This window comes from Myripristis murdjan, chromosome 9 (genome assembly GCF_902150065.1).
Source record: "Myripristis murdjan chromosome 9, fMyrMur1.1, whole genome shotgun sequence".
Taxonomy (NCBI): domain Eukaryota; kingdom Metazoa; phylum Chordata; class Actinopteri; order Holocentriformes; family Holocentridae; genus Myripristis; species Myripristis murdjan.
The window spans coordinates 21,866,709-21,934,661 of NC_043988.1; the positions used below are offsets into that span (position 1 = coordinate 21,866,709).

The window sequence follows — 67,953 nt, forward strand, 5'->3', positions numbered from 1 at the left end:
CCTGACACTATTTAGAAAGTTTCTCATCTCCATATTACTTTGACAAGCTTGCTGCTGAAAATGCTGTGTGCTTGTTAGCAATATGTCATTGTCTGTTTAAGAGAAAAATAACAACAACAAAATCAGGAATCCAAGACAATTAAAGCACTGGAAGCTCCCGTAAAGGTTACATGGCTGCACCAACATGCAGTTTACATAGCTGTCAGCCAACTGTTTTAACAGAGGCTGAATTTCATATTTGATTTAGTGCTACTTGAGCTCTGTATCCTTTCATGCTTTGCTATATGTGCATCATTAAAGATCTATTAAGTCACCATACACTGCACTCTACAAGCATTGGTTATTGCTCCCAGCCAGCCAGCTATAGGGGTTTTTTGCTCTGACATTACTTACAGCGTTTCTCATCTCCATCTTATTTCGTCTAGCTCATTGTTGAAGATGCTGCTTGCTTGTTAGCAATATGTCACTGTCTGGTTAACAAGTGCTATCCTTTTGCTGAAATTAACCATGCCGGAAAATTGTCACCTGCTTAGTTACAGATCAAGTCTTGGTTTTCTGACACCTTCCTTATGGAGAAATGCATTACTAATTAAAAATACTCAACTATATGCAATGTCATTACTCGAGCACCTGTGCTCTTTGTCATGTCATGTAAGGCAATAGTCCAATACCCCAGTTCTTGCCTTCCTTCATTGGCTTCCTATCCGTATTAGATCAGATTTTGAGGTGCTTCTGTTCATTTATAAAACCTTGAATGGGCTTGCCCCATCATATCTTTCAGATCTCCTTGAACCTTATATTCCTTCTTGAGCTCTCTGCTCTCAAAATGCAGGGCTCCTATGCCTACCAAACGTTAACAAAAAGTCAGCAGGTGGCCGGGCCTTTCCTATCGTGCCCCGCTCTTAAGGAATAACCTCAGACAATCAGAATCTGTTGATTTCTTTAAATCTAAACTCAAAACTCATCTCTTCACCTTATTAACTTACAGTTAGACAATTAGTGGTACAGCGGGCTGTCTCGATGAAGTAACCCAAGAACTCACCTGCTGACGTGATTATAGATTATTGAAATCCAAATATCTATTATCTTGTTATCACGTATGACTAACACCCCCTTTGTCTCTCTCCCGTGTGTGTGAATAGTTTGCTGTGAGTCTCCCCTGTGTGCCAGTGTAGTCTATCCTCCATCCAGGTCTCCATAGTGATGGTGGTTGTGTGGCTCCCTGGTTGCAGCCTGGCATGCTTCTTTCCCATTTTTTATCTTTTCTTCATCTGTTACTTTCTTGTTCTCTCTCCTGTGTGTGTGAATGGCTGATGTGAGTCTTCCTAGTGCTTGTTTAGTTGGTGTTGGTGGTTGTGTGGCTCAGGTCCCAGGCTGCTCCAGTACATGTAGCTCTGCTCGGCATCCTCGTCGCACTCATGATAAACCAACCGTTGACCATTACTTCTATTATATTATAATTTTGTTATACTGACTCTGTGTTAGCATTATGTTATCTGTGTTCTGTTTCTGTGCTTACAACCTCAATTGCATGTCTGATAGAGGAGATAGAGGAGGTGCTCAGTGGGAAAATGAAATACAGTGGTAACATTAGTAACGTTTTTATATTATTGGGCACAGAGAAATATTACTGGGGCACGTGCACTAGTGAATGAGGTCTAACAATGCCTCTGCTTCCAGTATGTTTATATTATTTAGATATTTCTCTGCCATGTAAAAAAACAACGTCACAGTGTGCAATAGGGAGAGCATTCAAGCTCAATGCATAGGCACATTATCACACTGAATCCAATTCCAAAGTCAACATTATAAGTACATACAAAGAAAGCATGATTCATGGAGGTTACAGTAAACCTACATTGCCCTCATGAGGCCAAGATGTACAGTTATTTTTGAGAATCATATCATAGGTGGAAATTACAAGCTGATTTTGTTAACTTTATCAGTATATGAATGAAACATTTTGAGATATTTGAGAAATGTCAAAGATTGTTGTATGTCTATTGACTGAATGATTGCATTTGCTTCTTATACCTGTCTGCTGCACTTGAGTACTGACTAAGCAGATTTTCTGGTTCTGTGCTGTCATGTCTCTCTCTCTGTATGCATATACATTTTTAAGTATTCTGGTGCAAATTTCTTAAATATATGAAAACCAGGATGGTATAATTGGCCATGCCAAAACTTAAACACAGCAAATGATCCAAAATACCTAAATCTTAACCTAAAAAAACTAATGGGCATTGTGTCTACATGTGTCTATGCTCTGTTCACTGCCATGAAGGCCCAAAGTCTTGCGCATCATCATGAGAGGTGGAATAGTGCAAGACAGAGGGAGACATACATGTCTTTTTCCCTCACATGCATGGTTTGTTAGTATGAATGTTTTTCAAAAGACCGCATTTCATGCAAATTCCATTGCTTTGTGTTGTAGAGAGGATGCTGCCATTATGAGACTATGAAAACTTTAGCTCCATACACTCTAGAAGAAGATCATCCCTCTTACTGTTTTCTTCAGCAGAATAATTTCACATTGTGAAGGAAGAAAATCCACTTTTTCTGGTGGAACTCCCTTGACCACCTCCAACTACAAAAGTGTAAGAACATCCACCAAGCATTCCTGAAAGCATCTGCCTTGTTTGGCTCCACATAACTTTGTGAATTTGAATGTCATCAAATTTTATATTCAGAACAAAGCTGATAGATGAACATGTAAATGACCATGTAAGAGTGAACATAAGAAAAAGCCTACTTCAGCATACACCTCTGTCATGGACTCCATGCAGTGACAGTCATCTTACTGTCTGTGAGAATGACTAAATGCACTTATTACACATATGGACTGTAAAATGATGATGAGCTTCTGGAAATCCACCACACTAGAAATGTTAAAGTATTATACATGCCACCTTTGATGTGGCACTGATTTACTGTTAAAATGTTACACATAAAAAATTCAGAGTTTCCAACATGGCATTCACCAACATCAACATGATCAACATTTTTAAGTCTTGTGGTGGCCGACCACCTCACTAAGCCTCTTTCCTTTAATTTGTCACTCGTCTTATAGCTACTTGTCAGTGTACAAGTGTGACACCTAGACTAATTATCAATTTATTACTCAACACAAACCAAAAATATCATTTCATGTCAGGGAACCTGGGGCAAAATAAATTCAAATTGGTGTCCACGTCTTAATGAAAGTCAGGTGGTTGAGTTGTCTTTTTACTTGACTTTCCCTCAGTTTATTAACTGCATTCCAGCGATTTAAAATACAGCCCTAACTTAAGTTGTGATGTAAATTCCTGCAGTCCATGCATATCATGTGGTTAGGGTTACACAAGCTCGCCATGTTTGGTTCATGGATTTCCTTACATCATCGCAGAAGAGGAAGAGGAATATATTTTCGCGTGAGGTATTGGACATCAAGACAGTTCACCCTCTGCTCTATCCACAGACCGTAAAAACGATTTACAGCCCGCTCGATCACCGACTGAAGAAAATACTATTAAAGATTATCCACTAATAATGGTTTTCTGATGCAGCCGGCCACTTTAAAACATCCATGTTTCGATTAAATAACACGTTTTGCAGGAAATCAATGTGAATCCCACCGCTAAACGTGGTACATATTACCTAACAAAAGTTATGCGAAAACGGAAGTACACGGAGATGAAATTTTAATTCATCCAGATACTTCCTGGATTCCTTGAAGGTTTCCGTTATCCCATTGGCTAGCGGTCACCCAGCTCCCGTCCTCTGGCCAATGAGCCGAGCCGGCACAGCATCCTCCGGGGCAGGGGGTCTTCGCGGGAAACAAGCTACAGTCGGGTCACAAGGCGTCCTTAGTTTTTTAACTGAACTCGACACAAAACATCCACGAAGACAACTGTTTTACCTTTCGGTTTGTTTTTAATGGCCGCGTGTTAAAAAGCAGAGCAGTGTCACTCTCAAATCTCTGCATTTCTCCGAGTGCATCCTCCCCGCTGCTATGCTAGCGCCCGACGCTAGTTAGGTTGTTAGACCGGCTAACATTTGCTTTGCTAAATGCGTCTGGAAAAAGAAATCGTTTAACAGCACGGAATAGAAAGAGAGGAGGGGCTAGCACTGTCACGTCAAAAACAAAATATATTGAAAATGAGTTTGTTCAATTTGGACCGTTTTCGGTATGAGAAGAAGGCAACGCCAACCTCAAACAAAGACCAGCAAAATGGGTCCGTAAGTCCGGAGTCTGAGAAAGAAAACAAGCCAGGTAATGATGGCGAATATCACAGCTAGCTAGCCTGATGAAGTGAACCAGATGTGTGTGTGTGTGTGTGTGTGTGAGGCATGCTAATGTTAGCTCTGGCTACTAGCCTCACTAGCCTGTGTGGGCTGCAGGTGTGATGATTCTCCGTGAAGCCACGAGTAGTTCAGTGTTGCTGTCATTCATTTAGAGCGACTTTTGTGTCTTTATGGCTGCTGCTAGTAGATTTGCCCACTGTTATCACCTCACTTCAGAATACACACTTGTCCAGTTCAGATAAACATAAATAATATGCTATCACTGTGTGTGTGTGTGTGTGTGTGTGTGTGTGTGTGTGCACGCGTGCGCCATGCTGTTTGAGTGCTATGACCTCAACTCCTACTTCTAAGACATAGTATTTAAAGAACACGGAGCACATAAACCTGATACACAACCAACATGTACATGAAGGCCTAATTGCACCGATATGTTAAGCAGTGTTTGTCATCACCACCCTCAAAACCACAAATGAGGGAAATAGTTTGCAAGACTGACGCTCCATTCCTCCAGTATACTTACACAAACTGCTGGAATCTATGCCAAGGAGCATTGCAGCTATTCTGGCGATTTCATGATGGCCCGACACCTTACTGAGACACTTAATGTTGTTGTTGTTTTTTTCTTTCCTTTAATTTGTCTTCTGTGAGTAGTTGCAAATAGAGCAGGGTGACATGGCCAAAAATGGCACCATGATAAAATAGATTAATTCAGTCAATATAAATGATTATTTCAATGTAGAGCCAATTATTATATTATTAAATTTAAAGGCTGCTTTTTTCTTCTGTAGTCTGAACAAGCCAGAATGATAATTAGCATTATGCTAATGTACTTTAGCCAGTGTGCAGTACCTGTGTGTGATGTGTGTGTGTGTGTGTCTCCAGGCATACAACCAGACCTTTCTCTCTTGCCACGCGATCTGTGTTTTTGTTTAATATATGTTTTATTGAACTTTTTTTTTTTATATTTATACTGGGGATTTTTTTTTTTTTTTTTTGGTGATAATTGGTGTTATCATTTTATTTCCCAGCTCTAGTTGCAAGAATTTCAAATGACCAAACCTGTCTAGATTAACTAATAATTTTCGAAATGCAAACCAGTTGCAATGTGTTAGATGTTCTTTAATTGTTCGTCTATTTTATGTATTGCACTTTTCAGCTCCAGCGACCCCTGTCAAAAGCCCAGTGAAGTCAGTGAAGTCCCAGCCCCGAGGAGTGGTTTTTGAAGATTTGGAAGAAGTCGTTTGCATCAGCGACTCAGAGGAGGAAGGAGTACACTGTGATGCAAGGGGCAAGACATCATCGTCCAAGAAATCCAAGTAAGTGTCAGCTAAAATGGCATTGTTATGTGTTGTTTGAAAGGAAATAATATGTAACATGTATTTCTGTGCAAATAGTTGCCTTGCAATGCCATGGGCGTTTTGCCAGTAAGGGTCTTGGGCCTTCTGCTGATTGGTTCCCAGATGATGAGAACAACACAATGCTTTCATTTATTTGACTTTGCATGGACCACAGGAATAAATTGCTGATTTTTGGTCATGATCACAATAGATTGAGAGCCACTGTCCTGTAGTGGGTTGTATAGAAATGCATGTGTCATCAAAAGAACACAAACCACTAAATCTTTGAGGCTGTCAGCATAAATGAGTTCAAGTGTCTTCCAGAAAAATAAAAGGTTAGTTTGCTCTTCTAGTTTAAATGTGATTAACTCACACTGTATGCCACATGAATTGTAGTGCCATGGCAATCATGAAACTATGTAATGATGATGACTCACCAGTAAATGTGCTTTAATTTTCTTTTTCACTAAGAGCAGTGAGAAGTGATTACATGGGATAGATAGATAGATAGATAGATAGATAGATCACAAAACTGAAAGTAGGCAATGTACAGATCATGAAGTCATACCTTCATACCTGGTTTTGTGGTGAGCGTTGCTAAACTTCAAATGGTTACCATCCTTGCAATAGAAAGACTGTATTTGAATCCAAAGAAAAAGCAAACCACAAAATATTACAGCTGATATCTGGATCCACCCAGTCTATTAACCTAACCTACTTCCTAACACAGGAAGTAACATGTAAGAGTAACATATAATCATTTATCCGGGGGGAAATGTAACTGTAGCCATTACTTGATTATGCAACATATTATAAGCACATCCACAAGTGCTTGAGTGCTGAAAACACTACGCAGATGATTGAGTGTTTCCCTAGCATAGCCATTAGTGAGTGGGCAGACCAGTGATGTGGCTGCCCACTAATCAGCCATTCCACTCAAAATGGGTGAAAACACATTTAGGCAGTAAAAGTTCATTTTACTTTAGCATAGAAATACAGGATTTTAGAGAATTATCTGTGCTTTTCTGTATGATGATGTGTGGTAGCGGTCTAATTGTTTATTATTTTGTCCACTATCATGTGACTTTGTCTTATGTTAAATTTATTGTGGTTAAAACACTGCTGGTCTGAATTTGGCATTATGGCATCCATTTTTCCCAGTTTGCATGCAAATTTGTTCTTATTTGAAAGTTGATATTGGAAGAGCCTGTTCAGGACATAATTTAATAAAAACAGTGTGAATTTAATTCAATTGTTAAATTAGCTTACTATGAACATTAATGGTTATTGCCAGTGTCAATCACTCATGTAAACATTTATGCTTCATAATGTAAAAGTTAAAGTAGTATATAAAGTGTAAGCTATGAACATGAGCCATGTAGCATGAGCCAGTTTGCCTTACTTTATTAGTTTTAAATTAATCTATAAAAAGAGCAAGGATGCCTTTGAAACCAGTGCTGGATGTGGCCGTCTCTAGCTTGTTTGGTTGTTATGGTTGCAGCTATGTGATAGCAATTTACAGACGTCCCCTCAAACAAATGTGCAAACACTGGTAGTTGAACATAATGTTCCTGAGCCTGGAGAAGCAGCGCAAAGTACTGCAAATCATTGTGTTATTTATTTAGTCACATCTGATCATTTGCTTTCTCTGTTTAGGTCAGGTTATCAGTTGATTTTGAAAGGCAAACCTACCTGATTATCAAGCTCTGATTTGATCGGTTGACATGGCTGACATTATTGATGATACTGAAATTAGTTTCTGCCCTAGTTATTGTAATTAAAGTATCTGAAACACTGTGCTTCACTGTGCTGCCTTGTGCTTGTGTGAATGTCCAAGGCCTTAATACAGAACCACAATGTTCAGCTTAAATCAGTCTGCACCATTGAAATTCAGGCTGCAATTCCATCTGCTTTGTCTGTCTTCAAGAAGTAAATCATCCAAAAATGTGGGGAAGGACGAGACCGAGGACAACAACGATGGAATGGAGAAAAAAATGACCAAACTACTGGAGATCTTTCCTCATTTGAAGACGGAGGAGCTACAGGAGGTCAGTATTGATAGAGCCCAGACTCTAAAACTTGTTCAGCACAGAACATAAGAGAGGTTTGTCTCACTGCATTAGTTTGATTTTAATAATATACACTGTTGATGTTTTTATTTGGACTTCACTAGAAATAAAATCTCGGATTAAAAAGTAGAATGTTATAAGTAATTGAACAGCTACTACAGGGTTTTGACAAGTTATAGTGTCTTATAGCCTACATCACTCAAATGGTGACTGCAACACTGACAAAGGCAGTGTTGGTTGGTTTAATAAGTAAATAGACCTTCATATTCCCAAGTATGCAAGTGAAGAAATTTCCTCTTTTCTATCCAGACAGAAGGAAATGGAAATAGACATTGAAACTCCATTAAGCTCTTCTGGAAGGCTTTTTCAAAGTAGACCAGTGTAGTAAATTTGACTGGTACAACACTTTTTTGCTGAATTTTATGCATATACAGCCTCACTTGTGTTTTATTTGCCCTAGCACTCGTTAGAACAAACAGTCTAATCAAGTGTATCTGTAGTTAACACTTCTCTGGACATGTGTTGACCTTATTCCATGGTGTATAAAAGTTTATTATAAGACATTCACCTCTGCTCCTTGGCCCGTTCCTGCTCTTTTTTCAGGTGATTGAGACCACATCTACATTGGAAGGAGCTATAGCTGTTTGCATCGTGAAGTACGGTAATAGAAAAGGTAAAGTTTGGCTGTAGTTTTCTTTGTGCACTGAATGCCATGCTGTGCTAAACACTGAGCTGGGACAGAGCGGTAATGCTTGTGATTTGTCATGTCAGCCCCAGACGCAGACAGGAAGAGAAAGCTTGATGCATCCAGCAGCTCCCAGGACAGTGAAGACATTAAGCCCACCAAGAAGAGGAAACACGAAGTGGTGAGATTGCTATTGTTATCATCATTTTTTATTAATTAAAACATAAAATGAAATAGATGCTGTAGTTATGACTATTACTATTTTTTGGCAGAGTAATTGCTAGTACATTTGCCTATTTAAGCAGCTAAAGCCATTACATCCACTTTCAAACATGCAGACATTGTAGAAATCCTGCTCTTCATACTCTGCATGCCACTATAATTTACTGCGGCTTTATTGCTCATGCTGTCAAAGATTTTCCCTCAAAAATCTCTTTCTTCTCATTTAAGTTGTCAAATACAAGTAATTATCTGACAACCACTGATGTGAGAAGGACAGATTAGTGCTGATGCACCAGTGAGCATAGAAGCATGATAGGCAACTATTATTGCAGCCACTATCCATTGATGATACATAATGATAATGGTGTTGAGCGTGATTAGGTTCACAACATACATGGCTTTTCTGAGTTTTCCTTTGACTACACAACACTGCTGTTAACTTTTTTTCTTGACTGTACATGAAAGGTGGAATTATCTGATGAAGATGACGAAGAGACAGAGCCAAGCTGGGAGAAGCAGGAAGCCATGGTCAGGAAGCTACAAAGAAAGTTCCCTGACCAGGACAAGGAGGTGAAGACGCACACAAACAGATAATTTTTGTCTTTGTGACTCATTCAGTATCCAAAGCTGGGAGTTTGGTAAGGTTTTATCAGTGTTTATTATTAGATTCTTTCATTTGCCCCTCTATTTATTTAATCTTAGTCTTTATGAAAGAGTCTGATCTACACATATATTCACACACACACACACACACACACCACTTTTATAGAGCCCTGAAAATACTTAATACTAAAAATTATCTGCCTGAATTTACTCATATCAGTAACCTCAAGTCTAAAATTTCTCTACCCTCCAAAACTGTACATTCATCACATAACTGAACACTGTGTGTGAGTGACTTTGAGGTTGTGATGTAATGTAACATGACTTGACATGATATGAGTTTGGGGGAAGCAAAGTGTGTTGAGATCATGTTTCACTGGCACGGGAGCAGTCTGCTTGTACATAAAGTAGAGTGACAGAGAACAAACCAGACTGTGGAAATGTAGTCGCATTTTTTTTTATCACCATTTTCTACGTTTTTTTTGTGATCAATTCTTTTTATTGTTTTTTTCCTTTAGTTAATAAACACAGAAAACAAACAAACAGAGATGTGGCAAACATTAATTAGACAAAAAAGTAGCAACAGTAAGACAGAAAAATAAGAAACGATAGTGTAGTAAAAAGATAACAACAGTAATATTACTAATAAAACATCAGTAATAATCAGTAACATTGAGTTATTGGAAAAAAAAGAAAAGAGATTAAATAAAACCACTTTCTAAGTTGATTGTGCTTGGTTCACTGCTGTTGGCTTCAGTAACCTGGAAAATACACGTTGCTCCTCAGCCTCACTAAAAACTCAAACTGCTGGCTATGGTTCTGCCTAACTGTTCCTCTAATCCTCTAGGAAAACGCCTAGTCTTGAAAAAATCTGGCAAGTTGACATTATCCTTTACTTAATGCTGGCAGTGTTCCATACTTTCATCCATAGACAAAAACAAAGCAGAAAAATAGTATATCGCAATAGTCTGAAGCCCCATTTAACGGCAGTAGAACCTATGAGACTGATAGCAGCTGTCACATTTCTGTGGTGATGGTTTACTATCAATCCAAAAGATTGTCCAGTCACTTTTCACTGTTGTGCAATCCAACAGGACTATTTGTTAGCCTTAAATTGTTGAGCCCAGGTCATTATTTAAAATGTTTCAATCGCAATTAAGCACATCATGGACATTAGTGGACAAATAAAATTCACACTTCAAGCACTTTTACCAGTGTGTGAAATTTGATTAAATATGTTCCATACATTTGACTCTTTTTAACTGATTCCTCATAATTTACAATATCTGCAAATATCCCTCCTTTTCTGGGTGTGATTATCTGATGAAACCACACTGAAATATTTTGATAGCAAATCAGAAGTTGTGCTTTGTGTTTTATTTGAAAAGGAAGTTTTGGTAAGGAATGGGTAACAAATAAGAGAATTTGGTAAGGCTTTTTTTGTTTGTTTGTTTGTTTTTGGTCCAGTGTGTTCTGGAAACTGTTCACCTCGAACCCTGCTGTTGTCTGTCTTGGCACAGGAGCTGCGGATGGTCCTGCAGGAGCATGAGTGGAAATATCAAGATGCTCTGGAAGTTTTAAAAATGTTTTCAGACCAAGGTTAGAACACTGTGGATTCTTTTATTACACATCATGTGATTTTGAACATCTACCTTATGCATGCCTACGTGCAGTTAATTTATGTGTCCTTAGATAATTTGACCTGTCACTTTAACCTTTAATTGAAATACCCACTGTCATTCTTTTGATGGTCTGACACAGAGGACATCAGCTCCAGTTCACCGGAGTCCAAGGAAACGAAATCGAGTAAATCAAAGAGCAAAGACAAGTCAAGCTGCGACCACATGGAGTCGAAGCACCACAAAGACCGTAGAAATTCGAAAGATGGAAGAGACTGTAAGGACTCCAAAGACGACAGAAATCTCAGACAAACAAAAAATGATATAATACATGTAAAGAACAGTGAAGACTTTTGGGACTCAGAAGAGAGCAAAACAAGTCACGATGCTTCCAACAAGTCAACAGGGTTCAGCAAAAGGTCTGCTTCACCGTCTTTATCGTCCTCCGTCAAGAAAAGATTTTCCTGTTCCTCTGTTGCCAGTATTGCTAAGAGACAAGCAGCGGAGAGAAAGAGGAAAGCACGTGACTCGAATGAACATGTCAGCTCTGAGGGGGAGAGCAATGATGAAGAGGAGACCTTTAACAGTGACTTTGATGACTCTGACAATGAACTGACCTCTGAGGGGGGGAATTCAGGTCTCAGAGGAGAGATACTCACATTCTTCCGGGAGTCATCACTTGACGAGCTGAAGCTGATAGCTGGGTGCTCTATTAAAAAGGCTCAAAAGATTGTTGAGCTGAGACCCTTTAATAACTGGGAGAGCCTGGTAAGAGAACGTGTCTGTACTTTTTACATCAAAGAGATAACAAACATCATATTGGTCCTGTCTCAAAGAAAACAGTTTGCTCAGGTTAACAATCGGGAAAGTTGTAAAAACGAAGTGCTGCAGTCAATCTCAGCCTGAAAACATCACACCAAACACCTGGGAAAAGACTTCATGACCTGTTTGATTTCATCCAGGCTCTATTTTCCCAGTGAGTACACCTAGACAAGGCATTCTTTAAAAAGTGGCAGACCTCCTCACATATTGACAAAATTACATCTTATGATCCCATTTTTTTTAAATCTGATTTTCATTTTCCAACTGTGTGTATGTATAACATCACACAGTTATCGTCACAGAGTCAGTATTCAGGGTATTGTGTAGTCAGAGCGCACTGTGATCATCACAGTATGCCTTGTTGTGGTAACTAGCTTGTGATGTGGCCCATGAAATATTTATATCTTTGTAACAGAAACGGTCATGCATGTGTTGCTTGCACATTGACGTGTGTTTGGTGTTGTGAGGAGTTCATAGAAACACCTGTGAAAACAATATCGACTCACATTGGAGCCAGTCATTAGGAAAATTTTTACTTCTCCTAGAGTATTGTGAGGCTTTAAACATCGGCAAAAACATGTCATGAAAACATGACATGGCTGAATGCCCACGCTCGCTTGCACATGTGTGAGGAAGGTGTGTATGCCCCTAGCAATACACCTGGCCACAGACCTGGAGATCATAGGTAGATAAAACAATTATCCCACGACAAACTGAGAAGTGAAAACAACAATTCAGAGACATGTTCCCTAGGTGACCCAAGGTCATGTTAGTATTGAAAATAACTGGCATGAATGGTGTGCAGAAAGTGTAACAACTACAGGCTTGTACATCTCATTTATCAGTGTAAAACCGAATTTAACTTGAGTCTTAGTGGATTCTGGTCATCTGTGACTGTCTGTGTTTCAGTTTCACATCCCCTTGTTTGCCAAACAGACAGATGATTATTGGTCATATAGCCATAAACAAGATCAGTTCATATTTGCCTTTTGGCCTGTCGTCAGCACTGGCTTGTATTTACTGATGATCAGCGCTTGCCGACCGAGGTAAATCCATGGAGAAAAGACTTGTGAAATCACACACTAAGCCCTATTAAAATTGCTGATTTTCCTTTGAGGCTAAAATTGAGAGCAGTGTAAGAAAATAACATTTTAATTTAGTTTATTGATCCTATGGCTGGAAAAAAAATACTAACCAAGCATCTGTAGCATCTGTTTTTTTTTTGTTTAGGTAATCGTTTTTGTCACGTTTAGTTGTATTTCTGAATTTTATTGCATTTGTCTTCTCTAAGAGAGGTCATTGCCTGTCAGAGCCTGAAGAGCCCTTCATCTTGATGCTGCCCACGCTGAATTTATCTGTTGTTTTCCATTTTCTCCCCAGTGAGAGGTCATCTATTAGGAAAAGTGTCTCTCAGTGAAATTACTGCTAGGCTGCACTCTTTTATAATGTTGTCAAAATATCATCCACATTGTATAGACTGTAACTGTGTTTCCCATTCCTCTCCAGGTGGAGGTCCTCCAAAAGGAGAATGGACTGTCAGAGGATCTACTGATGGGCTGTAAAGTCGTTCTCAAGGAGCGAACAGTCGTCTTGGGACTCATGTCCAAATGTGAAACTATTTCTTCTAAAATGGTCAAACAGGTCACTCAGGTCATGGAGAAGGGGCTAGGGGCCATCAAGCAGCCCAATGTACTCAACAGCCAGTGAGTAGTGCACACACACATACACACCCGACTGTTTTGTGTATAGCCCCAAAAATGGTGTAATAAGTCTCTCATACCATAGTCAACTAGTCCTTAAAATATTTGCAACACTTGGGCATCTAGAGCATTTTTTTCTCCTTATGCAATAAATCTGTGTTGATTGTGTTTTCAATTCCTGAAATAAAAATTCTTATTAGGTATTATTATTGAAAATTTTAGTGTAGTAGCAGTGATTAAAAATGCTGGTGTGTGTCAGCTCTGCACCTTACTCACAAAAATGCATATGTAGAACGATACAGATAGAATGAAACAAATATGAGCCTGAGTTTTTCCATAAAATACAAACAAAATCTTATCATGTTTTGCCCAAAGACAGCAAACAGAAATCAGAGCCCAGTTACCTGAGTTTAATGATGGGTGGGAGGTTGTATCATGTTTGTGGATCCTCAACAAATCCTCCACAGCAGAAACGGTTACAAATTATTTTAGGAGGCAGCAATAAAATGTGAAGTAGTGCTGAAGCAGGTATGAATAATGCTAGTATTCAAACATATTTTGTACCGCTTTGCAGTGTTCTGTGATCATTGTATCTTTTTTGATATTTCAAGCCTGAAAAAGACAAACAGCTTAGCTTGGAATGTAGCCTTGAGCACAGAGATGTCAGTCCAAATGTTTTGCCTCCTGAGTACAAGTTGAGTCAGCTTGGCCCTCAAGTCAGCCTCGAGCTTTTACAGGAAGCTCTGAAGTGATGTGTTGTTTTGAGTGCATGATTTCTTTATGAATACTTGCCATTTATTTGGCTTCTGGTCTTTTTTTTTCTTTCATGGGATGTAAAATTCACTGGACAGGAAAAGCATTATCAAACACGCTGACTGACATTTTGAAATACGTTGAACTTCTGCTTCCTTGATGTTTAAATATCAACAAGTGTAAATAATTGTTCCGGTAAGAACTGGATTGTTAGCCATGTGAGGATTGCCAGCTCCAGATTTTGGTCTCATTTTGTCATTTGTTGTCTGCCAGGTTCCAGCTGAAGCCCTATCAGCTGATTGGTCTGAATTGGCTGCTCCTTCTGCACCAGCACAAACTGAGCGGTATACTGGCTGACGAAATGGTAAGACAGCCAAGCCAAGTCTGACATGCACCAGGATTCATACAAACAAGATAGTCACATAAATGAGATATTAGCTTGTGGAAAACGTGTGAAATTAATTCAGTCACACTTACATTCACTTTTTTACTTTACTAACAATAATAATTTGTGCTCTCTCACCGCAAACACACATGCTCAAAGTCTAACCTGTGGCAGCTTGATGATTGATAGATTGATTGATTGATGTATTTTTGTATGTATTTAATATTCATTTATTTCGACACGTTACAACAACATACACGTATGCAGCTGCAGCTGTTGTTTATAGTCATAGCACTATGCTGATTTTCAACATCTGTCCACTGTATGCTTTTAGACACAAGAAAAGTAGAATAAAAAAGAAAAAAAAAACATTTAAAAGAGAGACACATCACCACCCACCAGAAGCAATAGTAATGTGTTAAATTTACCCACTTTGTTCATAGTTGTTTGTTAGGTGTAAGAACAATATTGCCTCTCACTTCTTTCATTATCACAAGTAACAAGTAAGCATGGAAAGAGTTATCTGTCCAACCCTAGGGAGAGAGATCTGTGAAACAGATGGACCATTAAATGAACTCACTTCCTTTTTCACCAAAAGCATCCTCACTAGTTACACGTGGCATAAGTTAACACTACACACTTCTCGTATATTTCTCATATGACTAAGTGTTGGTGTAAATAATGTGTGAAATATTTAACGCTGAATTCTTATCAGTTTACCAACAAATGACTCCTCACTTGTGACCCACCACTACACACATGCACACGTACTCTAACACAAAGACACAAATGTACATGAGTGTGTGTATATTATGTAGGTTGTCAGTATGAAAAAAAAGAAAGTGCACGTGAACAAACAAGCAGAAAGTGCAGAAAAGAAAGGGATAAAGTAAAGGGAGCAGATGGGTAGAGTTGTTGTTTTAGGCTCTGAAGAATGAAAGAAGCAAGAAAACAAAGTAAGATTTGTCTAGTTGAGCTAAGGCGTAATGTCAAATAATGTTATCGTTGAGGTGTCACTGACAAGTCCTGACAGGATTTTTACTGCTCCAACAAGCAGATGTTCAAATGATTTTTCTCTCCTCCATCTCACTTTTTGTCTGTCCATCTATACCCTTTCTTTCTTTTCTCTTCTCTCTCAGGGTTTGGGCAAAACTATCCAGGCCATAGCGTTTTTAGCCCAGCTCTACGAAGATGGAATAACAGGTCCTCACCTCATCACTGTGCCGTCCTCTACACTTGGTAATGGCCTCCATGATGCACACACTTTTGATCCTCAGCCCACTAGTACAAAAAAGATTCAAGTAAAAGGCTTCATAACACACTGTCCCTAACACAGTGACACATCTACACACCCGAAGACGTGAAATAGTGGCAATAACGAGTGCAGCACAATACTGGCAGGCAATTATGTTGCGATCACAGGTTTGGGATTCTTCAACAAGCAATAAACAATAAACAACCTAAAACATTTACAGTTTTACAGGCTCAAAATGACATATTTACAGTCATTTTGAGCCCCCACCACTGTTTTTATTTTTCAATTTAGAAAGTAAAGTGCTTCAGTTTCTATAAATGTGGAGCTTAATGCTGGAACAATTAATTGATGAATTGATAAATTGAGTGACCAAAAATGAATTGATTACAGTTTTGATAACCAAGCAGTCATTTCTTGAGCGATAAATACAAAGTATTTGCTGGTTACAGCTCCACAAATGTTGGTATGTACTACTATACTGTTTTTTTGTTTGTTTTTTCGTTTTTGTTTCCCTCTACAAAATAAGACCTTTGGGGTTATTTTGGCTACTGCTAAGCCCAAGAAAGCTATTTTAAATGTATTATTTGTCTTCAACTTGTGATGGGTGCTTCTCATTACTTTTACTTTTTTCATTACTTTTTCATAGTTGAAGGTATTGATCTATTTATCAAAAAAAAAAAAAAAAAAAAAAAAACTAGTGTGGAATTAACAACATTTAATATCTGTTGTCTAAGACTGTGGGCTGTTTATATAACTTACTGGAGCTAATATTTAAGATTAATCAAAACCTGGCTCACTGGCTGGAACCATAATTTTATTTGAAAACATCACCTGACATTTATTCATATTTGATTTGCTCTCTTGTCTTGCAGATAACTGGGTCAGGGAGCTCAAGCTCTGGTGCCCAAGCCTTGCGGTTCTTGTCTACTATGGTAAGACCCTTCTTTCATCTTTTCACATCAGTAATGACACACGTAGTCCTTTTCTTCCCTACGTGAGTTCTGAAAATGAGCAGGGAATGTCTGGTGTTCAGTGATCAAACACGCTCAGAAACATCTGAAATGGACCGTGTATGATGCTCCCGCTGTGCTTTGAAACACCTCTGCCTTACTCAGAGTTCAGTAAACCACCGTAGCTTTCTAATGAGCCTGGAATTGAAATTTTATGACCACTTTGAGCCAAAAGCAGAATTTGCTCTCGCTTGTTTATACAGGATCTGTGGAGGATCGCCGATACCTCAGACACGAAATCCTCAATCAAGAGGTAGAGTTTAATGTCATTGTGACCACGTAAGTAGACACACAAACAAATACACACAAATACATTCTCATGTTCACTCATATACAGCCACTATAGATCAGCCACTAATGAGCAGGCTCCATCACTTAAATAATCGTAGTGAAGGGGTAAAAAGATATGGTAGCTTTTCAGCGGTGGTGCTACTAATAACCTAAATCACACAGGCAGTCACGCACCATGGAGGGCTGTGAGTTCACTGTTTTTTTTATTCCAAATAAACACTGCACAAGGTGATTTCATCGACTAGTTCCTCCCTTTTCTGTGATAATTAGCGGGTGTGTTCTCTGGCATGAAAACCTGTGTAGTTGGGCCCTCCATGCTATTTAGATGTTATCTTTCTGTTGTCTCATTTTTATTGGTCTAGAGTGCAAGAGAAGCAGGGTGTTGGTCAGTTTGTGTTTAGTTCTGCTTTTGTTACATCATTAGTTATGTTTTGGATGCCTGTGTCCCACTTTATGCACAGTGGCTTTCTGCCATTTAGTTATTAGATTGTTTGATTTGAACCAACTGCCAAATGTACTGCCCTTGAAATTGTCTGCACCCCATTGCTGCCACCTTTGTGTTGTTTCCTATATTGTTGGATGGGTGCATGATAGGGAAAAAATAGTTAACTGGTCAGCTAAAATGTAAGCATTTTATACCAATTTATTTTATTACCTCAATTTGCAACTAACAGCATACTTCTGAAAATACACACTAACAACTTTATGTAATTGACAATATAACAAGACACCAAAAGGCCATCTTAGTTGTATGTATATAAATGTCATCAGTCTGCCTCTCTCGATACTGATAATTGAAACTATTATCTGTTAGTGCACTGTGGTTCTTAATCATCTGAAAGGTGTAACATGTAGCAAGAGAAGAACGTGTATGAGTGTTTGAACTTGTGTATGAGTTCGTTCATGATAGAGTCGTGCTTTTTTTTTGTAATGCTTCACAGGTACAACTTGGCCATTGGAAATGACAATGACCGTAGCCTTTTCCGGAAGCTTCGTCTGAAGTACGCCGTGTTTGATGAAGGTCACATGCTGAAGAACATGAGCTCTCTGCGTTACCGTCACCTTATGGCTATTAACGTTAGTGAACAGACATTTTCTGGTATTATCAAGTTGGTTACATCCACCCCATTTCTATGGTCCTTTCCTCTTTCTCACTCTCTTTCTCCACATTTTGAAATCTTTTTACTCCACCTCATTGGTATATTTATTATGGCTCTTCAAAACTGCCACAGTAGATTACACAGTTGAGCATTTCTCTTCTTTCCCTCTCTGTCTCTCTGTTTTCTCTCTGTCTCTCTGCCTCCAGGCACAGCATCGTTTGCTGCTGACAGGAACCCCCCTACAGAACAACCTCTTAGAGCTGATGTCCCTTTTAAACTTCATCATGCCTTCTATGTTCTCCAGTTCCACGTCACAAATCTCCAAAATGTTCTCCATGGTGAGTGTGTGTGTGTGTGTGTGTGTGTGTACATGGGCTGCGGTTGTGCTCACACCATTTATGTTTAGAGTGGTGTGATTCAATTATGGAGTGTTTATTCCTTTAGTTCAGTTCACTTGGACAGTTGAGAAGAGTAACATTAAACCTTGAGTGGCATAACGAAATAACCCCAAAAATTGCACTAATGGCTCAGTTTCATCTGTGCCATCTGACCAAAGTGTTTAATGGTGTCATGTTTTGTGCTAGAAATCCCACGAGGAGCAGAGCCGTTTTGAGAGGGACCGCATCGCTCAGGCCAAACTCATCATGAAACCCTTTATCCTCCGAAGGGTCAAGAACGAGGTGAGTTGACCTTGTGAATTGTGACCATGTCTGTCTCACAGTTTGAAACTGCATTGGATCTGCAATAAAGAATCAAAGAGCTTCAACAATAGTTAATGACAGTCTTAATTTGTATTACATGATTAATTTCAGTCATTGAATGGTCTGTCTTTTCCAGGTCCTCCAGCAGCTGCCAGCCAAGAAGGAGAAGGTCGAGTTCTGCTCAATGAGTGAGAAGCAGCAGGTTCTTTATGACACTCTCTTCAAGAAACTCAAAAGGTCTAACTCTGGAGAAAGTAAGACATCATTTATTGTACATCAACACATAATATAAGAAACAGAGATGTGTTTGTAGATATATGCAATATCCTTTCTCACATTTTGCCTCTGCAGAGCGTGAGCTGTGTAATGTGATGATGCATTTGAGGAAGATGGCGAACCACCCTCTGCTTCACAGGCAGTATTACACCACAGAAAAACTCAAAGCCATGAGCCAACTCATGCTCAAGGTTGGTGTTACTTCTCAACTAGCCTTCTCTTCATCTCTGTGTCCAACATTGTGCTGTGTCCACGCAACTTTAGAGAACCATGACTGTACACTGACAGTGTTAGAGTTGCTTCAAGAACCAAACTACCATAATCTACAGGTGCAGAGATGCCCTAACATGTTTATATGTATGTATGATTATCATAATATTTAAATGATAAGCTAGCTGCAATGATACTTACTTAAATATGTATACATAAATACTTTGTGTGTATATAGATTGATAGATGTAGATAGATATTGATGGATGGTTGGTTGGATGGATAGACAGATAGATTTCATGCAGTTTTAGCTGTTTGGCCACTTTGTCGAGTTTGATTCAATACAAAGTGAACTTCTGTGAACAACAGTTTTAAAGGTCACTGAATATGTCCTTTAAAAGTCCTGGAAAATTAGTGTAGGAGTCCTATGTTTGTTTGGTATATATTTACTCCCTCATCTTAATTAGTCTTTCCTCCTCTCTTCTTTTCTGCCCTCCTCAGGAGCCAAGTCACTTTGATGCGGACCCACATCTAATCCAAGAGGATATGGAGGTAATGACAGACTTTGAGCTGCACCGTCTTTGCCAGCAGTACTCCTCGGTCAGCTCCTACCAGCTCGAAAACGACCTACTGCTGGACTCTGGGAAGTTCCACCACCTCACAGAGCTGCTGACCTCACTTAAAAAAGAGGTAAACACAAAAAGAAAGAGTTGTCATGATTTTGGCGCCTAGGGAATACATGTAATCTGTTCAGAGTTTTCACTTAGGTCAGGAATGTGTTGGTCCATTACAACCATAATGGTACTTAAATGTCTGTTTCTCTCTGTATTGGTTTCTTCCTCTTCATCATTGATGTGTTGGTTTCGCCTGTAAAACATTTTTCTCTGTTCCTGTAGGGAGACAGAGTGGTGTTATTCAGTCAGTTTGCCATGATGCTGGACATTTTAGAGGTACTACTGAAACACCTCAAGCACCGCTACGTCAGACTGGATGGATCCACACCCATTGCTGACAGGTCAGTATTGTTTGAGATTTAATGCAGTTAAACCAGGTTCACTTATGAGCCAGTTCAGTCACAGTCATCAGGCCAGAATTGCATAGTAGAATTTTATAAATTAATCCTGCTAATTCAGGTCAGAATCATGTAGAACTATGTCACCTTAATTAAAGTGTTGTTAAATAGTCAAAATTTTCTAAAGCTGAATTCATTCTACAGTTAGCTGTAGCATGGGGTTCATGCCTGCTACCTGCATCAGACCAAGTGCATTTTCAAAAATCACCAAGTGACAGTGATAGTTTCATCTATTACATCATTATTAGTAGTACTAGTAGTAACAGAAGTAGTGTTTAGTGTCAGTGTTATTTGAGCTCTTTTTTAAGCATTTTCCCTTTATTACAGTAAACAGGCAAAATCACGGGTACAGTCCTTTTTAAGGTCTTTTAATCTTCATTTAACAGAATGTTGTGTGTAATCCTTGGAAACCGTTTGTGTCCTACAGGATTGGGCTGATTGATGAGTTCAACACAGACCCCGACATATTTGTGTTCCTGTTGTCAACGCGAGCTGGTGGATTGGGCATCAACCTCACCTCAGCTAATGTTGTCATTCTGCACGACATAGATTATAATCCCTACAACGACAAACAGGCTGAGGACAGATGTCACCGTGTAGGCCAGACCAAGTAAGAAAAATAACCTACACACCCAGGCCTGATCAATTTAGTCATAATCACATACAAAGTGCATCAAATGGATGTGAGGGTAGAATCAAAAACTATATGCCACTATATTAAGAACATGCAAATATACACCCATAAAACTTGAAACTTCTCAGTAGAGCATATGCCCGTTCCACATGTTGAATATTAAGTAAAAGTTAATCATGCCCTCTGCCGCACCCTACTTTGGACAGTCGGTATGAAAAGTTAGTCAGTTCTTTCGAGGCCCATGACCAACCATTCCACAAAATTTTGACAAACAGACAGAAGGAGGCAAAAAAATAACTCTAGTCCAATTTTGTTGGTGGAGGTAAATAAGAATAAATAGAGAAAAATGGTGAGGTGATGGTAGGGTATGAAGTAAAGATGGGTTGTGGTCCCTCAAAATCTTTTCTGAATGGTTTTATACCTCTCTTCCATTTCAACATTATAGAAAAAACTGATGTACTGATTTTTCCTCACTCTGCGTAGCCACTTTCACACATGAAAGCCACAAAATTGTCAAATTAAAGTTACCCATACAAGTGGCAGTTTCTGTTTTTCAGACATGGTTCTTCAATATTTAACCATAAGACTGTAATTGTAACACTATGGCAATACCGTTCTGTCATCATTTTCCCAGAACTTACCTGAAATGGTGTCCAACCTTTGCATCACAGACAGTGTAGCCATTTTGGACACTGAAAACCTCCCTTATTTCCATGCCTGTCCAATTTGACATTTTTGTCTGTCCTTTAGCAAAGCTTTTCAGCTGACCCCCCCCCCCCCCCCCCCCCCCCCCCCCCCCCCACCTGTGGGGTCTCTATTTTCATCGGCCTACGTCAGAGCATCCTGACATTATGTGTGGTTGTGCTGGCTCACACATATGAGTGTTAAGGAAAATTATTGTTAATGCTGTGAAATTGGTATAATTCAATGGCCAGCACCATTCATATGACCCTGTGCCAACAAACAGAACAGGCTGCATGTGTTAAAGGAACTTTAACGTGTGTTTGTTTGTGTGTTTGTTTGTGTGTGTGTGTGTGTGTGTGTGTGTGTGTGTGTGTGTGTGTGTGTGTGTGTGTGTGTGTCAGGACTGTGAAGGTGATTAAGCTGATCAGCAAGGACAGTATAGAGGACTGCATGCTGCAGCTGGGCCAGAGGAAACTCAAACTGGAGCAGGACATGACTGCAACTGATGGTGAGGAGACACAACACACACACACACACAAACACACACACACACACACACAGCAGTGGTCCAGCTGCATGTTCATTCTCTCCAACACAAATGCAGTAAGTTGACATTGACACCCGCACAAATACAAAAACATAATTTTACACTGTTTTGTACCGGCACATTCATACGTACTAGCATTGTTAATGTGTATTAATGAAGGCTGATGTAGAATGAACACATTGTTGATAAGTAAAAAGTCATAGCTGACATGTAACATCTATCAACCCTATGAAATTGTAGAAGCAAGAGACAAGTTGGCAGTTGCAGTTGAATTAGCAAAACACTGTATCTAATGTAAATCTGCTTTAATTTGCTCATCAAGATCTAAACGATGCGGCCAAAATAAATAAAATTTTAGGCCCAGTGGGGGACTTTTACGTGTTCTTGACACACCAGTAGTGCAAACTGATCAGGAAAGAGGACCAGCAGTTTCTAACCGTGCTCTGGTCTCCTTCCAGGCCTGTAAATAAATGTCCAGCACCCCATTCAACAATGGAAATAATTATATAAAACACATAAAACCCTACAGCGTAGCCAAAATGAATTATTAGTTTTCCTTCACCCCTAAACACAATCAATAATTCTTTGTTAAAGCATATCTGTCTATCTATCTATAGATATCTATCTATATATATGTATAGATATCTATCTATAGATATAGATATCTATAGATAGATAGATATTGGAAAAAAAAATGGAAAAATGTCAAATACATGGTAAAATTACATTTAACCAGCAGTTCTTCATTTTCAACACAGCAAAAGTATACTGTTATATACAGTAGAAAATCAAAAGGTTGCCTTGTAGTCTTTACAGCCGTTTGACTGTGGTAGTTGTTGGCATGGCGTATCTGTCGGTTTTCCAAATAGTCTACTACATGGCGCTTTATTTTTAATCTGAAAATTATTTAGTTAAGGTCCTCTGAAAACACTGTTTCTTCTCTAGGTGGTGAGGGGGACATACCTGAAGATATGGCATCTTTGCTCAAGGTTTCACTGGGACTGTGATACAGGCACATAAGCACACTGAACTTGAAACCGTACAAGTAAATATGTACACTAACATTTTTGAAATGGCATTCCTGTGATTTTGGGTGGACCTCAGTGTGCTGACTGAACACGCACTTTGTGTCTGTACTGAAAAACTGTTGACACCGCTGCATTTTGTTTGCCACAGACTAGAAGACTGAAACGTATTTTTATTAATGCATCTGTGAACTGATGTAAACCTGCTGCAAATACTTGAATGGTGTAATTCTTGGACTTAACCATTGTTGTGCTCAGATTCCTGTTAAAATATAAGCTGATTTTACACTTTAGGGACCCATGTTTTCAGTAATTGAGTAATGTCTCTGTATGAGACTCAATATAAAGAAAACTTGACATTACTTTTTTAATATTGACTAAAAAGATGCTTGTGAACCACATGCTGCTATAGAAAAACTTCTGATACTGAGAGGTTCTGATTTGACACCATGCAGCTATGCTTGAAACACCATTTTTACATGCACACAGTGACCCAGTTTCTCTTATTTTGATTTTGAGAATATTACAGATAGGCTAAACAAATTTTGTAGCTTTAAAAATTAACAACGCTGCAAATGTTAAGCCAGGGTCTGAAGTTGCGAGGTCTATGATAGACCAACTTAGGGGACATGGTGTGTAGATATCCAAACAACCATCCAGTAATACATCTAAGGCTGGAGTACTCCACGTCTTGGTATCAGAAGCATTCTGGTTTCCGTTTCTGTTGATGTTTGTGCATTTTGTGGAAAGATATTCAACTAGTAGTAGTAAAACAAATGGGAAAAATTTCCGTTTCGTTTTCTCTACACTGGAAAATCTGAAAAAAAAATTGTCTGTTGCCTTCCAGAGGCTAAAATGTCATCAGAGGTCATCACGGTTTCCAAGACTGTAACCGCAATACTAAGGACGTGACCTTTTAAGAAGTATCATAATTCCAAGTCCACATAACTCCTTGTCTTACAATGCAACGTTCCCTTAGTCACAAAGACCAAACTATTGATATGCTTGAGAAGGTGATCACTGGAGTGCTGACAGTCCTTCGTGGCATTGTAGTGCAAACCAGGCTAATGGGAAACCCTTGACGTGACATGGTAGTAGCTTTTGTCCTTAACCAAGGACTTATTCAAGATGGATCTTTAATTTACATTTTTATATCCTTCTCATAAATATCCCTCATGTTGACTGAACAGAATATTCCATATTATTGTATGGAAACTGACTTGCTTAGTCCAGAGTTAAAGGGTTAAATGTAGACTGTTAAACCTGCCTCATCTTATAGTAAATACATTCAGTTTACATTCAAAGTTTTTTTTTTTTTTTTTTTTTTTTCTTTATTGCCATGTCCTGCAGCGGTTATGGGTAACAGTACTTATGACGATTTTACTGCCCAATATTGATTTCCCCTCTCTAAAATCCTGGATCAGAGCATTTTATACCCATTTCCATCAAAAAGTGTTTCAACTTGTAATCTGACACTTAATATGGAATGTCTGGAATATCCCTCTGCTATTATAAAAGATGAACTTCAATCACTGTCAATGCAGCTGTCCATCAAAGGCAGGCTGCTTGACTTTTGACCCAGTGTTTTAAGAGTGTTATGAAATGGGGTGTGGTGGATCACTCAGAGGCGCAGATGTCACAGTTGTTATAGTGAGGAAAACTCTATTCCAGTACAAAAATATATATCATAGACTAATAGAATGTCTTTTAAATATATGATGCTTTTATGGATTCGTTTGCTGTTTCCATTCCTTGAAATATGATGACCCAAACCACCCATAGGGGAGAGCGAACGGAGTAAGCACCTGCTCTGTTAATGTACTGTACAAGTGGCTCGTGTGTTGTAAGTGTTCAACTGTGGCTGTTTAAGCTTTTATGAGATCATTTGTATGTTTTTGTATGTTACTGTTTGCATTGAATAATAAAACATTGTAATAGATATTTGTCTGGTCTGTATTTTATTAGCAGTAGGATCCACCAGTAAGACCCACTGCTCATTTCACAAACTCTGATTGTAAATAGTCAGTAGAAATGGGTACTCAGTGGCAAAAGTATTGGGGAAAGAAAAAAAAAACAATAAACAAGAATTCAAATTCATAAATAAAAGGATTTATTATATGTTGTGAAATGTGTAGTACTCCCTCATATTTTACAAAAATTGTTGCAATGTAAATTGTGGGGAAATGAGCCTAAAATCTTACATGGTGTGGTCCTTAAAGGATGGCCTTTTTGCTAGGTAATAAATAAAAAAGTAGCTAGAATGTTATTTTATTATGAAGTCCTGAACTGTGTCTAGTTCGATGCTTGATCATGCTTTGAGAGTAAACATCTCCATTACTTTGAAGGAGTTGGACATCTTAGCACTTTCCACTCCAAAATACACACACACACACACACACACAAATCAAACATTTAGATCTAGCAGTTGTGGAAACCATAGAGGATATTTGTCTTCTTCCTAAACGAAGCCATTACTGATTAGCATTACTGTTTTTTTGGAGCCTGATGTACCTCCTTTGTTTATTGAAATTTTGCGTCAGTGTTTGGAGGTTCATTGGTTCATTGTGGATTGATTTTGTGGTTACTGAAAAGAACCACCACCAGCAACTGTGTGCCAGTCTGTTGTTTCTTTTTGTACTAAGGGGAATGCCTCTTGGCTGCAGTGGTGAACTGGAGTTATGAAAAGGCATTTTTTGTTAAATGTTAAATGAATAACTGTGAACTACAAATAATATAGTAATTGAGCAAGACACTACTTTATGATTTATCAAATCCTTTATTTTCAAAACGTTGGTGCTATATGCATTCATTATGCAGCAAAACCTTGATCCTTATGGATGCTATGGATCCTTTGTCGCACAAATTTTACAGTTATCTAACATTATATGGTAACCATTAATATGCAGCAGATCGCTGCTGGGTGTTGGGATGCAACATCCTGCAAAGACAAGGGAAGAGAGGTTCCCATACTGCACATATACTAACAACTTCACAGCCATGTTGATGTGCCATCCAAATTTTACATTTGGTTCTGCCAGATGGGAGTATTTTCTTATATTCAAGTTCTTAATCAAAGGTAGTCTGGCACACAAAAACCCACGCAGTAATTAAAAAAGCAGAGTGGAATATAGCATCATTTTATCAACAGATTCCCAACTGTTCACAGTGCTGAAAAGCCTTCATTTATCCTTTGGCAAGCTGACAATGATACCAAGAACTGTAAACTTAGAGTCTGGAGGGAAACAGGCTAACTGAGGTGCAGACTGTGCAAAGAGGCCTCTCTCCAGCAGGGTGAATCACTGTCGAGTATGGGCTGGACAGCATGTAACACTTGAGAATGACAGAGCTAAGATGTGCTGTGGTACTTCCATGTCCAGAAAGATATACAAGTACTGGCCACCCACCAGATATTGTACTAATAAACACAAAACAAGTGGTGATAAATATAACAATTCCCAGTGAGAGCAACATCAAGAGGAAGGAATTTAAGAAGATGGAGAGGTTTCTATCCACAGGGCTGCAGTTCTAGGAATGGCTAAGATATTACGCAGAATACTTAAACTCCCAGGTCTCAAGTAAGGGACTCAACACCGACAGAGATGAATACACCATCCATAATGGTGTCATGGAAACTTTAGTTTATGGTGCCATCACATTTGTGATGACACCAGTTGTGGTAGATGCATTTTATTATTGTGAAGTGACTGGAGAGTGGATAAAGGTGGATGGCAGCCAAATTGTTGGCAGAAATTGCTTCCTAATCAACTGCTTTTCTACTGAATTTGAGAGGGAAAACACAAGGGAAATGGCAGTTCTCAGCAGTGCTCATTATCCAGTCCTCTTGAACCACCTGATGTTTATGTAACCTGCTCTGTTTTGTTATCCTAATTGCCATGCCTGATGATCCATCTACCCATTTTCCATAGCCATTTATCCGTAATCAGATTCTCACGGGGCTCGGACCAATTGGCAGCCCATGACAGTGATAACAAATTCACACTATGGGCAGTTCTATGGGCAATTTAGAACAGTCCATTCACCTGACCTGCATGACTTTGGACAGTCAGAGGAAACCCACACAAACATGAGGAGAAAATGAAAACACCCTGATAATCCCTCTGGAGTTCCTCCTGGATGATAATTCTCCTGAAATTCGGTTCAGTACAACAGCCATATAAACAGATGTATAAAAAACATGAACAACAATAATGGTCTATTCTAATCAAGCAATCTACTCTGCATTGGGGGTGTATCGCCCACACCTGTAACCTGTCAGGTGAGCATCACATTTGGTGGTGTAAGTGAAATAAAGAACCCCTTTGCTCAGTTGACAGCTTAGAGGGTGAGTGCCAAGTTCAGGGAAAACCACACATCTCCCGGCCACATCATTGTAAAGCACGTCCCTGTCCCAGACTTCAAAGGTCAACGGGTGACCCACTTCCACCGAGCCAAAGTCATAAGAGGCATTCCACACTGGATCGTTATTGTCCATCACCGTCTCCGTCTCCTCGTATATGCCATTGTAGAAGATCTTGACATACGCATCTGTTTTCGTGAACGTGTCTGCCCTCAGACCTGCAGCTCTGTGGATCTCCAGTTTCAGAGTTCCTCTGCCAGCGCGCAGAGGACAGCAGTTATGGTCCAGGTTGGGAGTTGGGGAGCATTTCCTAAAACCGACTCGGTCCTCTGATAGCTGGTTCTCCTTAATATACTCTGTGATAACGTTTCTCAGATTATCACTGATCTCTTGGTCTTCCACCAGATGATGCAGAGGGAAGATGGCATAAGAAACCACATCAGGGTTATTGTGGAGGCTGTTCATCCAGCTATGGTATGCCTCAGATAGATCCTGATTATAAAGGATGTCAGGGAAGTACCTCTCCCCCCCAATAACCTCAATCTTATGGGTCATGAAGCCTTGGTAAAATCCCATGGTCATATTACTCTTCAGGAGATTATCACATTTGTTGGAGAAGGATGCATTGACGGGGAGGAATCCCAAAGCCATCCGGAGTTCAATGTTCAGGCATTTTTTGATATCGGACTCTGAGAAGCCCTTCAGTGTAGCCAGGCAGGTCCTGAACGCAGTGATTCGTCTTACCTTACCGCCAAGTTGTACCTAGGGCACACATGCATTGAGTTACACAGACATAAAAAATAACACATGAAGAAAGACATTGTACAAGCACACTATATAAGAAGCAGGTACTGAGCAGCCACACACTGCTCCGACCACCCACACCACTCTGACCTGGTGTATGTAGTGTGTCCCATAGGTGTCTATCAGACGTCTGTAGAGAGCTCTGTTCTGGCTCATGTTGAAGCTCCGTGGGAGTCTCTTGAGATGCTTGGCGAACTCTGCACTGAGCTGGGGTTCATCAGCCAGCCTGTAGCTGAGATAACAACACATGTTGAGTTCAACTAAAGCACCACAGGAATATAACTTGAGCTATGTGTTTATGTTGTTCATGGGGTGCTCTCTGGACTAAAGACAATCAACAACTGAGTTCACTGTAAGGTCCCGGCTGTTAGCTGTTATTCTGTAAGCCAAAAATGTGTGCATTTGAATGTTGATAAAATACTTGTCTTGTTGTATTTTGTTCTGTGGCTTTGATAAATATGAACTAGGTAGTTGTAAGTTAACTGATACAGAATGAACACTTAAATGTTCCTAAATGTTTTCTCATTTGACCCACTTTTCTAAGTACCTACAAGCCAATGTGTAGGTTTATTTGATTAATTTGTTGTTACGCTGCCAATGTACTGACTGAAAATACACTTGCCTCCACATGTGTGTGGGGGGTGGGGGTGGTGGGGGGGTCAGGAAGGCTTTGCCAAAACCATCAAATCAGATTAATTTGTGCCTCTACATTTATTTTCCTATTAGTCATTGTTGGGTCCCAATTCTGGTCTTAAGGAATGCTGCATTAGATGATGTAATATTTAACCTTTAAGCACAATGTCCATGTATAACAAAATCACGATTCCTGTCTCAGCCTTTCACTCTTTCTCATGCTGTTTTTCAGCATTACGTCATTGTTGGCAGTAGTATTTACTTCTCCGTCACAACAGGTTTTGATGCTTTAATTCTTTGACAGGTGATTTCAAATAAAGCAACACTACTAGTGTCTTACCTGTAGTAGGTGCAGCTGATTTCATGGGTGGCAAAGGTGGCCTTGTCCACACTGTCCTGTGAACGAGCAAACTTCGCCATGTCTGAGCGGCTTCCCCCGAACACCGCCTTCCCCAGTTCATCCAGATTGAGTTCTGTGCCCCAGTTGTTAGTGACCAGGGAGCTGGAGCTACGCAACAAGGAGTTCACAGAGTGGTGGAGGGCGCTAGAAAGCTGCTTACTGCAACGACTGAAGGGCCGCCAGTCCAACACTGCTGCAGGGAGCTTCTGGATCTGAGGAAGAAAGGAAAGGGAGAGTGCAGGGAGAAAAGGGTAAAGGGTAGTGTGGAACAGCAGGGAGGGAGGACACAGGAAAGGTAGAAAGGGAGGATCAAAAGTGAGGAGGAAATTATGAGGGTTGGATGGATTTAAAGAATGAAGGGAAGGTGAAAGGGGGAAGTGACGGATAGAATGCTATGCAGAATATTTACAGAGCAGAATCACACCAGTGAGTTTTGCAGTTAACAAGTGGTTACCTCTCCTTCATTGTAGCGGTTAGGACAGAGTGTACAGGTGTTGTTGTCACTCAGATGAGCTTTAACATCGATGACATATGCTCCTGTCCGACGCATGCGCACCACATCAAAACCTTCCCCTGCCAGGTTATGGCCCGGGACAAAAGGGGCTTTTTCACACTCCGGCCCAGAGCCAATCCAACAAGCCTGGACCCTACGGACCTCCAACACGATTGGCAAAGCCAGCATAAACAGGAAGAGGTTGCTCAGTTGGAATCCGTCAGCTGCCATGATTACTGAAACATAAAACATTAAACTGGTCATAATGAAATCAAACATTAAAAGATGCATAAATTTATTTATTTTTGTACAAACCAACTGTATCTATGAAATTCAAGTTCATGTTTATTTATAGCCCAGTATCACTGTTTACAGTCTCTAAGGGCTTTACATCAAACAGGACAGCACCCCCTGATTTAATCCTCATAGCAGGCAAGAAAAAACAAACAAACCCAGCTATATCCATGAATCATAATCCCTCCAAAATGAAAGTGATGTGTGATTGGAAACCTATTATCGGCAATGTAGACAGTGTGTATTTACACTTGCATCATAGTAAAAACAAATTCATGAGTAAATTACTGCTGGTTGCAGGTTATAGCTCATACTACCAAATATATCATGCCTATTATACAGCAAAATACAGATGAGACTGTAATCCTCTCTCCTTTGGAAACTGGAGCATGTAATCCTGCCACAGCTGCTGTGTCAACATAAAAAACGTGCACAATAAAAATGTGCAGGATGCAAGCAGTCAGACACTCTTACCTTGGACTGTGTCCGATTTCTTTTCCTTTTTTTCTTCAGTGGTCTCTGTTCTTCAGTCTTTTCCTTTTGCTCAGCACATTTGTCAGAGTGCGGGTGTTGTCCCCTCCAGAGATCCCTCTAAATCTTAATGGCTAAAAAAAATAAACGTTTGTTGTGCCTCTGTACTTACTCCATCAGTAACTCAGAGCACGATAACTATAAACAGACCAGTTCATAGTGAAGTCTAAACTGACTAAAGTCCTGATCCTTCTGGAAATGGAGTCACGGTTGAGCTAGTTTTGGCATTGCTGGCCGGTCGCGTTGAAAGCCTGCTGAGCGAACTCTATTGTGTGTCCTCTGCCTTATGAAAAAGACCAAGGGAGGTGCCTTGCTTCAGGCTATCTCTCTCTCTCTCTCTCTCTCTCTCTCTCTCTCTCTCTCTCTCTTTCTCTCTCTCTTTCTTTCTTTCCCTCACTTTCCCCCTCCACCCCAAGGTCAGACCAATTTCCTCAGCGTGAGTGGGTTTGTTTTCATGTTTAAGACCCAGCTTTGAGTCCCTCACAGCTGTGTGTGTGTGTGTGTGTGTGTGTGTGTGTGTGTGTGTGTGTGTGTGTGTGTGTGCGTGTGCGTTTGTGTGTGCGCTTGTGTGTGTAGGGGGGAGGGAGATGCTTTTACAGTCACGAGAGACAAGATGTATTCTGGCATAAGCACTCTTTACAGGAAATGGATGTGGGTGTGTTTATGCATGTGCATGCAAGTCGGTATGTGCATGTGTTCTTGTGTGTGTGTATGTATGGTGTGTGTGTCTGTGTGTGTTTTTCTGTCTACATAATGTGTGAGACAGCCTGTCTGTGTACTGATAACCTAACCAGAGCCATACTGTCAGCCTCACCATTGTCTATTTATGGATGAGGGTGGAGTGCTAGTGGTTTTCTGGCTAAGGTTAAGGAAGATAAGTGGTACCTTCACACTCTCAGCCATATGACTTATTCCAAATGTGGCCAGAGAAAGCTCTGACTTTTAACCGTTCCTAAGCCAGATTTTCTGATTTTCGGTTGCTTAATGCTTTGACCTTTAATCATGTTTAACCCAGTGTGATTTTAAGCTGTCAACTGGAAAGCTTTTTTTTTTTTTTCCTGGAGGGGATTAATTGCAATTATTACATCTGTAAAAAGTGTACTTTTTAATAATTGCAAATAGTTACTAAGGCTGGGCAATATGGATGAAATCCAATATCACAATATCTGTGACCAAATATCTCAACACTGATATTGTGGGAGTCACTCTTGGTGCTCTCATAAGATATTTACAGCTTATTTTTGGGCTAAACAATCATTAGTAATTTGGATATGATGCCCAAGCAGGTAGAGACAAATAATAAAATGTCTAGAACAGTCTAATAGATTTAAAAAATATATATTTCTTTACTGTAATGCAGCCTTTAAAACTAGTAAAAGACATGCCTTATGCCATATCACAATATTAATATATCTGAAATCCCAGACAATGTGAGGTTTCATATCATGATATCGATATATATCACTCAGCCCTATTAATTACCTTATTAATGTGCTTTAACTTCATTAATTGCAAAAGTGGAGAACTGCTAAATGCTGGTGAATGGCATATTGGAAGCTCCACATCCTTTTAAGATTTTCTGCATAACGTTTTAACTTCAATAAATCAGTAACACATCAAAGTTGCCACCTGTAACATTTTAGCACTTTTTGTAACATTTCAGCACATTAACATAATTGTAATCACTCTAAACAAAAGAGAGAAAGAAAGAAGACTGGCATCATCTACTGCCCCATAAACTATATTTTAGATTTTGCTCCACTGGAAAACAGCTGGATTTCTTTACACCACAAAGGGAAATTACTTTGTGGAAGAAAACAGGAAGAGGGCCACTGTTCTTCCAGAGCATATGGAGCTAAAGCTTTCATAGTTCCTCTTAATAGCAGCCAGCATCCTCTTTACAACACAAAGCAATGGAATTTGTGTGAAATGCAGTTCTTAATTTGGAAAAAAAACATGAAAACTAACAAAACTTCCGGTGTGATATGGAGGCTACCAGCGTGCTCAGCCGTGCTCCCAGTTGTTTCTCGTAGTTATGTCAACTTATCCATTTACGAGAATATGCTCATGTCTAAAAAATGTGTGTGAGAGTCTCTGCTTGCTTGTTTCTCACCACCTCCAGTACCATGTCTTCCCCCAAGACCAACATAACATAAAATACGCACATAAAAAAATATTTTGTTCCACCTCCAAGGACTATTGAAATGTGTGCAAGGCATTCCTGTGAGGGAGAAATGCAGAATTTATTTCACCCTCTGTCCTGTACCAGTCTGCCTTTCATGGTGATGTTTAAGACTTAAGTCTTCCAGGCCATGAAGATGATTTAGCGCAAAATCTGCAAAAAAAAAAAAAAAACCTCCATATCACATAGGTCTTTTACAAGCCCTATAACATTCTGTAGGTTAGCACTGGGCATTTTAGACAACTTGGGTTGTTTCATTTGTAAACTGCGGTATGGACAGTTATACTACCTCTTCCCCTACCTACCTGATATGTAAATCATTTATGTGTTTATTTATTTATTTTGGTTGGCAGACACGACAACACAGAACTATAAAATCTATTTTATTCAGTTGTTTTGTGCAGTAGACAGGTAACAGAAGCAAAGTCAACCAAGTATGAGTTTTTTTTTTTTTATGAAAATCTCAAGAGTAAAATGTATTTAAAAATTTGTAAATCCTAAATCCTAAATGTTTCATCCATGTTCTGATACTAAAGTTACAACAATAAAGCTGTAATTCTTACCTACTGTCAGTTGATAGGTAACAGCAATGTTTTAAACAACATTTTATGAATGGCATATTCAAATATTGTCGTACAGTACTGTCAAGCTTTTGAAAAGTGATCAAAAATATTGCACTACATGACTTTGGCCTTAAGAGGGCAATGTTGGTTTACTGTAACCTCCAACCACACTTACAATGACTGTACTTGCATTGATTTTAGAAGCAGATCATTGTAGAATCTGGAACACTCATAATCTTAAATTTGTAAATGTTAAATATTTGTCATTCTGAAATGTCAAAGTTATGAAAATGGATATAAGAAAACAATCCTCTCCCTTAAACATATCTCTAAAATAACAAAATCAACTAGATACATTATTTATTGCTCTTGTTAAAATTTGTTCATGTGAATTAGTCATTAATGTTGTTTCAAAAGGCATAGAATTAAAACAAAGTACAAAGTAGCTCTGTCCTATTAACAGAGTAGCTCTGTCCTATTAATCACAACAAAATGAAATATAAAGTGACACATATAATCAAAAAGGAAGTTATTAAAAAATCTGCCACACCTTATTCACTTCTGTCCCAAGCATCTAGGCTGTCTGTTCTGATGCTTGCTCCTGTGTCTCCATTTCTGCCCTGTTACTCTCCATCTCTCCGCTTATTGCTTCATAGCCCCTGTTCATCCTAAATCCAGAAGATAATCCTATCCTTCTCCTTTTTACCAAGAACAGCGCTCCTACAACCACCAAGACAACCAAACCAATCACCCCAAGAGCCACTCCTGCCTTTGCTCCACTAGACATCTGATGTGAGTCTGCGTTGAGCCTCCTTATAGTCTCCTTGATTTCATCCGGCCTCGCCAATTTCCACATCTTGGTTTGTCCCACTCTGATCCAGTTTCTCTGTCCCTCAGTCATCACCATGACTGTGTTTGTGGCTTGCACGGTAAAAAGTGGCGGCTGACTGAAAGGAGGTAGATGAACTGGTTGCAGCTGCCCACCAGTGAACAATCCTGACTTGACGCAGTAGAGGATCTCACAGCCATCGCTGATTGTAGCGAGGTGCTGACTGAACTGAGGAGGGCAGCGACGTTGACCCTCTGCCAGTGGGTTGGATGACTGGCAGCTGAAAAGGCCTCCGAAAGGCACAGAGAATCTGGTGCCAGCTTCATAGTCATTGCTCACACAGATCACTTGACCATCAGAGAGAAACTTTACTGGAATGAAGTTTTGGGGGCAGCTTTTGGCATTGGTGAGGGGATTCACACGGGAGGGGCTGTACAGGCCTCCAAACAGGTATCCTGAGTTGTCTGGGGCTTTTCCATTTACAGAGCACCAGTAGGTGTCAACATGAGCAGTGCGAACATAGTAGTTTTTCTCACACTCACGACTGTGGCATCTAAAAAGGCCCAAAAACCCACAATGATAGCTTTTGTCATGGCATTCGTACAAACTGTAACCCTGCTGCCTCTCCTCTGATCGCAGCAGAGTGGGGAGGTAAGGCTGACGGCAGGAGAAGTCACCTGTGTCTGGGTTTTTCTGGGCCAGAGCCTCACAAAGTGGATCTGCATCTTTGCTGATTTTACTACATGTCTGGTAGACACCACCAAAGCTGAGATTGGTCAGAGGGCCGTCACAGGACGCATCATCGATATTGGCCTGGAAGTTGAAATTCTTAGAGTTGATGTCAACACACCCAGGGCGGGTGTTGACCCTGTAGTAGCTCTCTATTGCGTGACTCACTGATAGAGCCACCTTGCCAACTGTGGGCTCTGGCAGATCGGGGAACGTGTTGGTGTTTATAAAGTAGTGGAGCGGCAATCCTGAACGGTCGATAGCGACCAGGTTGTTCCTGATGCTTTCCTGCCACTTCTGCAGAGTGATGCCTGGGTAAAAAGCTATACCGCCATGGCTCTGGACGAGAGAGTATGTAATATTAGACTGATATGCCTGAAGTGATGAGCTCTGGTGCGAATCTTTGCTACTTATATCAAACTTGAGCTTGTCAAAAAAGTTTAAGCCAGCACTTGCTGTGATTGTGGAGCTTTGTGACGCACTGTCAGACACATAGGAGGACCGGAGGTAGTCTTCTTCCACTAAAGAAGCTCCAGCATCAACACTTGTTATTACATGGGTTCCATAGTCAAACACTATCTTCTCAGACAGATAGGTTGCAAGCCTAGTCTGGTTGTTTTCTATAGCGTCTGCTATCTCCTCTGCTTGTTGTGCAAAGCGGGAGTCCACTGTGAAGTCGGGATATGCCTTCACTGTGTAGATTAAGTTACGAACCTTTCAGGGAAGAGAAAGAGGGAGAGTACTTTGTCATGTGTTTGTCATTAGTAGATTGCTGTTTTGTTTGTTTTTAGTAGTTTGTCATACTTATTTAATCTTTTGATTTACATAGGGTTGTTTTTAGCTGAATTTACAAGAAACCATGGTGAACCTAACCCAATTTTGTTTGCTTAAAGCTGAAAAGGATAGCAAAATGTCATTAATTTAATACTCATGAAAACTCACCTGTACTCTGGCTGTGGTAGAGGAATCTTTAACCTGGTGGGTTTTCATCCTCTGGTTCTCAGAAGAAAACTTTGCATTCAACACTGAGAGGAAGGATACATCTGAATTTATAGTGTGAGATGTTGAGCTTTTCTGTTCCAGCCAAGAGCTGATGATCTCCGAGTTAGTCTCCACGCCAGTCTCCTTCTGGGGGATGACAAACACCTCATCTGGGATGAAGTAGAGTCCATCCTCGGTGGTCTGACACTGAGAGTAGCTGAAGTTCATGACCCGACCCATATCCATGTTTCTAAGGTTGTCCCAGCCTCCACCTGGCAGCACCTCCAGTGCTGTGATGGAAAGGTTGGTGGAGGCATGACACTGTCGAAGCCAGTTGGAGGGGCGACTGTGAGGGTGAGGAGAGCAGACATGGAGGAGAGAGAGAACCAGGAGTGTCGCTGCTTTCTGAGCCATGGCTGTGTCAAAAATCATAGTCAGGACTGTTCTGTCTATATATGAGGTTCAAGTGACGTTCCTCTTCCTCTCATGTGACAAACAGGAACATCAAGTTAGGGCTTGTGGTTGGTGGATCATGTTTTGCTTTCATTTGCACAAGCGTTGTTTCACTTACCCTAAAGTATGTTTAGTATTCAAATTTAAATAGCAGAAAAAAGTAAGCTTAAGCAGTTGGATAAATTTGACTCACTATAATATGACTATTGATTATGTCTAGATACTCTCCCTAATGCAGACTGACTTGCTTTATTTAACATCTCATAAAAATATCTACACCTTATTGTAGAAAACAGTGATAAAAACTTCAAAATTAGACCCGTTGGCAGGAGCAATCACATAAGTTTTATTTACCATTATTTACCACAATTTATGGTGTTGAATTCATTCAAGCGTGCTCTGATTTCAGTCGGCACATGCTTGGGTTACCAAAATGCAGTGACCTAAAGTGAACTCCTGCTTATAGGTTAATTGGTCTAAGTTAATTAGTAGGGGAGCGCGGGGTAGAAACTAACGTGGGGTCAGTTGTAACACGGACTTTTCAGGTATTTGCACAAGGTCAACCGGCAAGTGCTTCCGGTTAGTTCGTCAGATGATCATAAGAGAGCCCAGTGCAAATTTTGGGGGGAATTGGCTGCATTTTTGAGGAGATACGTGTAAAAGTGTGTTTTACCACCAAGTAAGTGAATTACTTTACCTTTCTAATTTTTTGATTACTGAACTGTGTGTGTGCGTTACCGAATCCAATCTTACATCAACGTATTAAGCATCATTATGCCTAAAACATAGCACTGATTCAAAACGTTTAGCTAACTTGTAGTGAGTGCTAGTCAGGTTTGAGACCAGTGACTACACAGTGGGGTTGGTTGTAACGCAGTGTTACAACTAAGCCACAATTAAAACAACTGCATATTTGTCACTAACATAAGAGTAACGTTAGCTACGTAGTGTAGCTGTGTGTGTGTGTGTGTGTGTGTGTGTGTGTGTGTGTGTGTGTATGTGTGTGTGTGTGTGTGTGTGTGTGTGCACAAGGTGGAGCATGTGTGTGTGGATATAACATGTGAGCCCCTATCATCATGGGATTTCTACTGTATTCTTTCTAGTAGCTAGTGTATATTGAAACAGATACTCCAACTAGTGTATTAAGAGATTTTTTTCTTCTGTGAGGCTTACAAGCCAGAGTTATGATTTATGTGGTGTCAGAATAACCCCATGTGGGATGGGTTGATTGTCTTATTCATTCATTCATTCATTCATCCACAGAATGATATTACCCCTGCAGTCTGCACAACACTGCACATCTGCGTGGGTTTTTACTATTATTATAGGCCTATTTTTTTTTTATTTCCTATAGTAGGCGTATAGTATTCGTGTAATATCCTAAATGGGACTCACGGCGTATTTGTGGTACTGTGGGCCTGCGTTTATATTGGCCATAAGACTTTTATGGGGCAGGGGACTCCGCTACACCACTGATGGCCTATACTATCAGTATCCCCAGTAGAATGCAAATGAGATTGTATTAAACTGTGTTAAACCAAACCTTTCTATAAGTGTTAAAACTAAGACTCCCTTCGTTACAATTAACCCCACCTGTGGGGTAAATTGTAACATTTCTCTTCTTCCACTTAGGGTGAAATCCCACGGAAATGGTAGGTTCTAGAAACAAAGTTACAGTGTTCATTTGTAGCAGAGATGTGTATGTTGCTTGTATTAAAAAATGAGTTCTCTAACTCCTACATATCCTACATTTTTTGCCTTTGGCCTGAAACGTTAGGTTGTACCCCTCGCTCCCCTAAATCCTTAATTTCTAAAGGTTGCATAACTGTACACTCAAATATGTATGTGTGTACATACATACATACAAAAAATAAATTAAATGATTCTATGGTTTCTCAGTACCATTCAGCCTGTGGCAATCTCATGTGACACCACGTCTCTCAGTCTGGGACCTATGCCTATATTTGCAGGCCACAGTTTTAAGGAACCAGGAATGTTAGTTTTGTCGATAACTCTTCTGTTTCACACAGTCCGAGGTGCATGTTTTGATCTTTTAAGGTAAAGGTGAAACTCTTAACTAACTTCCCCAAATCAAAGGGAACAAAAAAGCAGCACTGTAAAAAGAAAAACCTTGCTCAAATTTAAAAAATTGATGTTCACCGGTCACATCTAAAATATTCGACTCCACCGAATTTAAATTGAGTCACTTGTTATGAGCTGATTCTTTTATGTTAATGTAAACCATATTACTGCACTTAACCCAACCTGAATTCTTTGTCTTGATCCAAATGAACCAACCTAATGTATTTACATTGAACCAAATAAATAATTAATGTTTGCGTTGACACCAGTAAATTCATTTACACATAATCAAACTATATTTTTCACATTTCATTTTACTTCAGTGCATTTCCATCTTACACTCTATTAAAGATAAAACACTTGGCCAATACATTATTTCAAAAATTATTTATTTTTGAAACATTCAACTGTCAAAGTGCATCAGTCATTTTTTTTTTTCATAAAAAAAAAAAAAACTGGCAATCTCCAGGTAAACAGGAACAAGGAATAGGCTACTTAACATCTCTAATGTTTACTTACTTTGTACTCAACCTGAAACAACATGTTTCCAGGATGCTGAAAGCTCATACAGTCACTCCACATCAACAGTCAAGTCAACATACAGTCACTGTACATCAACAGTCAAATCAAAAGGAGATGAGATTGGAAACATCATGTGCTCAGCAGCCTGATGGGCTAACAGCAGATTATATTGTGAGAAACGACAGCAATTTGCTTATACACACCATAATTACATTACAAGCCTCCCGCACACAGACACAGTGGGCAGCGGCAATACTGGCAATACAATACATACAAACAAAAAAAATGGTGTGAAAAAATCTACATGAAAGGGGCAGACACAAACTGCTTTATCCCTCTCTGGTGACCTCAAGTTTCCTTTTCAAATGTGCAGTCTACTTTACAGTTTACTAACTTAGAATCTGGTGAAATGTTTTCAGCACGAATATAAACTGTACTGATCTTTAGGAAATGTAACACAAACAGATGGCCAACCAAGCAAATAAACCAGGACAAATACACGTTAGAAGGCCTATAAACATGCTATTCCATCTGAACAGTTATTAAATGAAATCAAAATATTGCTTTCTGGAAGGAGTGTTGCCACACACTACTGTGCAGTGTGGAGCTCACCATTCAGTTTACGAATCTTGGAGATCATCTTGTTGGAACCAAGCTCCATCAGGATCTTCTGCAGAGCCTCAAAGGTGAACCTGAATCCCTTTGGGTATTCCATGTTGAGAGCATAACACAGTCCAAACAGCATTACCACAGCATTTGCCACAGAGGGCAACTCGTTAAGAACTTCGACCCCATCGATAATGATCCCGATGTCCTGGGCTTGATCTTGAAGGCTCGAGGTCTCTCTGAACACGAATATCACCATGGTGGTACCTGCCAGCTCTTCTTTGGCCTCGTCTTTCTGGGACACCTGAGGTAAAATATAGGACAAAATGTGTAAGTGAACTACTGCAGTCAGGCACACCTGATTAATCACTGCATTAATCACTGGAGATGCTAACTAACGCCGACGACGGACACAACAAGCTAACGTTAGCTGACTAGCTAACACATAGGGTAATTCGATAATCACTCCGAGCCCGCGCTCTGCATCAAACTCGGAGTCGGAGCCATGAGAGTGCTAATCGAACAGCACTTTCAAACGATGCTCCGAGCGGGGCGTGTGCTCGGAGGGAATTGACGAATGTAACTTACCCCATGTTAGCTAGCCGTGTCCACCCAGGATCCGTAATTGCAGCTAACACTAACGTTAGCAATATTTGTTTAGCCATGGATGTAACGTAGCCCAAGCATAACGAGGGTTTTGGTTTTGGCCAATTTGCATTCCTGACTGTCAACGTTAACCAGCTCGCACGTTAGCTAACGTAACAAGCTACAAGCATGCAAAGATGGTTAGCTAGCTTTGGCGGTGGCTGATTAGCCAGCTTAAATGGGGCCATTCTTTGCCATTTTGCCAACACAAAACACTAAAAGTTTGAGTATATCATTCTGCTGTTCAACTTACGTTTATTTTCGGGGGTAATTCCTCAAGTCCTCAAGTCCGCGATGATGCGACTCCTCTCGCCAGTCAGGCCATGCATTCAAAAAGAGAACTGCGGGGCACGTGATCTTACGCGAATCACATTTGACTCAAAGTAAAAAATATTATCTGCTGAACATTAACTAAAAAATATGTCCGAGAGAAATCAATAACATAGTATTATGCCCTTTGGACGGATATTTAGTTCCATATAAATCGAAACTGATATCACAAAATCCAAAAAGAAAGATTTTCACAATCAAATCAATTATTTTATTCTTTTTTCAATGGAACTTATTAGACTGAATGAACAACTGCATGTTACACTTTTTACAGTGAGATCTGAAACAAGGGAAGTGTCTGTACTTGCTTATATTGGTATCTTGTCACATGAGGGTGCGTCAGTGGGGATTTCTGACTGAGTCAACTGATAACTATCAAATATGAGCTGTGATGCCCAAGTGTGATGGGCTGTACAGATAAAAATAGCAAAACAAGGTGCAGTACAGACCTAGAGCAGTTTGGCAAGTGAAAACTGATGGTGGAGAAACTGGGACACAAGTGCATGAGTTATGCACCACATAGTTCCACCTTGTATACTTATCAGCAAGCTTACTACCTCATTCTCTAAGCTGTTTCTGCTTCTGTCCAGTAGATGGTAACACAAAGCCATAAAATCATTCATCTATACAGGCATTTTTGTTTTGATTTTGAGGTATACCTTTAGTTACTCAGCTTCCCTCTGTCAAAATGCTTTGCTGTGCCTGCCCAAGTTCTTTAGACTACAACTTAAGTTAAAATATTGGAGCTGTTTTCCAATTTAAAATGATTTCCCAACCAGTCCATTTAACATCATGATAACTGGAGAGCTTTATAATGAAAGATATCTGAAATTAGTTCATGCCACCTTTTAGTTTCGGAATAGAGGTTTGATAGATAAAGTGAATTGGAGTAAGAAACCTTGATCATCGGTCGTTTGTTTGCCTCATGATCACTGACTGGAGGTGATAGCTAGTCCATCTTTTCATTACTGGTCTTACGCAATGGCAAAATGCACTCGACGTTTCTGTTATCAAGTCCTCTGTTGTCTAAATTCAATCTTAATCTCGAGGAAAGGTAGTATTCACCGGGCTGGGGTCGCTATCGCCGCATGTGCACTGAACCCATGACCGGTTCCTCTGCTGTAGATAAGAGGAAAACCCCAACGAACGTGTCTGGTCACGCCCTCCACTTCTCAATGTTGTCAGGGATGATTATTCAGGTTTTTGCGAGCAGCTGTTTGTACAGTCTGAAGCCGCCTAGTCAGCTGCTGATGCTGTCAACCTGCCTCCGAAATAGTTAAAAAAAAAAAAAAAAAAAAAACAGAGACATAGGTAAATTAAAAACATGAGCCACTACTGCTGCTGCTGCTGCCAATAAGAATAACAGTTATCATTATCATTATTATTATTATTATTATTATTATTATTATTATTAGGTTAATCATCATATCCGATGATTTGATGGGGCATGCAGAAGACAAGTGGGTTGTGACAGATGTGTGGCTCACTCTCTTAGGCCTGCATGCGCAAACTTTTTTTATTTACTCTAATTCGTGAGAAAAATTAAATGTTCTTGTCGTGTGCAACTTCACAACAAATTAGAATCGCAAACTAGAACCGGATTCGTGTGATATCAGGGGGTTAGTACTCCGACGCTTCGTGCGTAACGATGCGTAATGATGCCCAAAGCGCCACTCCATCTGCAGCGCCTTGCGTCATCATGAACCGTGTTTCAAATAAACCAACGCATTTTTTTTCACCAAGCGCGCGCAAATATGGTATGTGTCGCTTGCCCAAAAAATGCTGTAGAGGTAATTTACCTGAGGAAAACTATCAAATCTCAAACCTAGGCTACTTGACTCATGAACTTGGTCTGTACTGGTCCTGAATTTGACTGCAGGTAATTGCTCTTATTTATAAACCATAACACAAAAATATCGTGTAAGCCATCTGACTATTCAGTACACAAACAAGGATGCAAATGCACAACAAGTTTAAATTAAAATAGCTTTTATTATTTCACACAATGGCAATGCTAATTCATTAAAGAGACCACATCACATCAGTTTGTGGTGAGGAGTGTAAAAACAGCAGGTGCAGTGTTCTCTATTATAGAAAAACGCAAAGGCACACCAGTTCATGGGTTGAACGCTTAAGTGCAGTCCACAAATGCAGAACTATCTCCTCCAGAAATGCTTTTGGACAGCATTTAGTGTTCAGTAAGTCGAATTCACTTCTTGGCCTTCCTGGCTCTGGTAGATTTGGAGACCCTGCGCTTGGTCTTCCTCGGGCTCTTGGGCTTCTTGGCCGCGGCTGGTTTCTTGGCTTTCTTGGGACTCTTTGCCTTTGTCTTTGTCTTTCTCTTTCTCTTTGGTGACTTTTTGGCTGCCGGCGTGGCGCCTCCGGCTGCTTTCTTGGCGCTCGCCCTCCTGGGTTTCTTTGCCTTAGGCTTCTTCTTTTTCACCACCTTCTTCTTCCGAGGTGTGGGAGGCTTCTTGTTCACCTTGAAGGAGCCCGACGCCCCGCTGCCTTTGGTTTGCACCAGAGCTTTGTTGGCTACCAGGCGTCTGATGGCGATGAGGATTCTGGCTTTGTTCTTCACCACATCGTATCCGCCGGCCTGCAGAGTCTTCTTCAGGGCAGCCAGGGACATGCCGCCTCGCTCCTTGGATGCAGACACTGCCTTCAGGATCAGGTCGGACACAGTGGGGCCCGTATTCCTCCTCACCGACTTGGATCTCTTCTTCGGCGCTTTGGCTGGAGACGCCGGAGGCAAACTAATCGCAGCAGAAGACATTGTAGTTCCTAGTTCACTATAGTTCAGGACCAGGTGAGTTGGGTCAAGGTTCAGTAGCCCAGGGAGAAAGAGTGTGTGTGATGGAGAAGAGAGTGTTATCTCTGTTGACACTCTGGACAGCCTCATGGTTTATAAAGCACCCGTGAGAACCGTGTGGATTCAACCTCCCCTGTCACAGTGCGCCTCTTGCTCTGTGACCCAAAACTTGAAGAAGTTGTGTTTTCTGCGACCGAATTATACCTTAAAATTAATTCGAAAAATGCCCCACATCCTTATGGAAAATACACCATAACAATCAGCAGGTTTCAAAGTTTATATATTTGTATTTAATTATAATATTTAATAAAAATTACATTAATTTTGTTAAGCAATTGTTCACAGGCAGTGGTCAAGTGGAGTGTAAAATATGTGTATTTGGAGTATTTTTACAAAGTTGCACCCTCAAGACAATCTAGCACAAACTTCTACAATTGCACTCACTGAGAGAACAACATGCCCGATATATTAGTGCCAAAACATAATTTTATTTGAGCTGTTTTTGGTAATTAAATCCATTTAAAGATGAGCAAAGAAACACAATCCATCTCAGACCTTCGACAGTGGTGACTAAACAGTGGCATAAAAAATCATTTCATGAATTGAGAGAGAATAATACGTTTGTTATGACAGCATTTGGTGAAATATACTTTAATCAGTAAAATTAAAGTATTATTTGACTATGTCTTGTATTTTGGTAATAGGCATTGCTGTGTGTTTGTGGTGTCTGGCGGGAGATGGACCTCAGCCAAGTTATCAGCTTGCGAGGAGGGGCGAGGAGAGAGACGCGGGCCTTTTCAATTTTTCACTCAAGATAAACCACATATCTGTGAGACGCTATTAGGCATCTTAACGTTTCGTTTATTTTATTTATCTCGAAGCTGCTGTGATGAGTTTATAGATGCCATTATAAACTTCTCCTATCAGTGCAATCGCTGTGATATGTTTGTAAATATGAGCCCAGCTGTGAGCTGCGTTGTCTCTCTGTCATAAATTAGATTTTCAGAATGAAATTATGAGGCATGGACGCAGCAGAGCCACAGTGAAATACCAGAGGCTTAAATATTCTGAATCATGGGCGACGAATATACCTCAACATGGCTGTCACGTGATACTGTTCACTTTAAACTAGAATTGATCAACTGTTTTATGATTTGAATTATCAATGGTGAGATGAAAACATGGGCCTTCTGTTATTAACTGTACATTCTCCTACTACATTGTGCTCATGAATCTTCACCCCAGCCCAGTTGAAACATGATTTGACGAGCCCTGCTGTGAAATGCATCAACAAACGCATGGCGTTTTTGTTGTTGCTGTGTTTTTATTTTTATTTATTTTATTGGTGTGTGTGTGTGTGTGTGTGTGTGTGTGTGTGTGTGTGTGCGCGCGCGAGAGAGAGAGCGCGCGTGCGTGCGCGTGTGTGTGTGCGCGTGTGTGTATGTGTTTGTGTGTGTGTGTGTGTGTGTGTGTGAGAGAGAGAGAGAGAGAGAGAGAGAGAGAAAGAGAGAGCGGGAAAAGTAACTCGTAGGCTACCTAGTGGCAGAACCTGATAGCGCCTCTTCTATAATAATCAGGCGTGGTCTGACACACACACACACACACACACACACACACACAGAGAGAGAGAGAGAGAGAGAGAGCAGAATAATTACATGAGTTTGAATAAAAGCATGTTTTATTTTTGATTTGTGTTGTGATGAACGTGAAGCCTGCACACTGAACTGTACAAAGCTCCCAATCACATATATTGATTTTTTTTTTTTTTTTTTTTTATCAGGGTGCTGATCATATTATTAAACACTGGGTAATTTCTATGTTGTTGTTTTTTTGTTTGTTTGTTTGTTTGTTTTTTACATTAATTCTAATTGTTGCTTTGTCTGTCTGGGATCCGACTGTCTCGTTTCGGATGTGCGTGCCCCATCTCTATTGTCTGTAAACAGTAAAACTGTACCCAGGAGGACAGTGGTGTGCTGTAGTGAATGAACTTGTTGGCCTCTGGGTGACGTCAAGAGAACTTATCTTCAGCAATGAGAGATAGAAGAAGATTTTAAAACTGTTAAAAAAGAAAAAGAAAAAAGGAAATAAAATAAAACAAACGAACAAACAAACAAGGACAGCCCGTGTATATACTTACACTGTACTTACAATGTTCTGATGCTGTAGCTGCCACTGAATACATCACCGGTGTGTTTTTGCACCTATAAATATCTGTCATGTTACCTGATGTGCGGGAGTGACGTAAGATCTGAATCACGGTGGACAAGGAAGACACATAATTAAGATGGTTGAAGGTTTAATAATCCACATGTGGAAACTTGGTATCATTATTTGCCTATTATTATTGTTGTTGAGAAAAATGTTCTATTCTGTTTCGCAAGTGCTCACCACTGCCCCCGATGTCCAAAAGGATGTACTACACTGTTTTTTTTTTTTCTGTCCCACAGCAGTCAATGGCCTTGGCTTTCTCTCTTCAGGCTTGGAAGGTGGATAATAGTGTACTGTTGTGAATGCGTATGCAGCTGCTGTATGCAGTTCAGCTGATACACTGTATACACGTTGTATCAGTTCAAGTGTCTTCTGTGCTCCACTCTAATGCTACATTGTATACATTCATGCAAAGACTATATACAGAGAAAGCCCAACCAAGGCCTTTGACGTCTGCCAGATAGTGACAAAGTGTCTCATCCCTCTTGAACTCCACAGGTTTCCACACCGTGCTGCCTTCACTTGAATTCAGACATTAGAGTGTTTGTATTATACTTTTCCGACCGTCTTTTTTTTTTTTTTCTTTTTTTAAATCAAAGTAGATTGCCCAAAACTAGGGTGCCAGCTGGAGAGGCAAGGCCCTTTTTAGGGTGGCAGCAGCAATCCTATGCCACACCTCTAGATTCATTGTTATGCTGTCGTGCTGTGGTTTTCCTTTAATGACTAGCCTACTACTTTACATTTTAAAAAAAGAATAAGGAAATTAGTCACTTCCTTAAACCATTTGTTGATTGTGTCGCATGGTTGCATTATTGTGGCGAGTCATAGGCCTATAAAATGATCATAAGTGATTATTTTCATCTTGGTCAGAAGAGTACTGTTTAGTGCTCATTTGGTTTGTGCTGTGTTCATGTTACTGTGTACTGACTGTGTGAACAAACCATAAGGCCATTTTAACCAAAATGAAAGTTTTGATTTGGTCTTTCAAATGTCCAGAGGAGGTGAAAAGCCTAACTTGTCTGTCTTAAGCAATTCACACTTTACTCAACATTACATTTACAAACTTATGAGCAGTAGGTATAGATGCACAACAATCTACAGTCATCAGTAATTCATTTAATTACCTTTCATGTTGTTTTCACACATACTCTAATGTTTATGAAGCTGCCATCTTCATGATTAGGTGGGTGAGTTAAAAATAAAAGTCCTCGGACCAAAATAATTTTCACTGTAAGATACCACTGAATCACTCACCGCTGTGTTGCAATTGAATCACACCAAGTGATAAAACACAGCCACAGACAATAAAACTGTATTTTAGTTTATTACCACTTAATGCAACTGTGACTGCATATGTTGTCTTGAGATGGTTTCGGTGCGAAATGAGAATCAGTGTTTTCAGTGTTGTACAGTGAGTATTAAGTGGTATTATTCTTAGCAAAGCAAAGCCCATCAAAACACCAGACCACTGTGCATTTATGCAATTATATCATAAACGTTTCTGTACATTTCTTAAGAATATATATATTTCTTGACGTTCTTTATCTAAACATAGTCGTGTGGCTTTATTAAATTAAATATTAAATTCAACAATGAGCTTCTCTTTACTGACAGCAATCGTTCTGTCAGAGCAGCGTCACATTTTCAAAACGCTATTTGTCCCGTTTTGGACTGACATTTGGCACTTCGCCATCCATATGAAACCCGAGCCGTGTTGCGCAACATCTCGAGAGATTTGGGAGCCGGGGTGAGATCAGGTAGGCGGTAGGACCCCTCGCGGCTGGGCAGAGCATGTGACCGTTTTCCAGGAGCGGCGGCCAGTCACGCCGGAAAGCTCTGCAGTCAGAAACTTGTGATCAAAACAAGACGAGACAACACACACTGCCACAGTATCGGAGCGCAGCAGCGACCAGCCACCGCAAGGCTCTCCTCCTCAACCTCTTCAGCGCTGTCAGCCAACATGGACTGCGGGGTAATCACGTCCAAGGCCATCCTGCTGCTCCTGAGCCTCATATTTTGGGTGAGTTTGGTTTCATTCTGGGCGTCTTTTCTCCCTGTGAGGCGTGACGCTGCCGTTTCGGAGGGGAAGAAAACCGAACGAGTTTCCCCTCACTGCAGCAGGTGCTGTGATGCTGGCTGCCTGTTATTTGTATCCAGTAAGTTAATCAGCTGCATGTATCTTTTTTAAAACAAGCTGCAGTTTGTAAACACATCAGCAGCAGGAGCTTAGTTTCACCCTTCAAATCAGACACAGACAGGTCAAGTTCTGCACAGTATGTTTCGTAGACCCACTTCCTCATTCATGCAATTGGGCGAATCTAAATATATCTCTTTAAAGCGGCATATTCACCCTCTGTTCCTGCACCATTATCCAACTTAGTCTAGATTATTTTGTTCTTTTTAAATTGCGAGTTTCTATCCATAAACACCCTCCTGACCTCAGATGAGACACATGACTGATTTTCTTGTCACATTTTGACTTCAGTCATCTTTTCCCAGACCATGTCTAGAGCAGCTCAATCCGTGAGTCACTCAGACAGATTTGCCTCGAACCCCTCTCTGGTTTTACCATGTCAAACTGTTAGTTCTAGTTATTTTGCCGGGTTTGTCAACCTTGTCATTTCTCATTAGAGCCTGCTGTCAAGCTGGCCTTTGAGCTGCTCTCCTGTCTCTAACTGAGGAAATGGACACAGTGAACTTTGTGTCTGGCTGTTTCTGCAATTTGATTAGAGTTGAGATAGAATCTGCCGTGTGTGTGTATTGGCTAAGGAAAACAATGGGTTTTTTTTATAAATATTATTCAAATAGTCCTTTCTGTTTCCTGTTCCCTATCACAGCTTCTATATCTATATCTCTTTCAAGCATTATCTCAGATAGATGGATTATTTATAAGATCGATATCTAAAGGAGTTTAATGTGTTTCACCATCCATCATCATCTTCTAAAGACACTCCAGTGTTGTTTATCTCCCCAGTGAGGCATCACTCAAAACTTTCCTCAGTGCTTGGACTGCTATAGCAAAAGTCTTATACCAGTAGCTGCAAAAAATGTTGTAAAGTTTCTGCCTGTGTGCAGCAGACAGAAGTTCTCATCACCTCAGGATTACAACAGAAGCCTCATCTCACAATTTGTCGCCACACTTCCTGATCTGACTGCGCATCATGCAGCCCGCAGCCGTGGCTTTCTAATATCTGCAGCTTCTAATCTTTTATTCATGTGCCTAGATCAGTAATGCACTTTGTTGGATTGCTGTCTGTTGATGAAGCACGATGAGGCAAACTCAAACCCACACTCAAGCTTTAGACAAACCAAGGCCATGTACCAGAATGAAATAATGAACATCTCTAGTCCAGATCTTAAATACTCTGAGTGATAGTTTGGGCAAGGAAGAGGCCTGAATGGTCTGTCAAAGTGTCAGAGGTCAAAAAAATGCACTTTATGATATGAGGCTGCTCTTTAACACCCTTATCAAATTTAACCAAATAGAGACTACCAACCAAATTAAGTCTAATGCCAGCAAACAAGTGGCTTTTATCATGTGTCGACTGACTGTAAAACAGGCACAAGATCCTTTTTGGGTCCTCACACTGTTTCCGAAACACTACTGCCATAGAGATTTCCTCACATTCCAGCAAAGTGGCGAGGAGGGTCCTTGGACATCTCACTACGTTTTGTAAGCCCCTTTTGTCTTGTTTCTTAGGCACAAGATCAGAGTTCCTGGAGAGATTAAGGATGTTGGGGGGGGGTGGAGGGGGTAACTAGTCCAGAGAGATCCCGTGACTACGGAGTGATTAAGAGGAGTGAGTCATGCGGTGAAGCAGGACCAGGAGGGGATTCAGGGGAAGAGAGCAGGAATGACTCGGAGGCTGCACACACACACCCAGCTGCTACAGGCTGAGTAGTGCCGCCAAAAGCAAAATCAGACAGCAGGTTTTTGACATGAAGAAGGGCATTGACAACCCTATATACTGCAAAATTTACATCCGTCATGCATAAGGGGAAATAATTTAGGGGCACTGACATCACCGAGGTGCCACAAATTTTACATGTGCCGTGCATGTGGGAAAATCATTTGCTGTTTCACCTCTTCCCAATAAATTTGATCTTACTGTCCACTGTGCTAAGTGCAGGAAAAACCAGAGCAGCTAATATGTAAAAATCAGGGCTTGAGTCAGCAGCCCCATTCATCTGTATGGAATCCCATTTGCAGTTTGGATTAGCATTACTCCTGTGGTTTTGATCAGCAGCCCAGTTTGTCAAGGAGAAATATTTCCATCTGCCAGGGGTGTTCCCTTTGGCTCATTGCAAAATGTTTGTTTTATTGCAGGCCAGAAATTGAATCAAGTGGAGTTTGCAGTATTGATAATGAGGAAAAAGCTTTTGAGTAATTGTTTTCCTCACAGTTAGTACTGTACACACATTTTCCCTTTCAGCCCTGTAAAATTTGGAGTTCAGAGACCAGAGAGTCAAACAAATACAAGTAGCAGAGTAGAATAAGGTATCAGACGAATGTGAAGTAATGACTGTTAGTCACTCTGTTTTCCTTTGGTAGGGCCCATGGTTGAAAAAATGCCTCTCCCAGTGAGTCTCATGATTTTTGAGTTGAGTTTCCAAAGCATGACTTGTCGAAAAGTCACGTAGATGGTGTGACTTCATGTGTAATCCACATCTGACTCCATATGAGATAACATCCGTGTTCTTTTACACATCGCCTTCATCATGAGATCGAACTGGGAGAAAGGAGAACAAAGCTGTTTATGTGGTGTTCAGCGCCGTTTGTACAAGCAGCCTTTAAACAATCTGTCTCAGCATGTTTCACTCATTGATCTGTTATTTCCAAATATTCTTCAGTCTCACAGACGCAAAAACAGCTACCAGAGTTTTGCCGCCAGCAGGGGCAGTTTGTATTAAATATGGCGGTACTTAATGTTAAAATTATATTTTATTCACCTAAACTTGAGTCATTTCGTGTTTTGTTATGTCACACTCTCAGCATTGTCACCTAGAAAAGCTGGCAGTGAATCCCTCAATATGAATCTGTGTAACTTATTAAAAACACAATCAGGATAATGGTCAAAAAGACTTCAGCCTGCACTGTGTTTATGGAGAAAGAAATACACACAAACACAGCATGAATCTCTTTAGATATATAAATCAGCACCAGATTTCTTGTTTAAATGTTTGTGACGAGCATCTGAATGTGTTTCACAAGCATTTCCTCCTTTGAAACCTAAGCAAATCGTCTTGATTTCTTTCAAAAACATGGGGAAAAGGCAATGAGCGACTTAAGAAATGACTGAAAATTTAAAAAAGGAGGTGCTACATCATTATTATTATTTTCTTAAATTTTCAGGATTTTTTTTGGTTGCTTAATTTCAGGTCATTTCATTGGTTGTCTTTTTACTTTTTTATTTTGTTATATTTTTATTTTTGATCATTTTTGGGTGATTTTCTTGTAACTTTTACTGATTTCTTGGTAATTTTTGAGTTATTAATTACTTTTTCCTGTATTTTTGAAAGAAATCACATTAGAGATCAGAAGAAAACGCAGAGCACAGAGTAAACAAATGAAGAAAGCAGGGATTCGTTTTGCATACTGTAAGCATCTTGGCACCAAGGTGATTTTGATCAGCCCAATTACAGCTGAACTAGACTCATCTCATTTCAAAGATGCTTTTTTGGGAATTGAAGCCAGGTAAACGTGTATTTGAATGCTGAGGTGATGCTAGTTTGTTTTTCTTTTGAGTCATCGCTTTAAGATTATGGATTTGAGATTTTAAAAAATGGCTATGAGGTAAAAAACTGTAGACTGTCAGGTTCTATCAGTCTTAATTGGCCTCATTGTTTAAAAAGACTATCTGTAGCTCACTGAGGCACTGAAAGGTGACAGTCTTTAGTACGAGATATAAAACATCAAGAGCAAAAGATAGTGAAAGAACAGTCTGAGTTTGGTGCAGGTCTCAGCTCCTCTGGAAGGTTGCCCCAGATCTTTGTTGCATAATAATTAAATGCTGCTTCATCATGTTTTATTTTTACTCTGGGAACAGATAACAGACCGGCCCCAGATGACCTGAGATGTCTTGATGTCTTTGACCAGTTTGAAAAAAAAAAGGGAAACTAACTGACTAACCCCAAATATTCAATTGAAAGACAAACTAATGGGAAACCACTGCTGCTTAATCAATGGTATCTCCACTCAGCTATTGAATCAAGCTCCATGCCACTGAATTAATTTGAAGAAACCTCCCTGCTGTCTGACAAAACCACATTTTCAAAAGAAAGGAAATCTCTTCCACTGGAGCAAAAGCTGTTGCAGCCAAGACGATAGAAAACATTTTACGCAACACATAAACCAGCCATGGTGCATACATGTTGTTGTTTTGGCTCAGCACGGAATATTACACAAACAAAAAGATGTAAGTTTTTTACTTTATGAATTATGTGTCATACATAGAGCAAAATGGAGCAACTTGTGTCACACAATATTTTAAATATATTCCCTTTGGAAGCTAATTATAACCCATGCAAGGATCCAACTAAATAAATAAGAAGATCAAGTGTTTATTCTCCTCATGACCCGTAACTGTAGGCATAATCTTAATCCTAACTTCTCAAAAAGCACAGTTGCTGTATTGATAATATGTATGGGAACTAGGGCTGGTTGATATGGCCAGCAAATAAAATATCTTTTTATTATTTATGATTTTGATCTTTATTTTTTCACTACGTACAACTACTGACTGATGGGATTCTTAGCATGATCATGTGACTGGTGACGCATGCACACATTTGGGGGCATGCGCATTCTGTGTAGAAGAGTGAATTATTTAAGGGTGTGCTCAGCTGCTTTCATAACATTATAAAAATGTCATCAAAATCTCGATTTTAGGATTTGGCTGTTTTTTTTGTTTTGTTTTGTTTTGTTTTTTTAATCAGTTTAAATCATAAATCCAATTGAATCTGTTTATCGCCCAGTCCTAATGGGAACTTGTTGCATTTAGATGATGTGTGACGCATGGTGTCTGTTTTTGCTCTCGTGTTCTTCAGGCTGCAGGAGCGGCCCTGACCTACGTGGGTGTCTATGTGATCAGGAGCTACAACAACTTTGAGAACTTCCTCGAGGACAAGTACACCTTGATCCCAGCCGCTATCATCATCAGTGTCGGTGTGGTCATGTTCATCTTTGGTCTGGTGGGATGCTGCGCCACAATTCGAGAGTCCAAAATTGGCCTTAGCTTTGTAAGTGTGTGTGTGTGTGTGTGTGTGTGTGTGTGTGTGTGTGTGTGTGTGTGTGATGCAAGTCAGGGGAACAGAGCTGCAGTTTGTTCCTCAGTCGTCCTCTCTGTTGCCTGCTACATAGTCTGACTATTTTTGCTGGACATTTCTCAGTCTGATGCTTAGTGACGGTGAAAGCGAAACTTCGAAGGAACACAGGCTATTTTTGTCAGATCACAAGCCACAAGCTTTGATCTTTAGCTCTTGCTTGGCTTTCGGTTCTCTTTTTAATTTGTTTCACTCTCACTATATTTAAAAAACCTCTCTCTGTGTGTCTGTTCCAGTTCTTGCTGATCATCCTGGTGATGTTTGCAGCTGAAGTTGCTGCCTTGGTATTGGGCTTCATCTACCAAAGCAGGGTAAGATACAGTCTTTACCCCACAATACTGTCTAAGCATGCACCCATCCAGTTATATGGCAAAAGCAAGCACAAGTCTCTAAGATTGCATAAAACATCTAATCTTTGGAGAAAAAAAGTCTTATGAAATCAGCATTGTTTGGGATTGATGAAGTTTGAAGGTGTCATTCATGGACAAAGTAATAGACTACATTAATGATTTATGAAAAATCTCAAGTTATTAACCAGTACCCATCAAATAATAAATCTCTTGGAGGTACATTGCAACATGCTTTATAATTCATTAATGTGTGATTTAAAATATGAATTTGTGAAGTTATTTGCTGTACACCTGCCTGAGAGCAATGTTCTTATCTGATTATTTTGAGTACATTGCACCCAATTCTGTTATGCTGATTTATAATGCCTTATTAACAACACTGCATGTTGCCACACTGTTGCCACATGATTATCAGACATTGTTTTTCTCATATTCTGTCTGTGTAGATAAATGGAGACCTGCAGCGCTCTATGAACGACGTCTTCATGAAGTACGACGGAAAGAGCTCTGAGACCAGAGCTGTAGACTACCTGCAGACTCAGGTCCGTGCCGGTCCACCTGAGTCCCAGCTTCTTATTAGCCCCCTCGTTCTCTCACACATTACAGCCCCCGATCCTCTTCAGTTTTGCTTTCGCTCCAAAGCATGACCTTTCTTTCTTTCATCCTTGATTGCATGCATTGATTTCACTATTGCTCTTTCATTTCATTTCTTAGTCTCTTGCTCTTTCACTCTTGTTTTTAAAGGAGGTAACAGGTGACACACCGCATATTTTTTGGACCCATTTTGTGTTTTGGCAGAAAACTGTCCAAACAAACAAAGTCACATCAAATCAGTATATTTGCAGCACAGATGTATTAGACTTTGATAGCAGAAAAAAGTATCCATTGAAAGTTTAGATTTCATTTGCTCAGCTGTGAGAATGAAAGTGCTTCTTTCTAGATGCTTCATTTTGTACAGATGTTTAAGAATCATACAGGAAAAAACAGAGTTACCAGTGTTAAATTACTACAGCTCGTCTGAACTGGAGACAATCTCACTCATGACGTAATGAATGCATGAATGGAATGAAGTTCACACCCCTTCTGTCCTGTGGCTGTTGTCAAAAGTCATTCTTTAAAATGTACTGAAGCAGAAGTAGGCAGGGCAGGTGGAGGCAAAGTGAGTTCACCAAAACAGGAAGTTAAAGCACATCAGATCACTAAATAATTCCTGAACTCACTGAAGGTTACAGATCAGCAATGTATGCCACCATCTGAGGGTGGAATTTTACTGTGAGTCTCTCATATCATCTCTCTCTCTCTGTTTCTCCCTCTCTTTTTCTCCCTCTCTTCTTCTCAGTCTCTTTACTGCTTTAACTCCTCACTAACATCCATTTGGTCTCTGTGTCTGTGTGCAGTTGCATTGCTGTGGTGTTGAAAGTTACACCAACTGGACAACCACACCCTGGTTCTCCAGCCATAACAACACCGTGCCTCGCTCCTGCTGTAAAAACATCACGGACACAGAGTGCACAGGCAGCCTGGACCAACTGGACCTGCTCAACACAGAGGTAACACCATAACACAGGGCTCTCTGCCCCTGCTAACTTTAATGCTGTGTCTGGCTGTATGAATCAGCGGTGGGCGCAGTAGTAAACCACATTTATTTGAGCAGAAACTTGCCTTGACTTTTACTCCACTACATTTCAAAGACAAATAGTGTACTTTTGACTCCACTTCATTTCTATGAGGGTTATCAGTACAACATCAGCTGTTGATTTTTTTTTTTTCCTTTTCTGAAATGTGATTGGCCACACGCTGTGTTCGTCACAGGAGAACAACCAGTCACAGTACCCACTCTCAACTGGTTTTGATATAGAAGGAGAAATAGGTCATCCAGTTCTGTCAAACAAGCACAAGCAAGACAGCTGCTTTCAAAATAAAATACCACTGTTCCATTTTGTTTGCAAAGCACAAAAAACTAACCCAGTGGTGGTAAATGTATTTTTTTAGCAAAAAGGTCCTATGAGCTCTGCGTTAGTGAAGACAATGCATCAAAGCGCTTAATTAAGTGATCAAAGAAGTGTTAAAAAGAAAATGTACTTTTGACCGCTTAATTATTTTTAAAAGCAAGAGCTCCAGTACATTAACTTGAGCATTTTTCACTAGTAGTGGATTAATATTTGACCTTGGACTTTGTGTGTAGATGGTCTAGTAGATCAGCCAGTATTTTAATGAAGTAATTTATTCTGGAACCAAATTAGTGAGCTGTTCACTGTATTTTACAACATACTGCCTATGTAATCATATGCACTACATGAACACTAGGAACACACTCCTCTTGGCTCATATTACAACATTAGCATCTTAAGTGCTGTGTATTCTGCAGCTGGCTCACGGTGTTATTACACCAAGCCTCAAAATGTTCAGACTACTCACTAGGATTACTGAATTAAGTGCTGTGAAAAAGTAAACTCACCCCAATATGTCTTTGTTGACACATTTTGGATATTAGAAACATGGATATTGTTCAGTTGCGTGAGTGAAGGTAATTTTATTTAACAGTTTTCACAACAACTTATGCTCTGCAATATTTTGTCAGGCAAAAAATCCATTCTAATATATTTTCACGGTGTGAAAAAATAATGGCTCTCCTCGCCTCGGTAATTGGTGTTCCCCCTTTGGCAGAAACAACTTTATGTAGGTGTGTTTCTTGTTATTTACTCAGGCTTACAGATTGACTGGCAGGGGTTTTGCCTACTCTTGCTTACAAAAGCCCTTCAGCTTTGTGATGACTGAAGACTGCCTGCTTTTTCCACATAGTAAATGGCATTTCTGTTTGTTTTATGTGCATAAATAGTGAAAAGTCTTACTTTATCTGTTGCAAAATGAAGATAAAATGAGTCAAAATAAACAGAAAAGCGTATATGAATAAGAGCATGAGGGTATATAAGAATATATGAATAAATACATCATAACATCATGGGATGCTTGTGAGGACATCACAGGATGGTGATATTTATGCAAGATATTTTGATGTTAGGCTATCATGGCACATAGTTTGTAAGATGTTATGATGTTATATCTCTGTGTGTGTGTGTGTGTGTGTTTGTGTGTGCGCGCACAGTAACCAAAGAAAAGTACTTGATAGAAATTTTGTACTTAACCCGCCGCTCATTTCTATAGAGCAGATGATCTGATTAGGGGCTGCAGCAGCTTGCTAATAAACTTACTGATGAGGAAAAAGCAATTTCCTTGAACTACTGTAATCCTTTATTGTTTTAGGATTCAGAGTGATGTGTTACGTGAAGAAAAGCATGTTGGTCTAGACATATTTGCTGATTAATGCACTAATTATTTTGATTAATGGGCTCATTAGTGTTTTAATATACCATGGTGCTTATGATGGAGGCGATTAGTCAGGTTTATTCAGCTTTATTTAGCCCACATTCTACTACTAGTCAATTGTTAGACAAGAGTTATGTTATGAGTCTGTCCATAGTCCTTAGCCTATACAGGTCAGCAGTATTACATTGCAATATTACCATATTATAGGAAACATGAAAAGCTGGACATTTAGGGCACTTCAATATATCAAGTGTCTCACAGTGGGAGTGCAGACCTGGACTTGCTCAGCTCATTATAAAGGAGAGCTTTTCAGGCATCATAAATCAGCACTCCTACTGTTCATGAGTCATCGAGTTTGATCAAAATTGAGTTTACAAAGTGGGGTGTTTCTGATATTGTACATTTATGTGTGTGTGTGTGTGTGTGTGTGTGTGTGTGTGATGTGTGTGTGCACGTGCGTGCGTGTGAATATTTTAGCCGTGCAAGTCAAAGCTGGAGATGCTCCTTCAGGATGTGTTGAGTTATGCCATGCTGGTCATCCTGGGCTTTGCCGTCATTAAGGTAACACAGCTGTGAATGTGCATTATGTCCCATTAAACATAAACTGCTCAGCTGTTGTGTCAGCTTATTTTGAATCTGCATACCGTGTAATATAACAAATGATGCCTCTTTACAGCTGAAACATCACCTAATGTATTCCCTGCACTGCCTCCCCAGAGCATTAATTTTCTGTGCCAGTGTCAAACATGTGTATGTTTATGTTAATGAGCAGGCTGAGTTTTTATTCACCACTGACTTTATCCCGCTGCTTAATCTGCACAGCTGCAGAAAAAATAGATCCCAGGGTGTTTATCTGGTTTAAATCATGACACTGTGTAATGTAATAACTCATTTATTTGTGTCATGTTGCCGTTGTGTGTGTGTGTGTGTGTCTAATTATCATTTTCTTTCTTTCTTGTTGCAGTTCTTTGGGATGTTGAGTGTGTGTGTGATCACCTGTAGAACTAGCAGCCGGAGGAGTGGCTACCAGCCGCTTCATGCCTGAGCACCTCCTGCGTCAGGGGTTGACTGCAAAATATCAAAGGGCGCACCAGAGGAGCAATCTCCAACACAAACCACTGCTTTTGTAATCTTCTCTTCTCTTCTCTTCTCTTCTCTTCTCTTCTCTTCTCTTCTCTTCTCTTCTCTTCTCTTCTCTTCTCTTCTCTTCTCTTCTCTTCTCTGTTATTTTTTTCTTTCTTTTCTACTTTTTCGATTTCCTTTGCCACCTCCCTCATCCCTGTTACAGCAGTTTGGCTGATTACCGTCTAAGATGTTGTTATTCGCCAGTGTGCAGAAACATCCTAGTTACCACTGTCCCAGATGATTTTAAGTTTTAACTTGTGATGTGAAGTCTATGTGGGAAAACTCTGAACTAACTAAACTGGAGCATATTGGAGTGCTCCTCTCGTTGAAATCCGTATGAATGTTCCTTACACTTGTCTTATCATCATGTTGAACTAGAGCATGGCTTTCAGTTTTGATTAGAGGCAGTGGGATAATTTACCTCTCTGCAGATTTTAATGACACAGTACGGTTTAGCACCCTTACGTTTCTGTAGTGCCTCGCACAACCGCTGCCTTCTTTTGAGATTGTACAAATTACGGTAATTTGTAACATATTATTTTTAAACAAAATGCATCCTCGAAAAAAGAAAGAGGTGATATTGGAAAAAACGCTTTCAGTGCTCTTTGGGTGTCACTGTACAGTTTTGTGAGTGTGTGACGGGTTGACTTCATTATCTGACTCTCTAGGGTGTCAGGTAACACGCTTGCTCTCTCATATTTAACACTCCAAACTGCTGCAAGCAGATGATCATCAGGATTTTGAAATGATTTTATGTGTGTCAACATTGATTCAGGTGTAACTAGTTTGGCATTTGTTGGCTTCAAGACTTGGTATCTGAAGAAGCTTTTTTTTCCCCTGCTGACCTGCAAACCCGCTGTGTTTGCTGTGACAGCAAAGGAGAGTGTGAGAGGAGAAAAACAACTTAGTATTTTAGATATCAAGGCTTCTCCTTGGAAACCAAACCTTCTTGCTTCATCACATCAGATGGATATTATTCTTTGGAATATATTAGAATGAATGACTTCAATGTATTATCTTTTAGAGCCGTTGGTGATTGTGAAAGAAAAAGTTAATGATTCACTGTCTCATGTAGAGTTGCATTATTTATAGCCAAAGGAATATTTAGTATTTTATGGTCAGTTAACTCTGTGTGGCTGAGTCACAGTTAAACATAGTTTGTGTTTGGTTGTGTATATTTTATTTCTGAAATAAAAAAAAAAAAAAAAAAAGATTGAACTGTCCACAATAATTGGTGTAATTCTAAGTTTCCTTGCCTTGACTTTTGCCTTAAAACTTAATGTAGCACACTGACACTTGCACAGATGTAGTAATGTTGTTATAAAATAATGTTTCTAATCTGTGGTCCCTTGTGAACATGATAAATTAGCTCCAAAACACCTTTCAAGGGTTATTTTTAAGAAAGTTAGTGCTGCAGAATGTACGTTCTGAGCACTGTTCTAGATGTGAGGCATGTTTTTTTTTATCTCTCTTTCTCTTTCTGACACTCCTGATACGGAGGCCCTCGCTGTGGGAGATAAGAGTGTTCATCCAAGACAAGACTTGTCAGGGCTCGAATAGATACACAAGAACATAAAGTCCTGTGTAGGCTCGGCGTCTCATAGTCATTAGCCTTTATATGTTCACAGCTAAAGGGAAGTGTCACCTATTAATGCTGCTGAATAAGGAAGACCTCAAGCACTAGTCAGTTTGTCCATATTAACAGGAACATTGTGGTTTGGGTTTAATTGTTTGTTGTGGGTAAAATGTACAGGTAATTACTGGATGTGTTTCATGAACTGAAACCTCCCTCCCAGCCCTCAAATCTTCCTTTGACCATCATCATAAATGGTAAAATCATGAAACCGCCATGTTATCCACTTAATTTTTCTCTCCTCTCCAAATCACCATTCCTGAGATAAGATACAAGATATAAGAATATATCTATTATCACATGTTGCCTTGTTTGTGTGTTTATTTGTAGTAAACAAGAGCAACCTGCAGGGAGTGCTAAAGAATTGTCTCAGTCTTGAGTCAAGACCAGCAGCTTTGATGGTACAGAGGCCAGAAGACTCTGAAATGCACACACTGGTATGAAGCTCATATGACATACACTGCACCCGAGTTATTTTAAAATTTCTTGCATTAAAGGAGAGATAAAGTGCATGCAGTTTGGTACAAAAATCAAATGTATGAGAGTTTAAGTCAAAAAAAAAAAAAAACTTGGTCCAAATACTTGGATTTCCAGAAGAGGCAAAGTAAAAGAGGATATTGAGGATAACAGGTCATTTGCAAAAACAGATAAATGCCTGTTGCGTCCCCAGGTTGAGTTGAGGGAATTTAAAAGGAGATAGCATTCCTGGAAAAAAAAAAAAAAAAAAAAGAACTGACCATTGTGTGTCATGCTTCAGGTGACATACTTTCTGAATCTCAAATTTTGTTGCAAAAGCCAGTATTGCCCATATGCATTAGCCTGCTAGAATGATTTTTATGGTTGATATTACTTGAAAAACCCATTTTTGCAACCAAATCTTTATCTGTATGTATTTTGGAAAAGTTCAAAATCAAGTCACACACCATGTATAACACATTTTGGAACTCTGCACTACCTAATTTGCAGTTCAAACCAATTCCTGTACATGTCATTAACATTTTCTGTGTGAAAACGTGAGCGACCCTGCTGCCCCTGCTCAGTCTGCGTCTCCTCCGCTCCCCTATCTCCCCGCTACATATCTCATACAGAGCATATCCTCGCTGCTCCAGGCTGTGTTGACATTTTGGACGGCCTGCTCTTTTCCAGAGACAACTGCTGGCACGCACGCGGCCAGATAACCTTGTCAGCTGCAAGGCTTGTCTCCCTCCCTCTCTGCTTCTTTCTCCTCTCTCTCGGTGTTTATCTGTGTGTGTCCACGTCTGTCTTTTCAGCTCCTCATTTCTCTCTACCTGTCACTGCCTGTTTGTCTACCTGTTTCTCTCTCTGCGGTTTGCATATGATGTGCCTTTGCATTTCTCTTACTCTGCCATCTGTTTTCTGTTCTGTGCTGTTTTGCCTAACATCCCTCGCTCTGTCTACTGTACAGTATCATACACATTTGTTGCTGCAGCTAGAAAGATCTGTAATGCTCCATATTAGCAGGGATATGTGTGCAGACTGAGCAGCTGTCTTTTGAGATTATTGCACATAAGGAGTAACTAATCTGTAGATTACACATTGTCAGAGACCAGAACGGCTTTTTAATCTGTTTTAAAAGTTTCACCAGTGGCTTTTTGTTTAACATAGGTGGTGAGTATAAGAATTATTTGGAAATTAAAGCAGATGTGCACATATTGGCTTTCGTTTATTAAGCTCATCGGAAGCTAATCCAGGGTTAATGAGTCTTTTCAAATTCAAATTCCAACAGCTTAATTGTCTACATTTTGCAGGCAAGAAGTAGAAACTTGTATTTCTCTTAAGATTAAAAAGACAAAAGAATGCATGTTTTTATGGCATGCCATAAAAATGCATTTAAAGCTACATTTACATAGTAAAAACACATTTAAACCCCCAGCAAATATGCAAAATATGCAGTATTGGTAAGAACAAGGTCACGGTGAGAAGCAGCTGTGTCAGTGTGTGGTATGGATGACTTCTGAGACAACCATCAGGAGAGTTTATAGGAGAGCCTGCAGCATCATCAAAGACTCCACCCACCCCTAACACAGGCTTTTCACACGAACAAACTCTGGTCAGAGATAGAGAAGTGTGAAATGGAGGACCTCTAGACAGTGGGACGGCTTTTATCCTCATGCCATCAGACCGATCAACAGATCTAATCCGCTGCCCTCGCCCCCACAGGAAGCTTCTCTCTGATGCACAAACACACACAGACACACACACACACACACATACACACACAAACACTCACAGACATTCCCCTACTGTCTGCATACAGAGCTTTTTGCACAGACATTTCATCCCCAGATATTATTCTGTATATTGTACTTAGTGTTCTTTTTATATTTTTATTTCTTTGATCTCTAATGATATTTAGTATTTATATTTTTCTTTTTTTTTAATCCCTTGTGTTTCTTTGATAAACTGCATTCAGAGTGGATGAGTGCAAATGAGGAATTTCATTTTAGAGGCAAACTTGTTTTAACTGCATGTGACAATAAATGCTTTGACTTTGACAGGGCAGGAACACACACACATAAAAGAGACACAGTGCTGTATGCTGAGGTGGCAGGCTGGCACTGAAAAGTGACTGTCCTTGTAGACTAAGCTGATTTGTGGCAAGAGGGTTGAACACTTGTTATATCTATTTATATATTTTATCACGTTTTTAAAAATGTTTTTCTTTTTTTTTCTCTCTCGTCTGGGTTGACACAAAACAACAGAAAATCATTTTGACCATACATGATTCATAATGATCAAAATGTCTCGTTTCACGTCAGCCCTTTTGTGAAAAGACCAGATTTGCGTAATATAAAAAAATGAAAAAAGCTTCTCTGTTCCTGTTTGAATGAGCTGTCACACTCAGTCATCAAGTGTTGGTCATTGTTACCTGCAAGATGAAAAAAGACTGAAGAGGCTGAATTCACTGAGCCAAGCGTGGCTTTACAGTACTTATCTTCACACACCTACAGATGTCCCCCTCTGTCTTCTTTTAGATATCATCTTTCTGGAGAAAAGAAAAAAGAAAAAAAAAACCTTTCAGCTCACATACACGCACATGCGCACACACCCACACCAACGCAGTGAGCTGAGTCAGATGTCGTCACAGGGAAATTTCAGCCTGACCTCTAATTTATTTATTTCTTTTCCTACTTAGAGAGGGATCTGTTGGAGGGAGGTAATCTGAGGAGGGGACACACACACACACACACACACACATACACTGCAGCTGCTCATTGTGCAGTGTTGTTGTGCTGAACCTCAACAGACAGAAAGGCACATACAGTTGTTTCTCTGTATCTGTATGGAGATCCAAGGACTCTTTGGGCTGCCAGAGCATTCCTCCATCTCTCTTATGCAACATTTCATTTCTACTGAACGCCTGTGCTGGATTTGTTACATCTCTGCTGGTTTTATTATGTATCTACCAGCTTTTACATCAAACAATCGGCAAAGAGCTCTGCTTACCACCGCCGCAGGCCTTTGATAGAAATTATGCCTTTTATGTATAATAATGAAAAAAGAAAGGCGTTATTTTTTTTTTTTCTTTTTGTTAACTCTAAATTTAGTCTACAATGTCTTTATATAGCCTGCCTGATATAGAAATACAATGCATGTACATATAGTGGACTTCCATATATACCATATATTCCCATATCAAATATTCATATACAAAATTTATTAAAATATGGCACATTTTCATTTACAGACAAATATGTCTTAACATATATTACAAATACATGCATCTTCTTCTAATATATGCACTTAAATAAGTTATACATATTTTCAACATATAGCTAAGACACAAATATTCCTGTTGTTTTCTTGCACTCACATACACACATACACATATGCACACACACAGCAGTGTCGCAGTTTTATTTGGATTTGCCCCCTTCACCTGCCATTTCTGGGCAGACTTCTAATAAATAACATTCACACACACACACACACACACACACACACACACACACACACACACACACACAGTTGAGAAGGAGCAGGTGCCGGTGACAACATACGTGCCTGCTTGTGTGTGTGTGTGTGTGTGTGTGTGTGTGTCTGTATGTGTTCCTGTAAATAGCCACCCACCACAGCCACTGATGTCTCCATTTGTCAGATGCTATCAGTGTTAATTAGAGAGGATGGGCAGAAAAGAGGAACAGATACACACCACAGACACAGAGAACAAGGAATCAAAGAGAACAACTGAATCAGTACAGATATTATCCATACTATTTTGCACTGTACAATTGAGTAAAGCTGTATCGGTTGTTCTGAGCTTAATCTTCCACTCTTCACAGCCCAGAGTCTTTACAATAAATATACAAGAAACCTGAATCCTTTTTTCATCTTTCTTTTCTTCTCTTTCATCTTGTATGCACCATTTTGTTGTTGTTGTTGTTGTTTGTTTTCATGCTGATGTCATTATAGATGCTCTTGACTGTACTGACTGTACTGAGTTTTGTTAGTCCTTAGGGAACCATGACACAATATTAAAAATCCTGGTTAAAACACACACACACACAACAATATTTATGAGAACTGATTGTGATGAGACTGGTGCGATCGTTTTATGTCAGTGGTTTGTTACTTTCAAAATGATGCACAGCTGAGCCATTCAAATCTTGTGGTGACAGTTTATTTACTTGTAATTATCAGATGTTTCTGGTGTTTTCCACAGATTGGCAGACGACGACGCATGCTCTTTCCTCTCAGCATTATGGGATTTTGCAAGTCTGGCTTATGACCTCGTGATCCTCTATAGCATGAAATCAGCAGAAAGCCCTCTCTTAAACAAAAAAGAAAGATCTGAGCCGGGGTTTCCCTATCAATAAACAATGCCACCCTGCAAAGAGAGTTTCAAGGTCACTGTAATTCATTTGCAATAGTTTCAAAGCAGGATTTTACCATAATTGGTCTGAGTTGTATTTTCTGTGTCCTCCGCTGCCAATGAACAAAACCTTCTGGAGAAAGAGTGTTCTCTGCCACAACAGCAACAAAAGTATTTGGCAATTTCCTCTTCACTACATTCCATTTTTAACCTTTATCCCTCTTTTATCATGCAGTCACAGGGCTTGGCTGCACCGCTTCCAGGTGTGGAGGCGGTGCAGCCAAAGGTCTTTTTGATGCTACGCAGCTCCCCAGCATCACCTGTTAAAGGCTCCAGTCCTTGAGGAGGGGTGAGCGCTCTCCTTGTTCAAAACCACCAGCTTTGTAATCACAAGGGTGTTCCTGTCTGCCTTGTATTACTGTTGACTTGCAAATGCAATCATCACATTTTGGTGACAGTCCTGCAAGTGCAGGTGAAATATTGAGTGACATATTGCTTTTTGAAAAATTGCCATTCTGTCCTGATGGTGCTATTCAACATGACCAAATGTGGTCTGATGCATATTGGGGTTGTCAGCTTCATTTGTGCACCACTGCCCAAAGATCTGGACATTCAAAACTCTAATATAAAGTAATCTTGGAAGTCCATATAGGCTATTCACAAGATTTGGTTAAGAATAGATCAACTTTGTGGGAGAAATAGCAAAAAAAAAAAAAAAAAAAAAAAAAAAATGTATTGCATGTAATTCAACATGGTGGAATATGTTCTATGTATTTATCCATTGCATTTGACATTTTATTCATTTTGAATTCTGGGACTTACATTTTAAGATTTATTGGCCAAATTTTATTGGTTTGTTGAAATTTTCAAAGATTGGGTGTGAAAGCACAACATAAGTGGTCTGTCACACTTTTGGGTGCATGCCACATTCATTAATGTATCTCATGTTTGGCTGATTATAACAGAAATCTTTCAGCAAGTAAAAAGTGATTTCTAAGATGACATGGAATTAGCCAGCCAGTTTAAGTCCTGAAGCCCATGTAGTAAAAACCCAGACACCTTTTCCTTTCGAACTTCGAGTAACAATGTTACATTTTGGATGGACTGAATGGACACCAGGTTTGTGAGAAAAGCATGTTTAACAACTGTGCTGTCAGGGACAAACTGGAGGCTCACTGGGCCCAGGTGTGTTTATAATGTGGACAGACCTGGTCCATCACTTCCGCTGCATGTCTCCCTTTGGAGCTCTTACTGATGGAGGCATTAGATCAGCATGTCACTTCACGCTGTATTCATTACATAGGTGTCCCCTGATTCACCTCTCTCCCTTCCAGCTTCTGACCTCACTGTTAATCCCCATAGCTGTGGCACCTCTGCACAGTCATTATCTTATTCACCATGGGCTGCCTCGTTTCTCTCTCTCTCTCTCTCCCTCTCTCTCACTCTCTCTCTCTTTGTCTCTGTCTCTCACTGTCGCTCATTCGAGGCGTCTGTTCAGGGCTTTGATGGCCCTCATGTGAACTAAAGTGTTGTAAGCTACTGTTAACCACGGGCTTAAAGGCAGACTATGCCGTTTGAATCAGGAGGGCACACCACATTGTTTACTAATGTTAAGGATGAGGCTGAGGGAGGATAAAACCCCTCAGGTTCCTGCTAAGGCTAATAATCCATAGAATTAATGAAACATTTTAAATGTGTGTATTGAATCTAATGTTTTGATGTCAAATGTACATGAAAGCATAAAAAATAGAGCAAAATACTCGTATATTTTGGGTAATGATGGGACTTATTTTGAGAATTGAGTGCCATTCATCATTCCTCACCACATCATAAAAAGGTGGAGTGCCCTCACATTTGCATAGTCTGCCTTTCAACAGCTCACTCCACCCTAAAGCTTTTTAACACCGTTAGAAATAGCTATTGGCAATGCACTTGGCATTTCTTGACCCATTTTGTTGTTTGGTTGTGTATTCTTATGACATCACACTGAGATATTTTCAGTACAGCTACAGTGCAGATTTTGATAGCAGAAAATATTTCAGCTCTCTAAAACATCAATGGTAGATGTCAGGTTTTGATGTCAGCCTGTCAGAATCAAAGAGCGAGAGCTTCTTCGTAGACTTAACATTTTTGCACCAGTTCTGTATTGCTCGCCGCTCATACAGGGAAAAATCGATCACAGAAGACACAGAAGTACCAATTTCTTCACCAACAGCAGTCTCAGCAGACCATAATGCAATGCAGCCACAAGGCATGTTGTGCCACTCTCATTTTGTCTAAGCTGGAAAACCTCTCACTCTCTTTGTCTCACTACACTATTTCCTCATCTAAAGAATAACCAACATCTGAATCTAACAAGTCCCGGCCCATTCTCTGGAATTTGTCAAAAGTCATTTAATGTATTAATGACTAACTAACATAGAGGTAGATGAGACAGTGAGGGAAAGTGTGTGTACATGTTGTGTGCAAATTACAACACCTCATTACACTTTAACTCCTGGAGGGGACTGAACATCACGGATTGATATACAACACCGTGAGAATATACAAGGGTGGAAATTTCCTTTAATACTTCTTGTTAGCATTGTGATGCACTGTTTTACTTTGTTGCACTGCTTTGTGGCATTGCCTGTTTTTTGCTCTTTCTAGGAATACACCACGGTCTCAGGAATAACTTTGTTTCACTGTGGAATATTGTGAAGTGTAACAACAATACAGGTGAGTCGACTTGATTACAGATGGAGCCAGTATTTGTTCAAGGCTGATCTTTTTGACATCTGGAGCACTGCTTCTTAAATTGCTGTCTTAGCCTGCAAAATTATGAGTAGTTTAATTTCGCAATATTTTAATTCACTAGAAATGATTTGAATTGGACAATGTATGACTATTTTTTTTACTCTCACTCTCTCCATCATCTCCCTGATGCATGAGACCCTGGGTGAACGTTTTATCTTAAGGGGTCTGGGATCAAATGTGTGCCTTCATTTGGAGTCCTAAATGGAGCCCCATGGGTTCCATATAGGTGAGGACTCTTTAGACCAGGAGCCTTTTAAAGACTCACAACCAAGTTAAGGGCAAAACAGGGCCTGTACTTACTGAATGCTTTTGACCCAAAATGGTCATTCTCTTGATCAAAATGTGTGCCATGTAAAGATAATTATTTATACACAAGAATGAACTTTACATGACATACTCCTCCCCAAAATGTCTTTTTATAAAACAAGGTCATCTAAAAACAAACTGATTAGAGCGGTAAATGACATGAAAAGAGTCCACTGCGTCATTCATTCTCTCTGCCATATTGTATCTGCAAGTCTACCCTGAATCCTCACATCATTACATGGAATCAAAATTAACCAGATAACTGCTAATAATGATATTTTGCACAAAAGAAATCTGCAGTCATATTTTTTTTCGAATACATGCACAGCACGCAAATCCAACACGAAATAAAACTAATATTTTTTTCATGTTAAACCACATGAATAACTTGGTCAAAAGTCAAACTTGCTGTATAGGCAGGATGACTTGTGATTACAAAAAACAAATGCAAAAAACAAACAAACAGAACAATACATAACTGTCTCATAATGTCTCCAAGGGTTATATTCTTTCATTATGGC

General features: G+C 39.8%; 5 protein-coding genes across 7 annotated transcripts; 2 read left to right on the top strand and 3 right to left on the bottom strand.

The window, feature by feature from the left end:
* The first annotated feature begins 3,784 nt into the window (after positions 1-3,784).
* Positions 3,785-25,223, top strand: smarcad1a (SNF2 related chromatin remodeling ATPase with DExD box 1a). Of its 3 annotated transcripts, none has more exons than XM_030060632.1 (23): positions 3,785-4,252; positions 5,441-5,600; positions 7,549-7,669; positions 8,294-8,363; positions 8,462-8,556; positions 9,063-9,167; positions 10,721-10,799; positions 10,962-11,587; positions 13,148-13,344; positions 14,368-14,458; positions 15,619-15,718; positions 16,607-16,666; positions 16,948-17,023; positions 17,977-18,112; positions 18,342-18,473; positions 18,720-18,815; positions 18,973-19,090; positions 19,188-19,303; positions 19,824-20,012; positions 20,219-20,337; positions 20,822-21,004; positions 22,114-22,220; positions 23,205-25,223. In XM_030060632.1, exons 1-23 carry the CDS (start codon positions 4,138-4,140, stop codon positions 23,264-23,266), a joined length of 3,153 nt encoding a protein of 1,050 aa, XP_029916492.1. In that variant the 5' UTR covers positions 3,785-4,137; the 3' UTR covers positions 23,267-25,223. The 3 variants fall into 3 exon arrangements, with proteins under 3 accessions (XP_029916492.1, XP_029916494.1, XP_029916493.1); XM_030060634.1 differs by having other exon boundaries at positions 8,462-8,553; positions 23,205-23,266; XM_030060633.1 differs by having other exon boundaries at positions 7,552-7,669; positions 23,205-23,266.
* Positions 25,224-26,065: 842 nt separating this feature from the next.
* prf1.5 (perforin 1.5) lies at positions 26,066-31,109 on the bottom strand. Its single transcript, XM_030060028.1, has 5 exons — positions 30,740-31,109; positions 29,933-30,207; positions 29,419-29,690; positions 28,536-28,677; positions 26,066-28,403 (listed from the first exon to the last, which is right to left on the bottom strand). The coding sequence occupies exons 2-5, from the start codon at positions 30,200-30,202 to the stop codon at positions 27,516-27,518; spliced, it is 1,572 nt and encodes a 523-aa protein (XP_029915888.1). The 5' UTR covers positions 30,203-30,207; positions 30,740-31,109; the 3' UTR covers positions 26,066-27,515.
* Positions 31,110-33,382: 2,273 nt separating this feature from the next.
* On the bottom strand, positions 33,383-36,508 carry mpeg1.1 (macrophage expressed 1, tandem duplicate 1). The gene is made up of 2 exons (XM_030060027.1): positions 36,042-36,508; positions 33,383-35,813 (listed from the first exon to the last, which is right to left on the bottom strand). Exons 1-2 carry the CDS (start codon positions 36,492-36,494, stop codon positions 34,116-34,118), a joined length of 2,151 nt encoding a protein of 716 aa, XP_029915887.1. The 5' UTR covers positions 36,495-36,508; the 3' UTR covers positions 33,383-34,115.
* A 6,212-nt stretch (positions 36,509-42,720) lies between these two features.
* On the bottom strand, positions 42,721-43,586 carry LOC115365178 (protamine-like protein). Its single transcript, XM_030060031.1, has one exon. The coding sequence runs from the start codon at positions 43,492-43,494 to the stop codon at positions 42,928-42,930; it is 567 nt and encodes a 188-aa protein (XP_029915891.1). The 5' UTR covers positions 43,495-43,586; the 3' UTR covers positions 42,721-42,927.
* A 3,910-nt stretch (positions 43,587-47,496) lies between these two features.
* Positions 47,497-59,103, top strand: tspan36 (tetraspanin 36). Its single transcript, XM_030060030.1, has 7 exons — positions 47,497-47,758; positions 52,786-52,977; positions 53,298-53,372; positions 53,858-53,953; positions 54,809-54,961; positions 57,216-57,299; positions 57,703-59,103. The coding sequence occupies exons 1-7, from the start codon at positions 47,699-47,701 to the stop codon at positions 57,781-57,783; spliced, it is 741 nt and encodes a 246-aa protein (XP_029915890.1). The 5' UTR covers positions 47,497-47,698; the 3' UTR covers positions 57,784-59,103.
* Positions 59,104-67,953: the final 8,850 nt, after the last annotated feature.

Excerpts from the sequence above, each read along its gene's own strand:
- tspan36 (XM_030060030.1), top strand. The coding sequence starts at position 47,699 with ATGGACTGCGGGGTAATCACGTCCAAGGCCATCCTGCTGCTCCTGAGC. Across the intron at positions 53,373-53,857 it reads GCTTCATCTACCAAAGCAGG|ATAAATGGAGACCTGCAGCG; the intron begins GTAAGATACAGT and ends CTGTCTGTGTAG. Across the intron at positions 54,962-57,215 it reads TGGACCTGCTCAACACAGAG|CCGTGCAAGTCAAAGCTGGA; the intron begins GTAACACCATAA and ends TGAATATTTTAG.
- prf1.5 (XM_030060028.1), bottom strand. The coding sequence starts at position 30,202 with ATGGCAGCTGACGGATTCCAACTGAGCAACCTCTTCCTGTTTATGCTG. Across the intron at positions 28,678-29,418 it reads ATCAGCTGCACCTACTACAG|CTACAGGCTGGCTGATGAAC; the intron begins GTAAGACACTAG and ends TTGTTATCTCAG. Across the intron at positions 28,404-28,535 it reads GGACACACTACATACACCAG|GTACAACTTGGCGGTAAGGT; the intron begins GTCAGAGTGGTG and ends TGTGTGCCCTAG.
- LOC115365178 (XM_030060031.1), bottom strand. The coding sequence starts at position 43,494 with ATGTCTTCTGCTGCGATTAGTTTGCCTCCGGCGTCTCCAGCCAAAGCG.
- mpeg1.1 (XM_030060027.1), bottom strand. The coding sequence starts at position 36,494 with ATGGCTCAGAAAGCAGCGACACTCCTGGTTCTCTCTCTCCTCCATGTC. Across the intron at positions 35,814-36,041 it reads CTACCACAGCCAGAGTACAG|GTTCGTAACTTAATCTACAC; the intron begins GTGAGTTTTCAT and ends CTTCCCTGAAAG.
- smarcad1a (XM_030060632.1), top strand. The coding sequence starts at position 4,138 with ATGAGTTTGTTCAATTTGGACCGTTTTCGGTATGAGAAGAAGGCAACG. Across the intron at positions 18,474-18,719 it reads TCTCCAAAATGTTCTCCATG|AAATCCCACGAGGAGCAGAG; the intron begins GTGAGTGTGTGT and ends GTTTTGTGCTAG. Across the intron at positions 22,221-23,204 it reads GGACATGACTGCAACTGATG|GTGGTGAGGGGGACATACCT; the intron begins GTGAGGAGACAC and ends TTTCTTCTCTAG.